Source organism: Hemibagrus wyckioides, linkage group LG07 (genome assembly GCF_019097595.1).
Source record: "Hemibagrus wyckioides isolate EC202008001 linkage group LG07, SWU_Hwy_1.0, whole genome shotgun sequence".
Lineage (NCBI taxonomy): Eukaryota > Metazoa > Chordata > Actinopteri > Siluriformes > Bagridae > Hemibagrus > Hemibagrus wyckioides.
Genome location: NC_080716.1, coordinates 21,998,810 through 22,064,900, shown reverse-complemented (window position 1 = coordinate 22,064,900; position 66,091 = coordinate 21,998,810). Strand labels below are relative to the sequence as shown.

Here is a 66,091-nt window from a genome sequence, read left to right as displayed (position 1 = left end):
TTAGACAAACACAATTACTCCATCGGAAGATTATTCAGAACTGAATAATCCTTCTCTGTACAGAACTGACTGATAGCTGCTCATTTACTACACCTACACACATAAACATACACATTCAACTATACACATACACACTCATTTAGGATGCACAGACACCATGGCTGGTTGCCAATCATTAGCTCTGAATGTGTCAGGATGTAATTAGTTGCTTGTTTATTGCTTTTGCTAAAGCCTTGGAACAATAAACACCATTCTGGATTTAGCTGTGTGCAGTGCGTGTTGTATATTGGTGTGAATGCATATGTGTGTGGGTGTGTATGCACGTGTGTGTGGGTGGGTGTGTGAGTGTGAGAGACAGAGTGAGAGACAGAGAGTGTGGGGTGGGGTGGGGTAAAGTGCAGGGAATACACGTGAGAACATGTGCACATGTTGGCATTGACTGGTGACACATACCATAAACGTTCCTCAGTTTCTCATTCCTTTCACTTTGCACTTTGCTCTGCACTTCTCTGTACCACTGATGGTAAAACGAATATGTGTGTCTGTCTGTCTTTAAAGGTTACTCAGATAAATGAGCCAGGAAGCAGTCTGCAGTTTGATTATGGCTCCTGCTTTTACTGCTTTTCCAATTGAAACATTTCCTCTGCTTCCCACTCTGCCACTAAATCTTCTCCCAGAATGCATCATACCAGAAACAACATTCTCCCACTTTCATATGATCTGTTTGGACATGAATTGCACTAAATTGTGCTTTTGTAATAATTAATAATTGATTTATTTTGTAATAACTAATAATTAAATACAAACATGTTATTTAGAGATTCATAGTTTACAGGTACAAAGAGTAGACAGCCTGTAGTTAGGGCATAGGGTAAAGTGTATATGGGTACACTGTGTGTATATGTCTATAAAGTCTTGGGGTAGATGGTGGGTGGTTAGGTACTGGATTGCTAATAGATCATTAAAAATAATAGTTAGTTGTATAGGTAGTGGGTGGCTATGGGCAGGTGGTGTGATGATCTTTGAAGAACAGTGAGAAGTTCTAGATGGCTAGACTCAAGGGGAATTTTTTTTGGTTTTGGTTTTTTTGGTCACTCTTTAATTAAGAGAGATAGTAGGTGGGTGGTTAGAGGTAAATAGTGGGTAGATAATGGATTGATAAGAGTAGATTGTGTGTGTCAAATGGGTACATTATGACTTGTTAGGGATAAAGTTTGTATGGTTGTGGTAGATATTGGTTGCTTAGGTATGGATGATAGGTGCTTTGAGATATGGATTCCTTAGAGAACAAGTAAAGGTTTGCAAATGCATCTCTCTTAGCAGTTGACTAATGCTTCTTTAGTGAGATCACGGAGAACAGAAGTGTTTAGCTCAGCTGATTGAGGGGGAAAAAGAAGAGGAAAAAAATTGATGTGGGGAGAGAGAAAGCGAGAGAGAGAGAGAGAGAGAGAGAGAGAGAGAGAGAGAGAGAGAGAGGGAGAGAGAGAGATGTGAAGAAGATGATTAATTTTAGCAGTTAGACATGCCACTGAGGAAGAACTCTTTGGACACAGCTCTCTCTCTTCCTCTCTGTCTTTCTCTTTCTCTATCCACACACACACACACACACACACACACACACTGTTAAAATAGCTGTTAAAATTTTTCACATTACAGCAGATATGTGTTAAAGCCTGTGAGTGTGTACTGCTATGTTAACAAATTGCTTAGCAGGAAGAAAAACATTTCTGAACGATAGAGCTATATGAAAGTCTACCTATGTGTTGTGTCTGCAGTGAGAAAAATAAACATAATATATGTTTGTATGATTGTGTGTGTGGTGTATGTGCATGAGTGTGTGTGCTTGTGTTATCTCTGCAGGCTCTCTTAGTCATGCCGAGAGGAGGCATCTGCCATGCTGCACACTGCTAATGGTTCTCCTGGGCAATGGCAAAATTCACAGCAATGTTTGTGCATACCCATGTGTGTTTTTGTGTGTATGTGTGTGGGTGTACACTCCTGATAGATCACATAGCAGAACAGAATTGTAACTTGACCATGCAGCACAGGACACCCATCTTTTAGTGAAGTATAATAAATAAACTTTCACTCTGTCACAATCTTCATCTTTCCTCTTTCATTCATTTCCCCCCACCCATCGCCATGACAACCAGGACCATCTGAAGGTTGAATAGGATTGCACATCTTAGTAAGATTCATCATAAATCCCTGCATCTGATCTTTCTTTAATACTTCACTTTTCTTTTCTTTAAAAACAAAGTACCACATATAAACACTGGACATTTCAGCACATTTGGATTGCTGTGATGGAGAGAAAGTGGTGATGAGATCTGTGAGTAAGTCAAGCAGCATTAAACCAGTCCAGACTGGATCAGGCTCTACTGTATAAAGTACTATGGACACCAGAGTATCAATTACCTCAACCGCAATGTGATAAACTAAATGCTGTGAAAAATAACTATGAGCAATAGACATATGAAATGATTTTTGTTCTATGAACATTGAAGTTAATATGAATATTGATGATTCAAACAGTAAATTAGGGTTGAACATGAAAACATAATTAGCACAGGCACAGTAGAAAAACTGAAGAGATTTCATTCTCTGTACGTTTTTATATGTATGACGCATTTGAGCATTAGACACCTGTTTCACTCATTTCATCTACTGAAAGTGTCTACTCATCTACTCAAGTGTCTGCAATACAGATGTACATAAATGTTGCATTTTATATATTTTTTAGCATTTAGAAACAGCATATAATAGCATAATAGCATGCTGGTACAAGAGTAAAATGCAAGGCACAAAGCTTGTGCTATGTGTTTGATGCACCACAGCTGGGGAGGAAACACAAAAGTCAGGGTAACTAGAGAGCCTTAAGTGATAAACAGCTTAGCACTGTGATACATACCCATGAAACATGTCATCAACCAAACAGGGACACAAAGTGATTAGAAATATTCACACTTAAATGGACTAATAAGAAAGAACTGAATCCATTTAACAACCTTAGCAACAGAGAAACGAGAACAGGGAGCAATGACCATAAAAGGACAATGAAGATTAACAGCATAGGGATAGCATATATAGTATACATCAGTGAAGACAGAATTGGAATGGACGTGGCAATATGAAAGTGTCTGCAAAACTGATGTTCCTGGTTTAATTTAAGATTCAACATGCCAAATAGTCTACTTTATTATTTTGATCGTTGCTTGAGAAAGTGCATTATCCTGATCAGGGTCACACGATATGTAGCTTATCCTGGGAACCATGTTTTGGGTGGGAGGAAACCAAAAGATCCAGGGGAAGCCTATGTGGGAAAAGATGCACAATACCACACAAACAGTAACAAGAGCTCAGAATCTAAAGGGGGAACCATGAAGTTGTGATGCAGCCTGCTACCCACTATGAGTATGATTGACTACCAAAGAATGGAAAAATGTTTTGCTTGAAAACGTACTTGCAGTTCTAATGGCATCCTCCGAATTCTGTCAATACATTTAAAATATACTACATACATAAATAATATGGATTTAAAACTACAATTTAGGTCATAGAATTAGACAGGAGGTGAAAAATTAAGAAAATGTTGTCAGAGTATTTCATGTCTTTTTATGTATAATATTCCAACATTAACACAATACAGTAATAATTAAATTTGATTTCAATTCATATGAAAGCATGAACTGTACAGATCAAATACCTTAGAAGTTTGGAGTTCTACAAAAGTGCATGCCATGGAAAAAACATTTATAGATGCCTAAAATTAGTTATGGCTTCCATTATAACATTATGTGTCCTCCTTTGCTTCAGAGAGACAGTGAACAACAACCCCAGAGGAGCAGAGAAAATGGCCTCCTGACACTCAGTGTAATAAAGTCTTGTTATTACAGCTGTGCATTAATGGTTCACAGTCCTTGGGGAGCTCTTCATGGCATCCTATGGTGCATTTCCTAGTCTGATACACCTGATTAATCTCAACATTTCAGTATCAAGACCTTGTGGTGAGAGGTAGCCATAGCAGCATTATACAGTACCGACACATTACTATAGCTGTACTATTTCTACTCTTTTATCTGTAATGACAATCAAAAAGATATTGAAAATATACAATGTATTGATCTTATGCCTTTTGCCTTCTAAATATGCAAAGAAATATGTATTAATACATTAATTAATACATAATTTTAGAAAATTTAAAAAAAAAAATGTTAAAAAATAAAACAATATCTACAATATCTTGGGTAATATCATATCTTCAATGGCATGTTATAATATCATGGCATTAACATGATTCATGATTTTGTCAACCCTACAAATGGTGTAGCATATGGTTTTTATTTGTCTGGGTTCACAATGTTCATCTTTTCCCCTACTGAAGTTTAATCATCTTCTGTCATTTTATTCAATTTATATTTTACCATCTAAGTTTTCAGCTTCTTCTGAATGACAAGTAGTTAAACATCTCTTGGACTTTCTCCACCATTTTCATTCTTCCTCCCTCTATTACATTCCTCATAGTTTCCCTCAGTACCTTTCCAGATGTAATGCTTGCTGATATTTTCTCTTTTCTCCATCTCTCTACATTTTCCTTTTGTTTCTTCCTCATCTCCAGGCCAAATATTTCCACCATCTGCTCAGGAATCATCCATTGTTCTGATTGTTCTGATTAGATGTTACCCCCTCCTCTTTTTCTTTCTCAGCTCAGCTCTGGTTTCATAGTCTATGATTTGATTTGCTTCCCCACACACTCTTCACACACTCTCTCTTCTCTTTACTCTTTCATTCTCTACATCCTCTTATTGTTTATCTTTTATATTTCATATACTCCCTCATCATTCTCTCTAATCACCTTTTTGGTTTCCTCTCATGCCACACCCTAGTCTTTCATCATTTCTAAAGCTGGCTTCCCTATCTCTCTCTCTCTCTCTCTCTCTCTCATTCTCTCTTGTCACTGTGTACTGAGTTAGCCCCAAGAGAAAGGCCCAGGCTTCATTGGCCATGCTGTAAAATATGGCTTCCTCTAAATTGCATTTGGATGCTCAAGCCATAAAAATTGTTCTCGCTTCTGCTCTCCCTCTCTCTCTATTGCCTAACAGGTTATTTTCCATAACCTTTGTCTGTAGCACAAATGAGTCCTTGACTAGATATTCTGAGAACTCAAGAGCACTGCTAAAAATACCACTAATAAAGACATACGTGCATGTCCTAGACAAGTTTGATGCATTTCTACCTCTGAAGTAAGTATTTAATAATGGTTTCTAAAACACTCTCAGTGTTCATCTTTTTTATTTTTCTTTCTGTCTGCAACCCTATTGGTTTTTATTTGAAAAATAAGCCAAGTTGATTTCCCTTTCTATTTTATTGTTGTTAATATATTTAAATGTTCCAATTCAAGGTGTCTAAAGACAGAAAAAAGGCAGTAACACTTAAACAATGGTTCAAACAAATAAGATATTTGAAAGCACAAAGGACATGGTGGTTTGAGTTTATAGCGTGCACAGAAATCCAAACAGAACTCCTAAACACTGTATATTTTTTTCTGAGACCTACACTATCCACACGGGCCCACATCCCACACTGTCATTGCATGGAGGATAATGAATCTCCAGTGGCACATTAATAGGTATAAAAAATGGTCCACACTCCACATATGTCATGTGAAGCAGTCCACTGTGTCCTCACCTTTTTTTCCCTCTTTTTCCTTGCAAAATATGCCAAGAGTCAAATCAGCTCATAGGCTCCTCAAAGTAATGCTGCACTAGAAAGACATTTAAAACTATACTTTTGACTTTGTTAAAAAAATCTATTTTTTTTTTTTTGTTCTTTTATTGATTTAAGTACACTACTGCCTTTAAACACAGCCTTAGAGCTGCGTGAGCTGCTTGGCTGTTGTGTTGCTCTCTGGTGAATGCTCATGAATATTTCATGTGCTGGAGTGGAACTTTAAATAAAACAGACTGGGGATAAATGTGACTATACAAATGTTTGTGTGCTGGCATTTATAATTAATAAAAAATGACTTTGGTTGTACATGCACAACATTATCACGCATGGCAGGATTTTAGCTCCTCTTGTTCAGCAGAACACAATGTCCTAAAAGGACCTTAGTGTTCTCAGAAAAATCAACTTAGCTACAGAGACCAAAGTATGAAATGTAAAAAAAAGGGACACAGATAGATAGATAGATAGATAGATAGATAGATAGATAGATAGAGAGAGAGAGAGAGAGAGAGAGAGAGGACCTGGCAGCCTATCCAGACAAATTACATCATCCCTTGGCAGCAATCTCTGTCCCTCCCTATTTTTCAAATTATGTGCTCCTCACTGTTAAAATCTGATGCAAAAATATAGCAGAGGCTCAAACCTCATTATTATGATATTGATATTAAATGGGTAGTCAGTGCTTTAAAGCCAGAACAATTTATTTACTATTTGGCAAGCTTCTATTCTTATTATTACACTTTTCAGTATCATGTGCTCAGAGGAGAATCTCTGATCTATGACAGCCCAGATTCAGAAAGCTTTCTCTCTCTCACTAGCATTCTATTAATTTTTTGTTTAGGCAATGTATGGATGGGTTTTGGAGCTAAACAGTAAACAAAGTATCTGCATGTGTTTGGATTTTCAAAACAATTACTACAGCTAACCTCTGACAAAAAGACTATATGTTAAACTTAAAAGCATCACTGTGCCAACATTAGAAACAAAAAAATTAGGAGGCATGGTGTCTTTCTCTGAACTTGACATTTTATATTAAGGTACATGTACATTACATTCTTCTATTGTGCTCAATGTAAAACAATCTCCCCCCCCCTCTCTCTCTGTCTCTCTCTCTGTCTCTCTCTCTGTCTCTCTCTCTCTCTGTCTCTCTCTCTCTCTCTCTTTCACACACACACACACACACACACACACACACACATACATAGAGAGAAAAAGCTCCCATACAAACAGGTTTCTTTAGTTCATGCAGTCCATTGTTCATAAAGGTTGGCCTAATTTAGGCTACCTCCACATAGCTGAAATATGAGATATGACCGGCCACTTTAACTTACAAAAACACAGGCAAAATACCCTGAACCAAAATGAATAAATGAAGTACAAAAAAGAGAATAGATCTGTTAAAAGAGAATGAATTTTGATAAAATAAAAGGCCTTTACAAAATATAAGGTTCATCCACATATATTTACATATATATTCAGAGTAACTGTTGTATGTATCTTTTTTCACATTTTTCCATACACTGATATTGATATTGAGCAGCGAACAGCGATAGAGACATGACATTTGAAACTGCACAATGTGGTGACCAATTAGATATCATATGAATTATGAACAGAATCATCAATGGGTGTCACGGATTGTCTTTGGAATCATTGATTGGCTGGATACAGTTGACTCTTCCCTTTGGAAGAAGCCCCATCTTAATTACATAGCCAGCAGGTGACATCGCTCATAAGAAGTCCCCTAAACCCCAGAAGTCCCACTTCATTTCCATTGTATTCTAACAGTTCTTGAACATGTGTCATGTGCCATGAGCTAGTCTTCAGCCAGCGCATGCCACTTAGCAATCTGACGCCGTGGATGGTCACAGATCTCACGCCAGTGCTCGCCAGCAGTGCCTGGGGAGGATGTGCCCAGGAGGAGGCGGCCGATGACAGGAGTGCGGGCGGTCCTATCAGAATCCAGCAGAAGAAGCTCCACACTGGTGTCACGCAGGCCCTCCTCCGAAGGCACGTCGAAGACGAAGAGCTCATTGAAGACAGGGTTTGGCGTGCACTTCTTCACATGAGTCTTCTTCTTGCATACACGTTTCTTGCCCTGGTACATGTTTACTTTGACATAGGGGTCTAGAAAGACACAAAGGGAAAGAGAAAAAAAAAAGTATGGAAAAGTTGGATGTTACAAGGCAGAGCCTATAACTGGGTTGATGAAGAGAAGATACTGAATGCTGTTGAAAAGCAATGCTTGCTTTTATGTCATGACAATAGCTTTACATGCTATTTGGTCCTAAAGCAGAAATAGAAGCACAAAAGATTTACTCAATAAACAAACACAGGATTTGAGATACACAGGACATGTCAAATACTACTACATTTATCTTATTTGCTCTTCAAATTTTAACTGTCTTCTAGATATTTTTTTTATGTACCTCTCTCTTCTGAGGCTACTGAAGGTAAGAATGAAATTATTTTTGTTCTATTTCTGAAATACCCCAAATTTAGCTGAGTTCCTTTTATTTGATTTTAGATATGTTATATGACTCCTGGTTATAGAACATGTACAATTTTGGATTCTATTAGACACTTCTGTAATGAAACTAAGTGATCTTAACTGGCCCTTTTCACTGTCATGTGCTGACAAAACATATTAAACTTCTCTCTTATTAGGTGTTCCTTCTCATATACTCACCAGAGGGTCCATTGTGGTCCATCTTGGGGAGATGGCGAGCCTTAAGAACCACCACAGTGAGAGTGCTGGTGGTTGACTGATAACACAGGGACAGTAGCAGCTCTCCCCTTCCTGCACTCCTCTACATAAAAAGAGGTTGAAAGAAAAATGACACATTCATATTTAACCCACAACACTTCCAGACATATTTCCCTTTTTTCTGCATCTGCTAATTGCTGCTTTGAACAGATATCACAATTTCTATCAGTCCAACTCATGGCACCTAAATCTACAACAGTTCCAAACACATCATGACCCAGCATCTTATTCAGTTTCCTCTACAAGGCCTACCCAAAACATTAAATACTGACTCTATTCAACACATTCTAAGTGTGAATCTGGTGACATATTACCATGGTAACCAACAGCAGGGGTTCTTTTTCTACTGTGGCAATGACTCAGATGTGCCTCGACCTCTGTGTGTGATTACAGTCCAGCAGAGTGGCCACCTCTGACTGTTGTGAGCTGTTTTTACCAGCAGAGGATAATCACTTCTCCTACCACTCCAAATGAACTTCATTATCCATGCATGATGGTGAAATCATGAAATGTCTCTGGCAGGGCCAATTGTTCTGTGTTTTGACAGAGTGTTACAGGCAACTATGTGAGTCAGCCAGTCATGAAAATCAGCATGATCTAAATCAATAGCCACCTGGGCGGTAAGGACAGCTCATCAGTCCATAAATCATCCACTGATTAAAAAAAACAAAAACAAAAAAACATTTATCCTTCCCCTGGAATGAAACTTTTGTCTAATTTCACAGACCGTTTATATATTGAGAAGAGGTGGTACACTCCAGAGCTAACAATACCAAGTAGACCACAATCACATTCCCCAAATAAGCCAACAAGACGCTGAATATATCATGAATTATTCATTCTATAATTTACTTATTATTCGTGCAAATACTTCTAGTGGCACCCTTTAATGTATAAGACATGCAGTTTGATCTATTAGAGATAGAGAGCTTGTGCTTTGGTGGTTCATTTTTGCCTCAATCTAGGGGACATATAAACCTCTTTATAGATCCCCCTACGCACAGGAATAAAGTATTAAGTGTCTTTGGGCTCATGGGTGTGTCTGTAGTTGCTCATATCATGTAGGCTTAATATTGAGCTATTCTAATGGTGCCTTATTGAATTGTGGAAATCGGAGATCCATTTCAAACCTTATCAGGCACTCTCACATACATGCACACACTATCAAATCACTCACATTCACTCAGAAAGAGATTGTTGTATAAATGTACTTGCTGGTTTATCATTAGTAATAAGATATTAGACCAATTTTACAAGCTGATACAATTAAGCAAACATTTCTATATTTAAAAATATAAGAACACTGATATTTAGATATTAAGTGTTTTTTTCAATAATAATTACCTGTTGTAATTTAGAATTAATAATAAATCTAATTATGGATAATACTAATTACTAATTATGGATAATAACTTATAACTTTAGAAGACTCTAGGCCTTACCCTTACATTCCTCTTGATGATGTCACGGCTCATTAGGACCCTCCCCTCGGCCAGGTCGACATCAGCCAATGGAACGAGCGTTTCTCCAATGACCTCATCACGAGAAAACCGATCAAAGCTCAGCACCATGAAGTGCAAAGCCAGCTGAGGGACACGAGCATATGGAATGCCGTAAAAGCTGAAGGTCTCATCAAAAGCTGGATCTAGAGTCTTCCTGAGCACCCGTGTCTTCACTTTGTGCTTCTTCTCAGGGAGCAAAGTGAGCTTAATGTAAGGGTCAGAGGTCAGGGACTGCTCATCAGTGGCAGACAAGCCATGCGCCTCCTTAATATGAACAACAAAGGCCTTCTTCTCAAAGTTATATTCAAGTGAGAAGGAAAGTGTGCCTACGCCACTATCCTTGTCCTGGACCTTGTCCAGAGCTGGGGTGGGTATTTGGCTGGAGACATTACTCTCTGAGATTTCTTCCTCCTGATATCCCCCCTGTCTGAAGCCAGGGTGTGGGGAGGGGATGTCCAAGTCTGGAGAGCTTCGCACTTTGGGATGGGCGACAGGTGGCACAAATGTAAAATTACCATTTAGGTCTCGTTTTTCCAGGTCAAGATGAAGTGCTGGGCGTGTGCTGCTGGGACTTGGGCTTATCTTTCCTTGCACTGGGTCTGGCATCTTCTCTCCAGCAAATTTTTTCTTGCCATTTAAGCTCTCGGGGTAGATGTCTACACCCTTGAGCATGTGGACAAATTTATATGGAGGAGTCTTGGTGCTGCTTTTGTTGGTCTTGCGTTGGCAGCAAATCCAGGCAAAGGCAGAAACACTGAAGACAAGACCAAAGACGCTGACTATGGCCACACTCACTGGGACCTCTGCTGGGAAAGACAAGACAGTGCACACATTAATGTCGCCTTGTGTAAATGTCGTTTATCTTAAGAAATTCCAGCTGAAATAATATTGGACAGAAGCATGTTTAATGAAGTTCCCATATTGTAACACTAGTTGCCACTTTTATTTAGTCAATATGGTATGGTATATGACAGAGTGCATCCAAAACATACAGATGATATGATTTAGGCATGAATGTTTTTAATATTTCTTTTCAAAAAACTCAAACAGGTTACTTTTATGTTTACATGCAAGACATCAAACTTACCATGACCTGATTAATGTGGGCCAGAACTGAGTAATAAGAATTTGTCTTTATGTACCTAATTAAATGCCCACTAGAGGATGTACTGTATATGGATGTTTCTCTCTTTCTTCATATGAGCACTTTGAATACAAACTATTGTGCTGCCTCAAAGTCAGCAAATAAATACAGACATCGTGACTGACGTAGTTGAGGATGACTCAGAAAAACCACAACACTCTGTGAACAACACTCGATTCACACCTAGGCAAAAACCCCTCAAGGGATTTATCCTGATTGTATATAATAGAATGTATATGAAAATATAAAATATAAAAATAAATTTGAATCATATTGTAGCGTGGGGATCCTTAGCATTAATTACACAAAGGTGAGTCGATAATAATAGTGGTCTGGAAATTTCCTACTGCATGGTGGGTGTCTCTCCCAGTGGAATTTCACCTCCATGCACACAAACATACACACAACCCCCCCCCCCCCCACCCCCAACACACACACACACACGCACGAACGCAAAAATAAGTCCATATTTATGCACTACACACCGCTATTAGGTAAGCTATAACAATTACGTCATTATCTACTTATAGCCATCTCGCGCGTCACAGAGAAGCAGCGTATTTATCGGCAAACCACAATCATGCACATGAACAGCGCCCCGCACCCTGTAATTAACTTACAGTTCCATAAAATTTAGAAGGAAAAACGATTTTTGATTTCTCAGCCGGTAGATTGCGCTTTATATTTACCATCTATAATTAATACATATATCTATTATCTATTAGTCTGCCTTTAGACTACTCACCGACATGCCCATCTTCCGCGTTTACCGGAGCCATTGTGTGCGCTGTTCGAGGTGCTGAAACGGCCGGTTAACACGGCCAGATCGAGAACAACTGCCTTAGTTGCTTCTTTTTCAAAAAGCACTTCAGAGATTGTTCTCTTTCGCTACAGGTTTTGTAGCAGACGCCCTCGTGAGATGCTCTCCGAGCTGAGACTGAGGAACAATGCAAACAACCCGGATCGATCTCTCTCTCTCTCTCTCTCTCTCTCAGTCTCTCAGTGTGTGTGTGTGTGTGTGTGTGTGTGTGTGTCTCAGCTGAATTGGGATCTGACGCAGTTCTGACGAACACTGGTGCTGAAATCACCGCCCTCTGCACAACAAGGCCAGTCAATCATTAAGATTGCTGAAGGTTTCAAAGGTGCTTGCATGTGTGTGTGTGCGTTTAAGGCTGAGTGACGAGGACACAGGTTTAAGCTGCAGGTTTACCATTATACTGAGAAAAGTAACGGAATAATATAATAATACCTGATAACGAATAATAACGAAATAAAGAAATAATAAACATTCCTGAAAAAAAACGAGTCTTGCTTGAAATGATGCTTTTATGCATATGAATCATACCTCACTTACTTCGTTCAACCCTCTATGATGGAAAAAAAAAACATTAAGGAAAAAAAACTGATTGCAAAAGTGCCATACAAGATGGCAATTGTCAATGGTACCAGTCTGTCGTCCAGTTCTAACACAAACTTAAACCAATATAAAAATGACCATCAAATTAACATAATGAAGATTTTATGCATTTGTTTTGTTCGGTACCAATAATCTACATTTACTTTTAATATTTAGGCTAAAAAAACACTTATAGTGTAATATTACATTGAATTAAAATTCTTCTTCCTCTTCTTCTTCTTCTTCTTCTTCTAATTATTATTATTATTATTATTATTATTATTATTATTATTATTATTATTATTATGATTAACAAAATAACATTCCTGTATTTTTTTTAAAGAAGGTAAAACTGGAATGCTTTAAACAGTGAATTCAGATATATAAGGGCAGTTTTGCATTTTCATATTGTCTAAGTTTGGTTGTTATTAATCAGCTAATTTCATAACACACAATACATTTCTGAAATCTGAAAACTAAAAGTGTAACTCTTTACATGTGAAGGAATAATGCTAAGCCTATTGTATCATATACTGCAGAAACATCTTGCTTTTGCCTAATAGAAGGTCATTGATGGGTTTTAGGATTTGGTAAATCACATTTCAGTAACAAATTCATAATAAACATATTTTAATATTGTACAAATACATATATACTAATATATGTTAAGGTGCTGGCCTGTAATTTCTTACAGCAGTAACGACAATGACAGGGTTTAGGAAATTTCTCAACTTATTTCAACCTAAAAAAAAAATAAATAAATAAATTTGTAAGTAATATGCAAAAAGATATAAACATCAGCATAAATGATAATAATTAGCCAAACATATGGTATTTTTCCTACTGCAAGGTTTTTCAGTTTATCCTATTTGACGCCACGCCCTCTTACACGATGGATGAAAGTCACGTTAATTTTATGAGGTAGTTCCACTGCAAGGACTAAATGGCAAAAGTTTTGACTTTGACTTATCATGGAACAAATAAATCCTAATAAAAATTGCTGCCAAGTTTTACTGTGTTAGTTAACCTGGATTTATTTTATTGCTATATCAGGCAGTAGTGAAATCGTTTGACTGAACTCATCCTCTGGATTTGGCAGTCGGATTTCGCCCTCTAGTGGCAGCTGTGTTCCATTTACATTTTGTTCATCAGGAGACACCGGAGGGGAGTCCTGCAAACAATCAGGGCTGGATGGTAACTATACTGAAATAGTATATATCTCAGTCACGTCGATGCTTATATTTATTCTGTTTTCTCTGTCATGATTCTATGCATATTTTCATATTTTTTTAATATGCCAAACTATAGGTAACTCTCCACAATGTAGCCTTAACTAAACTTGCCTACATCAGCTGTGTCTTATTTGGCATTGTTACACTACTAAATAGTAGATTCAAAATAGTAATGGTTTAATGGACAGTTTGTTCCAAAACCAGACACATGCTAATGCTAATGATGAATAGCATTAGAAAATTGTGAAAACAAAACTGGGCCTATGAATTTTGCACATATGTTTTCAGTGCTGCACACACCTTAGACAGTTTTTAATTTTTTTAATCATGTGTCACCTGAATACAAATCAAACCAAACCAAATAGTAAACAAAATACTGCACTAATTTAGACTAAGTATAAATATGCTTTGCAGCAATATATTAATAATAAAATTCCAGGGTCTATTGTAGCCTTATGCCCAGTGAAACTTTAGCTTTGCTCTGATTGGTTCCCTTGATGCTGGCGCTGTGCTTCACTAACTACATAGCCTTTTTTAATGTTAACTAAACTACCAGATTTGGCCTCAGCATGTATCATGACATTTTCCTCCTCACCTTCCCTCCTCATCCCACCCCACTTATTTATACAAAGAACAGCAAAAAACAAACAAACAAAAAACTTAATTGAAATTTTCATTATGTCAAACACATTTTAAACAGTGGTTTATTATGTAAATAATGCTAGTCCCCACTAAATACCTAAGATAAATTTGTGACACACCTTTGTGTGTGCAGCATGAGGTTCAACCTCAGTGCTGGTATAATTATTTACAGATAATCCACCAATCACAGAGTTTGTTCTATCTATGTGCTGTAATTCAGAGCTAAGTCCACCACTGAGAATAGACTTTAGTCAAGTTAGTAATTAGTGAAATAAAACCAGAGTTCAGTCATAAAAGTCACACTCAGCAGGAACCTTTCAGTTTAAAAAAAGATAGGCTGAAAGTAAAGGTATGTTCTTTATATTCTGAATATTTATATTTGTATACATTAGTTTGTGAATTATCAGGATAAACTGTACAAGTAATTCCAGATGGAGACAGAGTCCAATAGCATTGTGAAATGTTTATAGATAGTAAAAATGTGGATACTGAAACAGCAATTTAACTGTGTATAGCTCCTGTTAACACAAAAAGAAAGAAATTATAGTTCATGATAAGCAATAATAACTGTAACTGACATTAAGTCCTTATTTCAACATTCCTATTTAACACTGTATTATTTGAGTGCTATTGTTTATTAATAATTGATTCCATACTTATGTGTAACAAAATAAGTATGGAAATTGATTCCATACTTATGTGCATTATTTCACATAATCTATCAGTAACACATGATACTATTAAATGTTTAAATTAAATAGTGTGAGTTTTTTTTTTCTGAAAATAGATTAAAAGGCAAAGAGTGAAGGAAATGATGGCCTTATCATCGTCAGAAGCAAGTGAAGACATAAACAGCAGTAAGGATAATTTAATACATTTGCAGTTACACAGTTCATACATAAACAATATATATGTCTGCATATACAAATGTATATATTTAAAGTTTGCTGGATTGCTGATTACAGAATATCATTTTTAATACATGATTCTGAAAAATGTTAAAATGTGAATATGTTTTGTAATTACAAAAATGTGACCAAAAGAATGATGGTGTTTTTGTTTTGCTTCTTCATAATCTATCACATCTAGTTTATAGTGACTACAGCTGTCCCATATATGAAGATCAGCTATGGTGTAAGGTCTGTGGGGAAGTGTTCACTGGTCCAGTCACCAGTCCATGTGGACATAACATCTGCAAGAGCTGCCTTATCCAGTGCTGGGAGAAGAGTCATCACTGTCACTGTCAATTATGTAAAGAGAAATTTACCAAAAGACCTGAATTGAGGATTAATACAACACTGAAGGAGCTTGCAGATCACTTCAAGAAGAAATGCGGTCTTGAGAATCCTGAGATTTTTTGTGATGCCTGCACTGGAGAGAAGTTCAAGGCCGTGAAATCCTGTTTGGATTGTCATGCATCTTTGTGTGAAACTCATCTAGATCCTCATACTCATGTTCCAAGTCTTATGAAGCACAAACAAATAAACCCTGTGGAGAACCTAGAGATCTACATATGCCAGAAACATAATAGACCTCTGGAGCTGTTCTGTAAAAAGGATCAGATGTATGTGTGTCAGTTCTGCACTGATGGAGACCACAAGAATCACAAAACTGTTTCTATAGAGGAGGGGAGCAAAGAGAGAAAGGTGAGAAACACTGATTATCATCATATTGTATTTTCATGAGAATTCATGAATTTATTGAATTTCATGAACACTTATTAACCCTCTACTGTTTGGCTTTATGGTTTAATTATATTTGGTTTTACTTGTAAAAATGTTAAATGAGTAAATGTTATAAAATCGTTCTAATAAATATTTTATTATACTTAAAGAAGGATGTTGTTATACCACATATAGGAAAATGATGACAAATCTGTAATAACCTCAGGAACAAAGTTAGTCTGGGCATAGCAGGAATTTACCTGGAGCACAGAGACAGAATGTGATCAGAATAAACACTTGGAAAAAGTGGCAAAAGCAGAAAAATTCTGATAGGCCTTAAAGGCTAGCACACTGGAAGACAGAATGCTCTAGTGATGAATGGTCAAAGGACAGCGGGGTGGAATGGGTCACTCTCTATATTTTGCAGCATCAACTGAGGTTGATCTATACATACAGATGGTCCAAAATAATGCCAAGGGGGATCCAACGTAACCAGATAACTTTGCTTTGGATGCACATTTGAGTGAACTCTGAGCAGGCAGCCATGAAGGTCAAGGTGTCAGCATCCATGGTTGGTCACTAGAATTGTTTCAGCAGCAAGCTAGTTGGTTATATATTACTTCATGCGCTCTCATTCAAGGCTGGGAAAGGTTGTACAATTGGCTAGAAGGGAACAGGTTGGTGGCACAGTCATGTGGGTGAGGTGCTATTGAGAGGACCAGGTCCTTGCTGAAGACTTTCCCCATGTAATGGGGGGTCCAGTAGGTCAAAGCAGAGGCCAGACAAGGAAGCTAACTGTATACCCAGGATGCTATCAATGGCATCTGTCTCGATCAACACCAGCAGGGGAATGGAGATTTGATTGTGGTGCAAAAAGGCTCTTTCGACTGGAGACCATAATCATCTCATCTGTCTTGAGTGTATGGCCATATTCAGCAGGGGGACCAAAGTGCATGGGTGCTTCTCAAGGTCAAGGACTCAATGGGGCTTGATGGCTGTGTGAAGGCTCGAGGGAAGTGGGGTCAGGTAAATAGGAGGATGCGGAAGAGTGAGTAGCAGGGCCTGCTGGCTCCCTCATTGCTGTCCTTACACATGCGGTTGTCTAGCTTGATGGCTAAGGAAACCAGTACATAGTCTGATTCACTTTTGAGGCAAATCTCCCCACAGCATTCATGGAGTAGGTTAGTGCATGCTGGGAAAAAATGAGGGTGCATAGATGTCTGAAGAACTGTGGTTCATATAGGCTGTTAATTAGTGAGCTGATTGAGACCAGATGTGTTTAATTATTTCTTCACTGGAGAAGTGCAAAGTGAAGTGCTACACCCAGACACATGCCATATAAGACATACTGTACATATATACAGTATTCACTATAAATGTGATATTTCTACGAATTTACTCAAAATCCATCTCACTATGTGCTTGCAAATGTTTTCTGTGTGTGTTTAAAGAGTGTGGGAGGGTAATTTACGGCTTAAACAATTAAAAAAAAGCATTTGGGGGTGGCATCCATGTATCGCAGATTTTCGTTTATCACGGGTGGTTTCGGAACGTATTGGTTTGGGATTATCGTATTATATTTTGTCTTATTATGTTAGTTTGGTAGGTAGATGGACAGAGAAATTGTTTCTGGTTTTGCTGAAGTGTGTGGCATGATGAGAAACAAAAAGCCATAAATATCACTTTTGCTATTAACATAAATGTGGCTTATGTAACTGGAGTGCTCTACGTTGTGTTTTTTTTTTTTTTTTGGTGGAATAAAGAGGCAGACATTGACTGTTGGGTGGACATTTCATTTACTGATAAGAAATAGAGCAGTCTTTTACAATGTGATCCATCTTATTAGCACTTAATTTCTCTCTCATCCCGGCATAATGTGGAAAAGGAATAATATTAGCACATGTTCCAAGCTCACTGACCCAGACAGATAACTAAACATAACCTTAAATGACATGAAAATGAAAATAATCAAACATATAGAGGAAATAATATCTTAAACAAATGTACAAAAAAGTGTAATTATAAAAATGATTTTTAGAACAAAGATGAAATTAGATTAATTTGAGCTTAATATAAACCTACCTCTTCTAGCCTGACATTACACAGAAAGGGAAGAGGAGGAGCTAAAACAGGAAATTTACAGGGATTACACAGTCAGATAAAAGGGGAAGATGTGCACATATACACACAAGCACATCAGGTATACATTTGAACAATTTGTGTAATTCTAAACATACTGCATTCTGGCTATAAAACAGTGCACTTTCCATATCTGTTACACTTATATCTGAATGTGTCTCCCTGTATCATTTTTTTAAAGAGACTATGAGTTTCTCTTAAGACCCCATTTGTAATTCAGGTGACCCCAAGTGAGGCCATGACCCCTAGTTTGGGAAGCCCTCTTTGAAATTCTTCCAGTGTTATTGCTTAGGTTTAACACTGCAGACATACATGTTGAATCAAAGAGATTCATCAGTATCACCTTAACATAACATGTGTGAACTGAATGTGATTTCTTCCAGAAAAGGTTGGAAAAAAAAAACTGTGGCTGAAATGGCTGATCCTTCATCACCAACCAAAGTCAAAAGAAAGAACAGCATGGAAAAACCACATGAGTGTAAGTTATACATATCCTAATGTTACCATTACAATAATGTTACAGAAAAATTTTAAAGATGTCTGTTTAAAAAAAAAAAAAAAAGTAAAATATTATGCCAGATATTTTCAGACAAAACTATAATACAGGTTGCTTTATTTTGCATAAAGTAAAAAGCAAGTGCAGAAATATGTGTCAAGATTCTCCAAGATGCTCAGTAGAAATTACCAGCTAATTTCCTAACATGGTATCCGAGACTAGTCTACTAAAGTAGATGTTGTAACACCAAATACTGACTTTGTTCAGTTCATTATTTAAGGTATTTTTGCTTTACAACATTTCCTTGAATGTGACTCAAATTTTTGCCCAGAATCCTGCCATAGTTTTTCTGGAGAGTCAGTAATGCAGAATCTATAACAAAATGTACCACAAAAATAGGTGGCCTAAGATTTTTGCACAGTACTGCATATATATATATATAAAACCCTGTCTGTGCATGCATTGTTGATCACTCTCCTAATAATGCCTCTAGCTTACATAAATGTGGTTTAGCATGCTTGCATATTTTGAACATAATATATGCTTATTTCTGTGATTAGGTCACATTTAAAGTTTCCTTCTGATGACACTTATGTGCAGATCATGTTTGCTCAAGTGGCACTACACAATAGAATGGTACACCACCCTGCTAAACCTTTCCGCAGGTCCTTAGTGTTATACAGAAGTTTTACTTTGTCTTTCTGCCCTAACCCTAGGGGAGGGCAGGGCAGGGCAGGGCAGGGCAGGGCAGGGGAGGGGAGGGCAGGGCAGGGCAGGGCAGGGCCAAGCTTCAGCTTCCTGAAAGGTGTTGGCTCTCTAGCACAAAGCACAATCTGACAGAGAAACAGGTGCAGAATAGCTGCTTATATAGGACAGAGAGAAGAGCACAGGTGAAAGTCAGGAGGTAATTAGAGTGGCAGAGTTAGCAGACAGGAGAGGGAGGGGGAGAGAGAGAGCAGGTGAAAACCATGCACTGGAGTAGCAGGATCTGGGTGAAGCAGCGGAACAGGGATCATGACACATACAGGTAGTTCTATCTGAGAGTTTTTTGGTCTTCCAGACCTTGATTTGACTTCAACAGTTCCCTAACTGTCTATTTCTTAATGAAAGTTTTAGAAGTGCAAAAAGTGAGTTGGAAGTGCTTAGATATATTTTTCTTGATTTCCCCTCCTTTGTAGGCATCAAGCATATTCATGTTCTGATCCTCAGTCAGCTGCATAAAGGAGCCCATAGTTGTTGAGTCTTAGCACAGTTATTATTCCTATTGATAAATCTTGACCTCCTGTCTAATGAGTCAGTAAAGGCCTAATAAATGAATGAATTAATATAGTATGTAATTTGGTTAGGGAGTCCAAAAGTTTACATATAAATGTATTTTTAATATTTTTTAATGTGTTGAATAATTTTTGTACATTTACTACATGAATAACATTCTTTTTTTTTTTTGTATATCAAAGTTGTGGGTGAATCCATTGGCTGCCTGTCTGAAGAGGAGCTGTTGTGTTCAATCTGTATGCAAGTGTTTACTGATCCAGTCACCACTCCATGTAAACACAACTTCTGAAAGAACTGCTTAGCACAGTATTGGGAAAAGAGTCAACACTGTCACTGTCCAGTATGTAAAAAGAAATTCACCAAGAGACCTGAACTGAAGATTAATACAACACTGAGACGGGTTGCAGATCACTTCAAGAAGAAAAGTGGTCCTGACAAACTTGAGGTTCTTTGTGATTCCTGCATTGGAAAGAAGATGAAGGCCCTGAAATCCTGTTTGGATTGTCATGTAACTTTGTGTAAAACTCATTTAGGTCCTCATTATAATATGCCCAAACTAAAGAGACACAAACTAATAAACCCTGTGGAGAACCTGGAGGACTACATATGCCAGAAACATGACAGACCTCTGGAGCTGTTCTGAAGAGATGATCAGATGTGTGTGTGTCAGTTCTGCACTGAAGGAGACCACAAAAATCACAACACTGTTCATATAGAGGAGGAGAGCAGAGAGAGGAAGGTAAGAAACACAGATTAAAATCAACTTTGGCTATTCTTATAGAAGATGCAAACATACTAATTAATCAAGTAGTAGATCAGACTAGAGTTTGAATTCCAAAAATTTGAGAAAACCACTGTCCTTCAGTTATATGGTTTGATTATATTCATCTTCATTTATAAAATGTGTAATTCATACAACATTAATACATCTTTATACAAAATTACTAACTGATGATAAATGATTTTTGAACAAAACTATTATTTTCTTCTCTGTCCGAAGACTCAGCTGGGAAAAACACAGACAGATGTGCAACAGATGATTCAGGACCGAATGAAGAAGATTCAAGAGATCAAACACTCAGTAGAGCTCAGCAAAGTGTGTACAAATGTGACATTAGTGTCTTTTAAGTTGCTCTTGAATGCATTCTCTTCTGGTAAAGTAGGATTCTGGTTTTTGTGTACTATCTGCTTGACTCAATTGGTTGTGTTGTGTCACTGTCAGTTCTTGTATCCAACAGTATTGTTGATTCTGTAGTGTGGCTTGAAAGTGACTGTTGGTCTAGGCTAATTAGGTCTCTCGGGGGGTTAATCAAGAGTATCATCTATCCTCCTCTGTTGTCTCAGTCACAAATAGTAGTGGTAGGTGGGCTCTGAAATTGCCATTCTGCTGCAAAAAAGGCGATTTCATCTCAGCTTTAATTTTCCATTGCACTCTTGATGTTCTGCCACTAACTAAGACCTGGATTTCTCCACAGAACTCAGCTCTAGCATGTTCTTATGCTTTTTATCATGATCCATGTGAAACTAGCAAGGGTTGGGGTACAGCAGGTCTGCTTTTATCATGGAGATGATGTTTCACACCTCTCTCCATGTCTTTTGCCATCTCCTCTTTTGAATTCAATGCAGTTACAGTTGTTTCTCCAATCAGCCTTCTCATGATTGTCATCTACTGCCCTCCTGGTCCCCTAGGAGACTTTAATTTCCTACTGATAGCACCCCTCTGATGGCCTTTGAAGATTTCAAACTCCAGCCCTTTTGCCTTCTACCTCTTCTGAATTCCTTCTCCTTTACATTTAACAGCTGCCCTCACATACACAAAAGAGGAATTGTGCTTGATCTGGTCTTCATGATCATGATCATCTATGATCATCACCTGGTATGCTTCACCATCACCCTCCCTATCCTGCCTAAAACCAAACTCATCAAAACGTTCACTCTATCACCCATTCCTTTGTAGCATCCTGCACCTGTTCATCCCATTCTGAACCTGACTCATTTCCCTCCCTACCACAGACACGTTCCTTACTCTCTTTCCTCATCCATGGATCTCCTCTGTCATCTTTTTTTTGGCAGATTTTTTTCTGTATGTTCCTTGGCTGTTGGATGTGTTATGCAGCTATCAGCGAGAATTAATAACAACAGAGAGAAAGTGAAAGAAATCACAACTCATTAGATAGATCTTGCCTAATATCATGCTCTCCTGTCTAAATTCGCTTCTGACTGCCTTCTATAAGACTGCCTTCTATAAGAAAACCTAGACACTACTTAACCTCCTGGCTGCTGCTGCTCTGAACTCACTGTCTGCAGAATACTTTGCCACCATTGATGATGGGAAGATTGTAAAAAATTGTCCTTTTACTTCTACCTCACCTAACCCTACATAACACACTCAGGATTCACCTTCTCTTTCACTGGCACATTTTTATAGCAGTAGAAGAGATCCTGCAAGTCTTCTTGTCCTGCAGTTCTAACAAATGCCCTCTGGATCTAATCCTTTTCACCATGTCACAAGAACTCCTGCCTTGCATCATTACAATCTTCATTAGCTCCATAACATCTGGTAATGTGATGTGTTCCAGTTCACCAACTGGCTTCAAAAGTGCGAGGTTATTCCCATTCTAAAGACACCAGCTATTAAATCTTAAGACATTAGCAACTACATACTGGTATCACTTTTCTCTTTTCTTTCTCAAATCCTTGGACACACTGTTTGCAATCTACAGTCTTTCTATGTCTCACAGAACAACCTCCAAAAGCCCAACCAGTCAAACTGGCACTTTACAGAGAGACTGCCATTTTGGCTTTCGCTGAAAAGTGGTATTTGCTAGATCAGCCAAACTGTCATCACTCCTCATCTTCCTAGACCTTTCAGCAGCATTTGACACAGTCAGCCACAAGACTCTCTTGTCCACCCTCAAAAGCCTTGGAATTCTTGGCCCAGCATGCAGTATTTATTTTTTTTTACTTGGAAGGTCATTTATATCAGGTGACATGGAGGAGACTCACATCTGCTTCATGCAAATTATCCACCTGTGTTGACCAAGGCTCAGTACTCCGGCCTCTTCTGTTTGTTCCTATACTAATTCTCTTGGTGAAGTCATATCCTCACATGGGATTTCATATGATGACAATCAACGAATTTTCTCCTTTCCTCTTTCAGACACTACCGTTTCTTGTCAGATCTCAGAATGCCTGGCAGACATCTCATAATAGATGGAAGCTCATCAGCTGAAAATTAATCCCAGCAAAATTGAACTGCTGTCAATACCTTGTGATTTATTCCCATGTTAAGATCTGGCGATCTCCCTGGACAATTCACTGATCTCACAGCTGGTCACTGTACACAACCTTGTGGTATACATGGACAGTCAACTGTCCTTTTCCTCTAACAGTGCTAATTTTTATTTTACTTTTAAAATATCAGAATGATTCATTCATTTTTATTCACACAAGGTTAGGGTTAGGGCCACTCAGGTGCTTGTTCAGTCATTTTTCATTTCAAGACTTTACTAGTCCAACGACAGATGTACCTCTGCGTGCAACTGAACCATCGCAAATGATCAAGAATGCAGATGCAATTACATGTTTTCAGCTGTCCTAAGTTCTCCCACACCACCCTATTGTTTCACTTCCTCCACTGGCTTCTGTTAGCTGCCCACAATCAAAACATTGAAAAAGCCAAAAATGGACATATTCCATATTCCACAACAAATGCTACAAATGCTATTCATTATGATGTACTGAATGGTGATTTGATATTTTTACCTGGATACTCATATCATATAACACATGTGTTTTAGTGGATGTGACTCTGGATCCTGATACAGCTCATCCCAAACTCACCCTGTCTGCTGATGGAAAACAAGTGACACATGGAGATAAACAACAGACTCTTCCTGATACACCAGAAAGATTTGATTTTTGTCCCGGTGTTTTGGCAAAGCAGAGTTTTTCCTCGGGGAGATTTTATTATGAGGTGCAGGTCAGAGGGAAAACTGAATGGACATTGGGAGTTTCAAGACAGTCCATTAACAGAAAGGGAGTGTGGGAGATAATTTTGTAAATGAGGATATATGTATGAGGTGTGTGTTTGATGTAGTGTGAAATAATCGGGAGACAGCAGGAGTGAGTTCTCAGGTAAGGTTTATTCGTTAGGTCGTTTGAGCTTAAGAACAATATAAGGTTTAACACGGCATGTTGCTCTGTCACGGGCCTTGCACACAGGCTGCAAGGGCTTTGAAGAACAAATAGTTGTATCAATGATGTCAGTCTGGCAGGCTTTCTCTGCAGTACCAGGCTTTCCAAACTTGGACCAATCAATGGCAGAGACGTACCCTAGATTATTATGGTCAATCTTTGCTCCACTGGTACCTTGAGCGGCAGTGATCTCATCATGAAGTAAGCGCAGCGCGTGCTGGATGGCAATGGTGGTACCAGGTGAAATATCTAGAGTACATACGTAGAAGACAGCGGATAAATCAGAAAAGCCGTGAAGCATAGAGTGTAATGTAGAAAAATAAAAGAAAGGGTGTTGGCCCCTGAAGGACTGAGAACTTACCCATGCTGTCTCCTGAAGAAGAATGAGGTGTTGGCGTGAGTGAGGCCGAAGACAATCCCACTGGTGGGGGCGGAAACGCCCAATTTTTAATATAATGATTTAGGGAAGTTTAATTATAATGGTATTCGAAAGTTGTAAATTCAAAGATAATGGTGTAAAAAAGAATCTAAAAGGTCCAAAAAAGAAAGATGGGTGGGATTGTCTAGGCAAAGAACCAGTGACGTGTTGCATTGGGAAGATAAGGGAAATGTATATAAAGGCTGTAGTTGGAGTTCCCCGGAGAGAGGTTGTTGGGACGTTCATGTGTGAGCATCTCAATTCTTGTGTCAGCGCTGATTACAAAATAAAATCTCTTATCTGCATTCATCTAGTGTGCTTGATTGGCTTATTTAGTTTTGAGGCCTTACTAACTATGAGTCTCACTTAGACTGAGCTGTCGGGTCGGTGTGGAGCTGGAGTCAGATTTTAGTAGTGAGTACACTAGAATTTTTATTCCACAGGAGGCATTACATTGACCCCAGAGAATGGATTCTGGACTTTGATCCTGAGGAATGAGAATCAGTATAAGGCTTGTGCTAGTCCCTCTGTCCCCCTCACATTGAGAGAGAAGGTGGAGAAGGTGGGGGTGTTTGTTGATTATGAGGAGGGTGTGGTTTCCTTTTATGATGTGGAGGGCAAATCTTGTATCCATTCTTTCACTGCTCAGTCGTTTACTGAGAAACTCTATCCTTTTTTAAGTCCAAGTGCAAATAAAGTGGGTAAAAATTCAGAACCACTCATCATTTCTCCTGTATTTAAAACTGAATGAATTTTTATCTCACAAAGGTAATCATCTTATAAATGCTGAGAATAAAAAGGAATATTTAACATTTTCTGATAAAAGTATAAAACTAAATCATTATAACATAATCAGAGATTCATGTCTTTTCAAAGTACAAGGACACTTCATTTTAAACATGAGGTTTGTTGTAAATAAACAAATAATTTAAATCCTACCTTATGTTTTTATTTACACTTTATACTTGTGTAATTCTGTCATTTCAAATCAAATATCAATAAAATCATTCACAGTTCACATGGATTTTACTTCAGAATGTAGTATGATCAGCATTTATAAACAGAAGCCTATGCTAACTATGTAGACCAAACAAACAAAAACGTGTTTCATTCAGAAGACAATATTAAGTGCCAATGATACAATTACATTATACAACAACCCATTTTGGCCTCTTTATATAGATGGTATGCTCATATTTTTTTTTACATAGCTACAAATGTATTGGAAAGGTGAATACATTTATTTTTTTATTATTTGTTATACATTGAAGAAATATGGGTTTAAAGTCAAACAATAAATATAAAATAATAGACATTGTATCTGAGGGTGTTGAACAACTAGGAACATGGCACCGTTTGTTTAATTGTCTTGATTTTATGCCACACTTTTCATATAAGAAAAAGATGAAAAATGTAAAAGATAAAATAAAGATACAACATTTTAGAAAGCTATTTACTGACAGTGGTCGTTTAACTATGGAGGATTTTTATGACATTATTAGTTAAGTATTTAAGTATATAATTAAACACTTGAATAATTGGACATGTACACCATTCAGCCATAACATGTTGAGCACTGAAAGGTGAAGTGAATAACATTGATTATCTCCTCATCATGGCACCTGTTAGTGGGTGGGATATATTAGGCAGCAAGTGAAGTTTTTGTCCTTATTGTTGATGTGTTAGAAGCAGGAAAAATGGGCAAGTGTTTGAGCAAGTTTGACAAGGGCCAAATTGACAGCTCTTGTTCCCGTTGTGCAGTATTTTTGAAAAGTGGTCGAAGAAAGGAACAGTGGTGAACCGGTGACAGGGTCATTGGAGGCCAAGGCTCATTGATGCACGAGGGGAGCGAAGGCTGGTTCCAGAGGCTCGAGCCCCGAATGATTTTAATCTAGCCCCGAATGTTTTATCCCGAATTTTGTAGAGTGTAGAGGATTTAAGTAAATTAAGTAAACGTTGATCGTTTTAGTTGAGCACTGTCGCTGTTTACTGTGCGCGGTTTTGACTGACAGCTCTCTCCGCACACGCGCGCGCGCCAAAATACCGCGAGAGTGTGCGCTCGAATATGCTCTAGAACCGCTCTCGCGATACTTTGATGTCCTACGCCCATCGTTCTGCACAGCGCCGTTTTCATTCGAACACACCTACAGTATACACACACACTCACCACGTGACTAAAATACCTTACAGGCGACAGCAATAATAAAAAAAAAATACGGTCAGAAAACACAACGTTATTATTCAGATAATAGTCTAAACTTTTTATTTATCTTCTTAAAATTTTTTATGTTGACACAGTTGATAAAAGTAGGCTAACAAATGTATTGTAGCGTTTACTACTAATCAACCAGACGGAACTTTCCTCATTCATTGGCTTTATTCAAGAACTATAGGGTTGCTGTTCTGGCCGCAACCCACACCGTACAACAACCAAAACAAGAAGAGCATGCCAAACAAAACTAGCTGCCCTCCTAACCTGCCCCCAAAAACTCCCCACCTCCCTTAAAGTGAACACCAGTTAACAGATAGAGCCAGCTCCTATTAAGTAACAACACTTAACATCCTCATCCCGACTAATGTCTTCAACACTGTAATGACATTACAGTATGTTGTGTCAAAAAGGAGGCCCACTGTCTTTGATTCTGAAAACCCCTGGCATATAGGACCCTTCTGAATATTATTCTCTACCAAATATGTACAAAAGCCTTAAATTAAATAAGTCTAAAGATAAATCCAAATAAAATATAAACTGTTAAAGCGCTAAGACATTACAGTCGGAACATCATGATTTCTATTATTCCTAATAGATTCCTAATATACTAATGCAGTATTTATGTTAAAATCAGTGGTGGGCCATGCATTTCACACCTTCAGTAGGCCTTCACTGGTGTCCTTCCTGAATTAATCCACCTGTATACCATCATTTTGACGCCACGGCAATAGATACTAATCAACCGTTAAATAGCAAAGTAAAAAAGAAATTAGGCTACAGTATTTCACACCTCACAAGGAATAGTCAATTTTATTACAGTCCACCTTTAAAATGCATTTGTAAGGATGATTGCAACCAAATCGATTTCTTCTCCTCTGTCAGGCATTGTGAGTTAAAATATATATATTTTATTAAGTTTATTAAGTTGCTGACGGAATGGTATACCTGCTAGATGGCCCCAGTGATGCCAACTCTAATTCTGATTGTTTAATGTAACAATTTCATTGCCACTTTTTTTAAGCCTGCAATATTGATTCTGAAGGCCTTAAGGCTGATTTCTTTCACCCTGCCAACACATGATGATACTTAACAGTGCTTGCAGCTGTTATCACATTATTAAAAAAACCAAACAAAAAAAAAAAAAACAGGTGGTTGTGATGTCTTCTGTTTTATCACCCAGTAACTGAGACTCACAGTGTATGTTGTCCTAGTGTGAATGCATGCTGTAACAGATTTAGCTGGCCTCCCCACGCATTTAGATTTGAGTTTAAGTGATAAAAGTGTTAAAATAAAATTGTGTTAGTACCGAAAATCTTGTAAATTTAAATTGAATTCTTTTATTTTCTGTTTCTTTAATGTTAGATCGTTGCACATTGTGGCATTTATCCAGCACTCCTGGAAAATAATTTCCTTTCTCTATACTAAAAAACAGGTTGTCTATAAAAGCACTAGAATAATCATATAATGTGTACAAACATTAATGTTGTATTTTATAAATTTGGGTTTCACATCTTTTCAGACCATTTATTCCTTCTAACAGTGGACTTCAATAAGTAGTCATTTTCCCCAAAGATAAACCAATATTCAGAAAACAGGTAAGAAAAAATAAGTACACTCCACCCACACTTCTACAATCTCTAAGATAGTAATTAGCAGCCAGGTTGTACTAAAAAAATGCACAAAATCATCAAGACATATGACTACCTCTATAAAATGGCATTCATGGAAGGGTGACTAAGAAAAAGCCCACTCTCTTCAAAAATAACAAGGACCATGCCTTAGGTTTGCAAAATTGTATCTAAACAAAACAATATCCTTTGAACTGATGAGACCTAGGTGAAGCACATCTCCATGTTAGGCATAAACCAAACACACATATCACCACAAACACTTTTCATGCCAACTCTCAAGCAAGGTGGTAAAGGGGTGATAAGTTGAGTTTGTTTTCACAGCCATAGAGTCTGGGATAATTACAGTCACTGAGACAACAATGAACTCCTCTTTATACTAGAATATTTTTAAGACAAATTCAAGGCCATCTGTCCAGTAGCTTAAACTGGGCCAAAAATTGAGTCATGTTACAGGACAATGATCCCAAACACACCAGCAGTTCGACATCTTAAATGGATACAGAATTTTAAAAAAATAAATAAATAACGTGTTGGAAAGTTTGACTCCAGACGTGCACCCCTTTGCGATGCTATGTCGTGGTCTTAAGAGAGCTATGCAAAATATCCATCTTATAATGAATGATCGAATGATTGCTAAATTTGTTTCAAATGCTGCCATCTGCTGGTGAAAAGATTACATTACATTGTCCACAAAAAAAAAAACAAAAACAACAACGCTCTTTTACGGTAATCAAGATCATTTGCAGGAGAAATATATGAAATAACAATAAACAAAAACATTATTGTTATTTCATATACAGTTTCATATGAAGACAAACTGCATTGCGATTATATGTGGAACTGCCCCTTTATGAAACGCTAAGAAGTGAACAAGGAAGTGACTGAAGTGGAAGTGAACAGCAGTTAGCTCCCTTCGAGAACAAACGCTTATCACCTTAGTTTCTGAAATTGTCTGCAGGATATTCACTGACTCTGAAAAAAAGGGTATAAATGCAGACAGTTTTCACTCCCTGAACAGAGAAGAAGAATTATAAAGGTATGTACTTCAGTTGATGTTTTGTAGTTCATATATTTTGTCAGTGTGTGATTTCTCAGGATTACTTGCACACAATAACAATGTCACACAGAGACAGGATCTCTAACACACTGCTGAATACAAGCTGATTATAAAACGTTTTAAAAACAATCTTTGTCTTGAATCATCAGTGATCAACCGAGGCAACAAAGCTGAAATCGGAATCAGAGGTTGCTGTATTTTATTAACTGCTCAAAAGTGGAATGTTGAACTGATATCACTTAAGTACAAGTTAACATACAATTATGTAACTTATGCATTATGACTAAATTTGACCAGACAGGCTAATCTGAATGAACTGGATGAGGGTGTAAATGTGTGTCTGAGTTGTGTGTCAGAAGTATAGAGATGAGCGCTGGGTGAAACATCAACACTTATCAGGAAGTGGGAAATGATACAGTTACTGAGCTTTGAGAATGATCAGTGGATTTTAACGTTTACATGTGTTTTTTATTACAGTCTAAATGTTTTCAGTGTCATTGCTTAGGTTTAGCACTACAGAAATGAGCCAAACAGACTAATCAGAAACACCTCATACTGTTACGTGTGGGAACTGAATGATGTGATTTCTGACTGAAAAGGTTAAAAACACAAGAGGAAGAAAAATGGCTGAATCTTCATCACCAACAAAAGGCAGAAAAAGGAAGATGATGGATGAAGCGCATACCTGTAAGTTACACTTTTTCATATTTTACATATGTAAGGTTTTTTTTTTATATTGAGTAAAACAAGAATGTTACTGTTTCATAGTAACAACTACTCTGCAAGGGCTTGTAGTGAGGGTAGATGTGCACATTCATTTAGTGAAGAACGTATGACACTGTGTGCACAATTATTAGGCAAATGAGTATTTTGACCGAATCATCATTTTTATGCATATTTTCCAAGTCCAAGCTGTATAAACATGAATGCTTATTGCATTTAAGCATATCAGGTGAAGTGTATTTGTGTAATGTGGGAGGATGTGGCCTAAGGAGATCAACACCCTATATCAAGGTGTGCATAATTATTAGGCAGCTTTTTTCCTCAGGCGAAATGGGCCAAAAAAGAGATTAAATGATTCTGAAAAGTTGAAAATTCTTTCAGAGGGATGCAGCTCTCTTGAAATTGATTGATATTGGGGCATGATCACAGAACCATCAAACGTTTTGTTGCAAATAGTCAACAGGGTCACAAGAAATGTAAAGAGATGCAAATTAACTACCAAAGATTTGAGAAGAAACAAATGTGAAGCTACTGGGAACCCATTACCTTCCAGTGCTGTCATATTCCTGAACTGCAACCTACCTGGAGTCCCCAGAAGTACACTGTGTACAGTGTGTTCTGTGCTCAGAGACAGAGCCAAGGTAAGGCAGGCTGAAACCTGACCACCACAGAACACGACACATAAGCTGAAACATCAAGACTGGGCCAAGAAATATCTAAAGACAGATTTTACAAAGGTTCTTCGGACTGATAGGATGAGAGTGACTCTTGACAGACCAGATTGATGGGCACGTGGCTGGATCAGTAATGGGCACAGAGTTACACTTCGACTCAGGTCGACAGGTATGGGCTGGTATTATTGAAGATGAGCTAGTTGGACCATTTCTGGTTGAAGATGGACTCAAAATCAACTTCCATACCTACTGGCAGTTTTTAAAAGACAGTGGTACAGGAAAAAGTCTGCATCTTTCAAGAAGGCCATGATATTTATGTAGGACAATGCTCCATTGCATGCATCGAAGTACTCCACTGCATGGCTAGCCAGTTAAGGCCTTAAAGATGAAAGAATAATGACATGGCCCTCTTCCTCACTTGACCTAAACCCTATTGAGAACTTGTGGGCTCTTCTTAAACGGGAGATTTACAGTGAAGGAAAACAGTACACCTCTCTGAACAGTGTCTGGGAATCTGTGGTTGCTGCTGCACAAAAAGTTGATCCTTAACAGATGAAGAAACTGACAGACTCCATGAATGGAAGGATTATGGGTGTCATTGAAAAGAAGGGTGTCTATATTGGTCACTGATTTTTTTTTTTCCTTTTTTTTTTGAAATGTCAAAAATGTTTTTCTTTTATAATGTTTATTATTTATATATTATAATAGTTGTCTTTTTATTGACTTTAGGCCACTATTGTCATATATAAATAATGCTTGTGTATGCACAAACATCTTAAAATTCTTTATTGATACTGATGGTCATGGTTTGGAGATGCTCTGATCCAGTCGTCTAGGCATTATAATTTGGCCCTTGTCAAACTCGCTCAAATGCTTACGCTTGCCCATTTTTCCTGCTTCTAACGCATCAACTTTGAGGACAAAATGTTCACCAGCTGCCTAATACATCCCACCCACTAACAGGTGCCATGATGCGGAGATAGTCAGTGATATTCATGTCACCTGTCAGTGCTCATAATGTAATGGTTGATCGGTAAATATTATATATATTACATATACAGTCTTGTGAAAAAATTAGGACACCCCATGAAAGGATGTGTTTTTTTTAACATAGCTAAACATATTCATTTTAACAATACTGAAAGATTCAAGTAAGAGCTCTCTGAGGCCTTCAGAAAGAAGATTGTTGATGCTTAGTAAGGGATATAAAAGTAAGGGGTAGTCTAGTAAGGGATATTAAAAGAACTCAGAAGAATTTGTAATCAGCCATTCCATTGTCCAGAAAATAATTTACAAGTGGAGAACATTTAAAACAACTGCCAACATGGCCAGGTCAGGCCGTCCAAGCAAATTCACCCCAAGAGCAGACCTCAAGATGCTTAAAGATGTCTCCAAAAACAAATTCTTTTCACAATGGTGTTCATGTACACATGTCACTTTAAATATTTTGAACTACACAACTTTGATAGTAGGAGTGGCTTGACAAGAGGAATGCGACATTTGTAGGCCACGTCTAGGATTCGTCTGAAGCTCCCCCAAATTCTTGAATGGATTTTGCCTGACAATCCTCTCAAGGCTGCGGTTATCCCTTTTGCTGGTGCACCTTCTCCTACCACACTTTTTCCTTCCACTCAACTTTCTATGAATATGCTTGGATACAGCACTCTGTGAACAACCAGCTTCTTTAGCAATGACCTTTTGTGGCTGACCCAGACTGAGAGACCATGTAAAAGCTCAGGAAACCTTTGCAGGTGTTTTGAGGTAATTAGCTGATTAGGGTGTGACACCATGACTTTCCAGTATATACTTTTTCACAATATTCTAATTTTCTGAAGACACAGAATTTTGGGTTTTCCTTATCTGTAAGCCATAATCATCACAATTTCAAGAAATAAAGGCTTAAAATATTTCACTCTATGTGTAATGAATCTATATAATATATGGGTTTCACTTTCTAAACTGAGTGACAAAAAATATTGACCTTTTTCATGATATTCTAATTTTTTGAGATGTACCTGTAAGAGGGCATGTTTAGCGTAAACCAGATACAGCATTTCAGCAAATGAACCTCATATCAACCATGAAACATGGAGGTGGAAGTGTTATGAATTGGGGATGCTTTTCTGCAGCAGGACCTGGCCAGCTCACCATCATAGAATCCATTATGAATTTTACATTGTGTTAGGAACATGCTTGAGGAACATGTAAGGCTTTCTGTCAAAAAACTTAAGCTAAAGCGGACCTAAACTTTCTTCCACTCATTTTCGTTGATTTCCTTTGTTTAATAGGTGAAAACAAAGTGATATTTTGTTGTTTACATGCAATTACATCACTTTCATCTACAGGTACAAACAAGATCAGAAATTAACATGTTGTCATTTCTTAATAAAGAACTGAATATTCAATGGGGTGTCCTAATTTTTTCACATGACTCTATATAATATATAAATGTTGTGGAAGGTAAGTGTTAACTGTGGTCAGCACAAATAAACTTGATAAAAAGGTTGTGATTTTGCTTTAATTTAGTGATTGAATTTAAGGGGAACTTGGCAACACTTAACAAAGTTAGAAATGGATATGTAATACAGAACAATACCCATAAATACATTCATACATACAGGTTTTCTGCACAGGAAAACTTGTAGAAAGTCTGTTGTTTTCACACCTAGACTACAGATGCAGTTTACTATATAGAGGTGAGGCTGAAACAAATTACAGTATTTCTACACTATTTATAAACTTACTTTGAATCTTTAACATCTTTCTGTCAAAACTAGTTTCTCCTGTCTCCAGCAGTCTCCTGTCTGAAGAGCAGCTGCTGTGTTCGATCTGTCTGGATGTGTTCACTGATCCCGTCACCACTCCATGTGGACACAACTTCTGTAAGAGCTGCCTTACACAGTGCTGGGAGAAGCGTCAACCCTGTCAATGTCCATTATGTAATGAGAAATTCACCAAGAAACCTGAACTGAAGATTAATACAACACTGAGAGAGGTTGCAGATCACTTCAAGAAGAAAAGTGGTTCTGACAAACCTGAGGTTCTTTGTGATGCCTGCACTGGAGAGAAGCTGAAGGCCCTGAAATCCTGTCTGGATTGTGGACTGACTTTCTGTAAAACTCATTTAGAGCCACATTATCATGTTTCCAAGCTTCAGAAACACAAACTAATAAACCCTGTGGAGAACCTGGAGGACTACATATGCCAGAAACATGAGAGAGCTCTGGAGCTGTTCTGTAGAGATGATCAGACGTGTGTGTGTCAGTTCTGCACTGAAGGAGACCACAAGAATCACAACACTGTTCCTATAGAGGAGGAAAGCAGAGAGAAGAAGGTGAAAAATACTGATTAACATCAACTTTGGACATTCCTATAGAAAATGTATCTAGTAGTAGATCAGATTGTTAGGTTTTGTGTTTTAAATTCTGAGACCAATTCCAAAGAAATAATTTGTTTAATAGTCATTTATTACTGAAGAAAATATGGAAAATTATGACAAGTCACTTTTTTAAACAGAACAGAAGGGTAAATTGAATAATAAGCGTAATGTCAATTAATGGTCTTCCTCTCTGTCCTCAGACTCAGCTGGTGAAAACACAGACAGATGTGCAGCAGATGATTCAGGACAGACTGAAGAAGATAAAAGAAATCAAACACTCAGTAGACCAAAGCAAAGTGTGTACAAACATGACATGAGTTTATATCTGTTGCATTCAGTTTCCTTTTTTCTTTTTGCATTAAACATTTGTTCACTATTCAGTGTTATCTGATAAAAAATTAAAATGTGTTCCTCCTATAGAGAAGCACAGAGAAAGAGAAAGCAGACAGTGTTGAAGTCTTCACTGCTCTGATTCGCTCCATTGAGAGAAGTCAGGCTGAGCTGCTCGAGGTGATGGAGGAGAAGCAGAAAGCAGCAGAGAGGCAGGCTGAAGGACTCATTAAAGAGCTGGAGCAGGAAATCACTGTGCTAAAGAGGAGAGACACTGAGCTGGAGCAGCTCTCACACACTGAGGAGCATCTCCACCTCCTACAGGTCAGTGTTCCTCTCTCTGCTCACTGGCAATGCAGAACATCACAGAACAACACTCACCATGCTGAGTGATTTCTCCTCTCTCCTGCTCTACGGTAGATTTACTCCTCCATGTGCAGCCCTCCACACACCAAGAACTGGACTGAGATCAGTATTAACACTGATCTGAGTGGGGACACTGTGAGGACAGCTCTGTCTCAGCTTCAGAAGACTCTGAATGAGAAATTCACTAAAACACTCAATGATAAGTTAAAAGAAACAGGTGAGAAACTTCATTGTATTTTATATTTCATAAGTAAGTCTCAATTAATGGACTGTTTTATATAATATTTGATTAATCAAAATAAAAAAATACTGATAACTAATTTGAAGTATAATGACAGTGATGTGTTGTTTTTATAATTAGTTTCCACAGAACTGAAGAGGATTCAGCAGTATGCAGGTACAGTGAGGTTTCTGATTTCCTCTCATATTAAAATGTACATATCAGCATTACACCACTGCATCATCAGAATTATTTTCAGCTGTAGATCTCTCCAACTCTAAATTGTCTCTCGTTACTATAGCTCTTTAATTGTTTTAATTTGTCTCTCGTCACTATAACTCTTTATTACTGCCAAGCACTAAAGCCTTTTTTCTTTTTTCAACAGATAATTAAAAATGTTTCATGTTTCAAAAATGTATTTAATCTTTTACAAATCCTCTTTTAACTCCTAATGATTTAATATTTTTACCTACAGGGCCATGCAAAAGTATTCATATCCCTTTTCCACATTTTGTCACGTTATAAACACAAACGTAAATGTAATTTATTGGGATTTTATGTGATAGACCAAAACAAAGTGGCACAAAATTGTGAAGTGGAAGGAAAATGTTAAATGATTTTCAATTTTTTTAACAAATAAATATCTGAAAAGTGTAGTGTGCATTTGTATTCAGCCCCCTTTTCTCTGATGCCCCTAATGCAGAGTTCACACTACACGATTTTAGCCCTGATTTTCAGTCGGCGACAGATTTTGTGAAATCAGAGGCAAATCAGAGCTCGTTCACGTGAGTGTCTTTCACTCAGTATGAAATATAAAAGACGCGATCTGAGAGCATCGCCAATGTGTTGCTGATGACTGTGAAATATTTGCGATGCTAAATATCTGGACCTGTCGGCGACTCAAAATCCTGCAGTGTGAAAGGAGTTCTGACTGCAAAATACCTCGCTGATGACCTACAGCCAATGAGAGAGTAAGATACAGGGCAGATGGAAGTTTGGGGAGGAGTTATAGCAAGCATGGCTTCGGTTGGAGCACAATATTATAGTTTAATAGAGTTTATAGTTTTTTTTAAAAAATGTCTTAAATAGTTATATCAGAATAAATAAGGTTCACCATTACATCAAACAGAAATAAAGCAGTAAAATTTGCTTGACCAGCCACATCAGCAGCCGCACATTGCAAAATTACTCATTTGCAGAACGCACAATCCTTCTTCCCAGTGTTTCCCCAACCATTTCCTCCTCCAGAATCTTTTTTTTTTTACTTTTTTGCCCTTTCGCTGCAAATCAGCACACAAACTGCTTGCAGGGTACCATTTCCAGTCTCACGAACTCTGATCTCACGAGTGATCTTGCGTTCACTTCTCGTGTAAGTTTGGTTTGATTTGCGCTGTGGGCAATACTTCCTATTGTGAAGTCCTGCTGTGTGTAACCTCCTGTCGCTGATCGTGTAATGTGAACACAGCAGCAATTGAATGCTCCCCCAGATAGTTGTGCAGTGTGACAACAATAGTGATCAGACCACTTTGAAAATTATGCAGTCTGGCATAACTAAAATCAAGTGAAACTGAAGTCACCTAATTAGTAAATAGAGTCCACTTGTGTGTAATCTCAGTATAAATATAGTTGTTCTGTGAAGCCCTCAGAGGTTTGTTAAAGAACATTAGTGAACAAACAGCATCATGAAGCACAAGGAACACACCAGACAGGTCAGGGATAAAGTTTAAAGCAGGGTTAGGTTATAAAAAATATCCCAAGCTTTGAACATCTAATGGAGCACTGTTCAATTCATTATCAGGAAATGGAAAGAGTATGGCACAACTGCAAATCTACCAGAATCTCTGCAATTTCAAGAGGTATGAATACTTTTGCAAGGCACATATACTCATATTACATACTGTGTGTTTCTCTCAGTGGATGTGACTCTGGATCCTGATACAGCTCATCCATATCTCATCCTGTCTGCTGATGGAAAACAAGTGAGTCTTGGAGACAAACAGCAGAATCTTCGTGATACACCACAGAGGTTTAATCGGTGTCCCTGTGTTCTGGGAAAACAGAGTTTCTCCTCAGGGAAATTTTATTATGAGGTGCAGGTCAAAGGGAAAACTGACTGGGATTTTGGAGTGGCCACAGAGTCCATTAAAAGGAAGGGGAAGATTAAACCAAGTCCCAAGTATGGATTGTGGGCTTTGGCCCTGAGGAATGAGAATCATTATCAGGTTTATGCTGGTCCTGCTATCCTGCTCAGACTGAGAGAGAAGTTGGAGAAGGTGGGGGTGTTTGTGGATTATGAGGAGGGTCTGGTTTCCTTTTATGATGTCAAGTCCAGATCTCATATCTATTCTTTTACTGGTCAGTCTTTCAGTGAGAAAATCTATCCATACTTAAGTCCAGAATTAAATAAAGGAGGTAAAAATTCAGCACCACTGATCATCTCTCCCGTATTTAAGACTGAATGAATTCTCACCTCACAAATTTTAATCATGAATTAAGTAGTAAGAATAGAATTGACTAGTTTCAATTTTCTTTTTAGAAATACATACTTTCTTTAAAAGTGCTGTACAGATTATATTAATACTTGTTTTTTATTTGTAATTATAGAGTGTGATTTTATACATTATGATTGTGGATCTTTGTCATTACAAAACAAATATTAATAGAAAGTTTACTGTTTTATGACAGAATTAAATATGATCAGTGATTAAGTTCAGCTGCTCATGTTTGCCTAGATACAACTGAACAAAACCATGTTTCTGCTCAACACTTCACAAAACAACTACAATCAAATTCATATTTTTATTTACAAATAAAAAATCTCAGGGTTGTTGTCTACTTTAAAAAAAAAAAAAGAAAGAAAGAAAATGGGGTACTTCAAGAGAGTTGTCCACATAAGATGGTTACATGGAAGCTTTCTTTATTCACCCTCCCACTTCCTTAACCTCCAGACGATTTGTCCTCAGTTACAGACACCTGGCCTGACCATCAGCCTGAAAAGTTCTGCCTTCAGAAAATAACTTTCCTTGGTCATGTTTTCAGCATCAAAGGCATGTCTGCATATCCAAATAAGAGGAAATAATCTATTTCCTCAGATTAGCTGGGTGCTATCACTGGTTTTTACCAAACTACTACAGGAGTGAATGAGTAAAAAAATGTATTGGGAAAACAAAAAGACCTCAATCCAGATTCAAATCCAGATTAATAAACTGAAGCAATGTTTTTGGCCCAAAGTTTCTGTGAGATGAATTCTTACAGAAAACATTTAATTAAAGTTTTTGTTAAAGATGGTTCTACATGATGTTACTAAACTATAGGTTATACTAATTTTTCTCTATCTTGGGAATGGTGATTTATGTTTTGGTGATTTTAATGTCTATTGTGTTTTTGTTGTTACCTGAGGTTAGTTTATTGTTTATAGAAGTTGGTGATGGTGACACAATGGTTATTTAGGCCCTGATGTATAAAAGTTGAATGAGGGTGTCCCTTAACTTTACATAGGTTATGAGTAACATTAGAGAATCTGCAGGCATTTTTGTTATTTTCTTTTTTATATGGTCACAATTTTGGAGTTCACAAGAAACAGAGTTAACATTTTTTTCCAGAACTGTTTACAGTGCTCAGCGTAAATGAGTACACCCCCTTTGAAAAGTAACATTTTAAACAATATCTCAATGAACACAGAAACTATTTCCAAAATGTTGACAAGACTAAGTTTAATATAACGTCTGTCTCATTTATTATATGAGAGTAAGGTTAATAATATAACTTGGATTACACATTTTTCACTTTTTACTCAAATTAGGGTGATGCAAAAATGAGTACACCCCACAACAAAAACTACTACATCTAGTACTTTGTATGGCCTCCATGATTTTTAATGACAGCACTAAGTCTTCTATGGTATGGAATGGCATGGAATGAACAAGTTGGTGACATTTTGCAACATCTATCTTTTTCCATTCTTCAATAATGACCTCTTTTATAGACTGGATGCTGGATGGAGAGTGACGCTCAACTTGTCTCTTCAGAATTCCCCATAGGTGTTCGATTGGCTTCAGCTCAGGAGACATACTTGGCCACTGAAACACTTTCACCCTGTTCTTCTTCAGAAATCCAACAGTGGCCTTAGATGTGTGTTTAGGATCATTGTCATGTTGGAAGAGTGCACGACGACCAAGGGTACGGAGTGATGGTAGCATCTTCTCTTTCAGTATAGAGCAGTACATCTGTGAATTCATGATGCAATGAAATGCAGCTCCCCAACACCAGCAGCATGCCCCACATAAGGACACTACCACCACCAAGTGTTACTGTAGGCACTATGCATTTTTCTTTGTATTCCTCACCCTTGCAATGCCACACAGTTTTGAGGCCATCAGTTCCAAAAACATTTATCTTGGTCTCATCTAGTTTGGAAAGTTTGGCTTTCTACTTCTTTAGATAACTGCAGTGAACTTGCATGCTGATTTTCTTCAACCCTTCTCAGCAGAAGATACTCCTGTTGAGGTGTTAACTTCCGTGGATGACCTGGACATCTCTGTGAGATGGTTGCAGTTCCATCTTTTTTAAATTTTTGTACCACTTTTACAACAGTATTCTGACTGATAAGTAAAGCTGGTGTAAAGAAATAATTTTCTTTCTCAGGTCTCGTGACATTTCTATTCCATTTGGTGCCATCGCTGACAGCATGAAATGGGAAGGAGTTTTCTTTAAGTAAAAGAACCCTTTATAGTCAACTGTCTGCTGGATACCTGTGTAATGAATAATTAGACTCACTTGTGGTTGAATTCTTGTTAAATTAGACATTTGTAGTCTAAAATTTATTTTATCACTCATTTTTGCATCACCCTAATTTGAGAATTTTTTTTTCTCTAAGTTATATTATTAACCTTACTTTCATGTTATAAGTTAAACAGATGTTATATTTAACTCAGTCGTCAACATTTTGGAGATTGTTTTTGTTTTTCATTGAGATATTACTTAAAATGTTACTTTTCAAAGGGGGTACTCATTTACGCTGCGCACTGTATATACAGCTCTGGAAAAAAATAAGAGACCACTTCAAAATAATCAGTTTCTTATGTTTTTTTCTTACAGGTGCATGTATTGGTGAGATGAACAGTTTTGTTTCATTTTTTGTGAACTGCTGTCAATATTTCTCCTAAATTCAAAATATAACTTGTGATTTAGAGTGTATATTTAAAGAAAATGACAACTGATCAAAATAACCCAAGATCATGCAGTATTTGCAGAGCTTTAATAACTCAAATAAAACAAAATGCAAATAATTTGTAAACAAATTGTGTTAATGCTTTGGCTAAATAACATTAAGAAATCAGTATTTAGTGGAATAACCCCAATTTGCATGCGTTTTGGCTTCATGCTCTCCACCAGTTTTTCACACTGCTGTTGGGGAACTTTATACCACTCTTTCTGCAAAAAAGCAAACAGCTCAGCTTTGCTTGATGGTTTGTGACCATCCATCTTCCTCTTGATGACATTCCAGAGGTTTCATGGCCAGGTTGTGTCATGGCTTGGGCTTGCATGGCTGTTTCTTCAACAGGCTCACTAATCTTTATTAATGATGTAACTCATGATGGTAGCAGCAGAATGAATTCAGAAGTTTATAGAAACATTCTGTCTGCCAATTTACATAGAAATTCACCTTTCACTTTCAAGTCATATTAGGAAGAACTTACAGCAAGACAGTGTCCCAAAAGATCACAAAAGATGAATGCAACAAATGTATAAAACATGAAAATTAGTGTTTTGTTTAATGTTACTTTATTTAGACATAGTTTATTGTTTAATTCCATGTTTTCACAGACTTATTAAAGAAGCATTTCCTTTTCATCTTCATTACAGTTAAAGGCTCCAGGTTAAAACAAACTTAACTGTAAAAATACGACAAATGACTATTTAATAGCTATAAAATATATAAAATAGCAGGTAAACTGTGTAGTGACTTGCCACTGCAACGGGCTGAACATAGACACACAGGAGACGAGGGTGGTGAAAAGGGTGCTTTTTATGAAACTCTTTTAAGTGAAGAGGCGGTGAGAAGTTCTGTCTTTGACTATGCACTGGCAGTGGCTTCCAAGACAGGTGGAGGAGTGATGAGACAGAATACTGTGAGCTTGCACTACACTTGAACTGCGAACACACCTATACACACTCACACACCACGTGAATAAAATACCTTCCAGCCCTTGAGCGTGACAGCATTAAAAAAAAAAAGGAAAACACAACAATGTTATTATTAAGATAATAGCCTATCTTTTAATTTTTAATGTTATCACAATTGAAAAAAGTAGGCTAACAAATGCATGTTGTGTCAGAAAGGAGGTGCACTGTCTTTGATTCTGAAAACCCCTTTCAAAAGCCTTAAAATAAATAAGCCTAAAGATAGATCTAAATGAAATATAAACTGTTAAAGCACATTCAAGTTATTCAACTAATGCAGTATTTAAGTTAAAATACATACATGAGTTAGATGAACAATGGACCAGAACAGACTCCATCATTCGGCTGTTCTGTCTATCGATAAAGGAATTCTCAGCACTAGAAATACTAGTATGATAATTTGCTCAAGTCAAGTCTCTGAGATACTCTCTGATGATTCCACCCTCATAGAAATAGGATGGAATAGTCACAAAGAGCAGGAAGTAGACAAGATACAAGCAGCAAGACAGATGAGAGATGAGAGAACAATAAGAGAAGTAAAGAGTGGCCAAAAAAAAGAAACAAAGAATAATACATACAGTAGTGCCAGCATAAATGAGGAATGAAATAAGAGGTCCAATATAATGTAGATTATTGTAAAATAATAATAATAAAAAAGGATCTACATGGCACTGCTTCACACACAAGCTGTAAAAGAGATAATACTGCATGGCATACCTGTGTGAGAGAGAAAATGAAATGATTTTATACACTCCTTTTTTTAGTAGCAAGACTCTGAAATGATGGGAGGAGTCAGAAAAAAGACTGGACTGAATGAAATTTTCTAAAGTTGCATACTATTTGTGTTTATTATTAAACAGTATTACATGAAAATGCTCTTACTAAATGTGTTATTCTTGCTTACCCCCTCTCCCTAATTAGCCCCTGATGTTTTCCAATCCTAGAAACACCCCTGCTGTCAACAATGTTGTTTTTTAATATGACATGAAACTAACAACAATGTGCCAAAGTCAAAAAGAAAAAGATCATGATTAAAGAAATGTGTACTTTTCAAAAAGTAAACGATTCTGGTTAATCACATCCTGCATTGAGTTACATGGCGTCTAGATCAGGTAGCTAATATAGCTAATCTGCTGATGGAAAGCTTTTTCAGATTTTCTGACTGTTTTGTCTACCATGTTTAGACTATTAATACTTATTCATATAATTGATTTTATATTAATCTGTATCACAGATGTTAGACATATCTGCTTGATGTGTGATATTTGTTGATACTATTTAAGGTGTGTTTGTGTGTGAGTGCTTTTACTAATTGCTGAGATGTTTATTGAAAAACTCAGGCAGAAAATACAACACAAGAGGCAGAGACAAAACTAGAAGACAGCAAATAATCCAAATAACCAGAGTCAAACCAAAGGGTGAACAAATCCAAAATCACACAAACACCAAGAGCAAAAACCGTGAAAACAGAACACAGGATCAAACACGGGTATAGCAAACAACAATTTTTTGCAAAATTTGGTCCAGCAAAACTGACAATACTTCACAACATAAGCTAGCAAGAGCATGGTTTAAATGTCCACAAACACGGTAAGTGACACTGTGACCCAAAAGTGTTAGAACTCTGGTGAAATTATTTTTATTAAATCATAATTATAAGAAATATTTTTTAAGAAACTCCAAAAGCAGCTGATGTTCTTAGAGTAGTAAAATAAATTAAAACTGAGAAGACATAAATAATTTGGGTTTAAGCTCAAAAGATGAATGAGAAGAGTTTACAGTTTCAGCTTTTATTTACTGGTATTTATATAGATTTGTTTATATGGTAAACAACATCATAGCGCATTTTGTATGTAACAAATCTTCGGAGGCAGGTGCGTTATGATCCATATGCAGAGCTTTATTTAGCAAGTTAATAATATCCCTCCCAATCCACCATGTACTGTAGCCAATTCTGGTGAAGCCAGAGTTCAGGAGGGTGTTAACACAGTAAGCTGGTGCACCGGCAATGTCGAGAGGCGGCAGTGGCTTACTGGTGGTGATGTTACATTGTATCAGACCACCCAATTTTTAGATGAGCAAAAATATTGAAACGTGACTGACAGGTGTGACTCTAGGAGCCTGTGGCAGGGACTAAGGACAATAACAGACTATAAAGCACCAACATCCGGTATGACCAATGCGGATATGTCTCTGGCAGACGAGCTGAACACCTTCTACGCTCGCTTTGAGGCTGCAGCAAACAATGCTAATGCTAAAGCTAATGCTAAACATATTCTATATACATAGAATATGTTTAGATATTCTATATACATATTATACCATACCTTATTCTATATATTTTTTTATTTATATTTTATTTATATTTTATTTTACCTTCTGTAAAAAATTGTAGTTTTAATATTTTAGATTTTGTATTTTTTATTTTATATTTAATCCTTTTCTCTTTTCTGTCCTTATTCATTTTTCCTTTTCAAGGGTCAAAACAGTCATGTAAGCATTTCACTGCATACCATACTGTGTACTATTATGAATGATTATGAAATTTGAAATTTTCTTTATTCCCCTAGTTGTAGGGTTTCAGTGTTTTATAGATAAGTAGTTGTGGAATACATAGCAAAGTGTTGATATAAGTTAACAGTTCTTGCTAACAGTTATTTCTTATTACCTCTTCTTGTGGGCTAAGCAAGTGGCTAGATGACTGTATGGTGGTAGAGTTTCCCCCTATTTATCTTTGTGCTGTGGTTCACTCACAGTGTTTTTTAATGTGTATTTGTTGTGCTCACTGGTGGTGTGCTGTCCAGGAGCACCCCCTCCTCCCCTCTTTTAGAGTTTCCTTTGGCCATCGTTGTAAATCCCAGCCTGACCCCAGAGATTGTGTTAGATAACAGCATTGGTCTGGGATCCAGCCCACTGGTCCCTGTGCGTGTGTGTGAATGTGAATGAATGTATATACATGCTTAGCTGATGTGTTTTTTTATTATTATTTTGTTGCTGTATCTTTAACATTGTGAGGAATTTTAGTGTCAATAATTATTTATAATAATTTTTTTTTTTTTAAATCGTGTCTCCACCTTATCATTGGGAACATATCTGTGTTGCCTATGTTGGATAAATTGGTTTATGTATAAACAAAAAGAAGCTTTTTCCTTGGGCAAAATACCCTTGGTGTTGGTAGCCGGTAATATCCTTTTTTTGAGTTTTATTTTGTAGAGACTTTTTTTTTAGACTTTCTCTCTCTTGCCACATGTGGTTTTAACTGTAACCCTACAGTCTGTTTTTTATGATTATGATTATGATTATGATTATTTTTTATAATCACATATTAATAAAGATCATTTACACTTTACTCTGAGTTTTACTGCAGAATTTATTTTGATCACTAAACTGTATAGGTTCAACTGCTGATTTTTGTAAAACCAAAACCAAAAATAAAACCAAATAAAACTGTTTCTCCTTAAAGCTTCAAGCACAAATACAATCAAATTCATATTTTGTTTAGAAATACAAATCTCAGGCTTATTCTGTTCTTAAGAAAGAAAGAAAGAAAGAAAGAAAGAAAGAAAGAAAGAAAGAAAGAAAGAAAGAAAGAAAGAAAGAAAGAAAGAAAGAAAGAAAGAAAGAAAGAAAGAAAGAAAGAAAGAAAGAAAGAAAGAAAGAAAGAAAGTCCTCTATGTGCTATATTTTTCCATCTACAGGTAGAAAAGTGAAATGACAGAGTTTATCAGAAAACCTTTTTATCAGAACCATTAAGCAAATCTCTAAAAGGTAGGATGGCAGAGGGTGCTTCAATAATATTCATAATGTAAACACTACCTGATTGGTCAGTGATCCGTTTTGGCTCTGACGTTTCATGTGGATGCACATGACCGTTTGATGACTGCTATGAAAAATCATTTTGAGGAAATCAAACTGACCAGTACAAGAAACAGGATTTACCAGTTTACACATTTTATTTTTCTATTCCTGTTTAAAAAGCCAGCTAGCTATGCTTTCTTAAACATTTGAATCTTGCTGTGGATTTATTTACTACATTTTCCACACTGAAATGAAAATTAAAATGTTATTATTGGATAAACGTGTAAATTCTGAGCGGGACAGTCTGTTTGTAGTAAAGTGATATCGAGCTCAGTGAGACATTATTAAAGCAAATTTTCTCTTTTCTCTTTCTTTTCTCCCATTCTATACCTACCTTTTCCATTTTGTTTGGATGGTCCTTGTGTTTTTAGATTTGTTATTTTGTTTTCTGATTTGATATTTTGTTTTCAGTTTTGTTACTTTGTTTATGTATTTGTTATTTTGTGTTGCAGTTCATGGCCACAGTATGTATTTCCTGAAAAAAACTAAATTTACAAACACAAATAAATCATTACACTTTGTGAAGAAAAACGTTTTACATTTCTCACTGTACATTACACAAGATACTATTAATTTTATTTTATTTTTTTAATTTTCTTAGGTCATGAGAAGTTTTGAATCCAAAAAGATTTCATTGTTAATTTTTTAAGTGTTCAGAGATTCATATTTTATAATTCATACAATATATTGCCAAAAGTATTCGCTCACCCATCCAAATAATCAGAATCAGGTGTTCCAATCACTTCCATGGCCACAGTTGTATAAAATCAAGCACCTTGGCATGCAGACTGTTTTTACAAACATTTGTGAAAGAATGGGTCGCTCTCAGGAGCTCAGTGAATTCCAGCGTGGAACTGTGATAGGATGCCACCTGTGCAACAAATCCAGTCGTGAAATTTCCTCGCTCCTAAATATTCCACAGTCAACTGTCAGCTGTATTATAAGAACATGGAAGTGTTTGGGAACGACAGCAACTCAGCCACGAAGTGGTAGGCCACGTAAACTGACGGAGCGGGGTCAGCGGATGCTGAGGCGCATAGTGCGAAGAGGTCGCCAACTTTCTGCAGAGTCAATCGCTACAGACCTCCAAACTTCATGTGGCCTTCAGATTAGCTCAAGAACAGTGCGCAGAGAGCTTCATGGAATGGACTTCCATGGCTGAGCAGCTGCATCCAAGCCATACATCACCAAGTGCAATGCAAAGCGTCGGATGCAGTGGTGTAAAGCACGCTGCCACTGGACTCTAGAGCGGTGGAGACACGTTCTCTGGAGTGACGAATCACGCTTCTCCATCTGGCAATCTGATGGAGGAGTCTGGGTTTGGCGGTTGCCAGAAGAACGGTACTTGTCTGACTGCATTGTGCCAAGTGTAAAGTTTGGTGGAGGGGGGATTATGGTGTGGGGTTGTTTTTCAGGAGCTGGGCTTGGCCCCTTAGTTCCAGTGAAAGGAACTCTGAATGCTTCAGCATACCAAGACATTTTGGACAATTCCATGCTCCCAACTTTGTGGGAACAGTTTGGAGCTGGCCCCTTCCTCTTCCAACATGACTGTGCACCAGTGCACAAAGCAAGGTCCATAAAGACATGGATGACAGAGTCTGGTGTGGATGAACTTGACTGGCCTGCACAGAGTCCTGACCTCAACCCGATAGAACACCTTTGGGATGAATTAGAGCGGAGACTGAGAGCCAGGCCTTCTCGTCCAACATCAGTGTGTGACCTCACAAATGCGCTTCTGGAAGAATGGTCAAAAATTCCCATAAACACACTCCTAAACCTTGTGGACAGCCTTCCCAGAAGAGTTGAAGCTGTTATAGCTGCAAAGGATGGACCGACGTCATATTGAACCCTATGGATTAGGAATGGGATGTCACTGAAGTTCATATGCGAGTCAAGGCAGGTGAGCGAATACTTTTGGCAATATAGTGTATGTTGCTTAATATATGGATGTAGGAGCGCACGATGATCACAAGAGGGCGCACGTCGACAAAAAATATTCTCGTGCGGCGCTCCCAGTCATGTCGCCTATGTCACAGTCCGGCCCTGCCACGAGCTATTAACAACCAAAGCAACTTAACTTTCAAACTTAACAAATTTTATGATATTTTGAATGATATACTCTTTTTTTTTTTAAAACTATAGTTAATTAATTACTTGCAGATGAAATGTAGGGGCGCATCAGTCCTGGCTTTCATGAAGGAGGTAAAAACTCAGCACCACTGATCATCTCTCCTGTAATTGGGACTGAATAAATGAACACCTAACATGAAAATGTTGGATACTAAATGAATCATAAAAATGGCTGTTCAAAAACGTTTTCTTCTAATCTGAATTACGACAAACGTTCAATGTAATGAACGTTCTTAATTTTTAAAAAAAGAAAATGCATGTTCAGTACATATAAAATAATATTAAACAAATCTGGAGTTCATTATATAGAGCTTAATTAACAGTATGTCCTTTTTTGTATCAGAAAGTCAGAAGTTAATTTTGTACTAGAATTATGCATCTCTACAATACAATACAAATATCTGTATAAAAATGTAGCCTACTCATAAAAATGTAGCCTACTTGTCACTTCCACCCTCTTTCTTATTTTGGCCAGGTAAATACTAGATTATTGGTATACTCCTCCATGTTACCAAAACTAAATTCTGATTTTAATCTGAATCTGTACATGGGTGTCACATTGTGACATTAGGATTAGGAGCTCTGTTACCTTTTCTGTCTGGATCTACTTTTATTTCAAGGTTTTACAACTTGTGTTTAATAACATAATGCTAATCCAAGTAATTTACTGGATAATAAATATATCTAAAATCAGATTCATATTTTTTTTTTTTTTAAATTATCCTCCACAGATTCTTTTCTCGCGGTTTATGAGCTGAAACCCCGCCCTCTGATTGGTTGTGTTAAGGAGGCGGGACACGGAGACTGATATTTAGGAAGAATAATCACGTGACCAGCAACTCTCCTACAGCTCTTCAGAGATTCCAGCTCTTTTCAGTGAGTCGGATCATTTAGTTCAACTCACAAATAAGAGTCGACTCTTTGGGGTTCCACATGGTTCATCTCCGTTTGGAAACCACAAAGGTATAAATTTAACGTATGTGTTGTGAACTATGTGTGTAATGCCTACTTTGCTGATTTATTTAATTACACGTGTGGTCCTTTATACACATAATACATTGTGATAAATGAGGGAGATCTTCCCTGTGTTAATGTACGAAGTGAACGAGGAAGTAATATCACACTAGCTAATCCAAAGTGCAGGGGAATCGGTTGGAAAAGCTGAAATCTCTCTCTCTCTCTCTCTCTCTCTCCAATTAAAGACTAAAAAAACAAAAAATTAACGTAAGTAGTTCGGTGAAAGAATTAAGTAGTATTTCATGCTAGCTCATTAACCTTATTAGCTACTTGAATAAACAGAATCAGATATTTAAGGCCCAGTAAAGTTTAAATTCAGCAAACACGCTTGTAAACAACTTTTGACTCCCCTTTAAAATACCAGGTTTAACAGCTCATACTGTATATGCTTTTAAATGTGTGTGTATATTGAACAATTTCTTTATGTAAAGGTTTAATAGAAGCATAAAATGGCAGAAGCTTCATCACCACAACCAATAAAAGGCAGAAGGAAAAGCATGGAAACACCAGGGTCTTGTAAGTAACACATCATACATGAAAATCACTTTGAAATGTCTAGTTAAAGCTGTCAATTAAATATACAGTGGATCTTTTCATGGTGTTAAAGAAAATTACAATAATCTGCTATGATGGTGGTTTGCGTGAAAGTTTATAAAATAAAATGTATTGTTTAAATGTATACTGAGTGGTGTGTGTGTGTGTGTGAGAGAGACAGAGAGTAGGTAGTTCAGTGCAGAAGTCGAACATTGCTCATCAAACTAATTATATCAGAAATATGCTCCGATGTTTTCCTGAAACCCAGTTCAGTTAGATCACAGGTCTCCAACTTTTTTCCTTCTGAAAGCTACTTTGACAAAATGAAGGTGGCCAAGAGCTACTCCACCTTTATTATTAGTAACATTTATTTACATCGCTTATTGCCAATAAACCAAACCCGCTGAAAAAGCTATTTTTGTGTGAACGTTAAACAAAAAGTCAATATTTCAATGCATGGTCATATTTTGCAAAAATTCATTTTAAATTCACTTGAGCACCATGTTAATTGTTACAAATTGCTACAAATGCTAGAACTCTATGACAAGTTAAATGAAACAGGTGAGAAATTATTTTCTATTCTACATTTAATAAATAAGTAAATAATAGACTTTAATATAATTAATTAATCAAATAAAAAAATGCCAATAACTGATCAGAAATCTAATGAAAGTGATGTTTTGTAATTAGTTTCCACAGAACTGAAGAGGATTCAGCAGTATGCAGGTACAGTAAAGTTTCTGATTTCCTCTCATATTATGTACATATCAGCATTACACCACTGCATCATCAGACTTATTTACATCTGTAGATCTCTCCAGAAGTCTCACAAGACTCCTTACTATAGCTCATTACTGCCCTGCACTAAACCCCTTAAACCCTTTTTTTACCTTAGAAAGAAAGTCTTTATCACTTACAAATATAATGTCTTAAAAAATATTTTTAAATTAAATGACACCCAAAACAAGTTTGTTTTTAATAAAAAATTTTATTTGGGTGAAAAGGGTTTTTTTTTTTTTTTTTTGACAGTTCAGGAAATTGTGTAGAAATTTAGTCTGTGTAAACACCTAAACTACAGATGCACTTTATTGTATAGAGCAGGGGTCAACAACCTTAGACACACGTGCAGCATAGTTACTGACACATTGCTGGTAAGCGCCCTCGAGAGATTTTTTAACAGTTAAAGCTCTGTCTCAGCTGCATGCCACATATTGAACAACCATTGCCTGTTGCACTGTCATTCTTAAGTCGTGTGATTGTTCTCCTGCACACATTTCTCACAGAAGATGCAGTGCAGTGGTTACGGTTCAGTTGAAAGCTGAAGTAAATGTTTGGTCATTTCATCCCTTCTGTACAGAAGACTTCAGTTTTGTTTCATAGAAAGGCCGTGCTGTGTGTAGTTCTTTTGTTTTGAAAATGTTCTTTGCTGAACGCCGAGTGTTAAGTGCCATTTCGAGAAAAAGCACAAGAAAAGTTTCAGGTAGAATCTATCAAACATGCCATATCCGGTTATGGGAAGCAAACAAACTCCCTCAAAGTATTCGCTACTGATAAAAATCATGCGAAAAAAGCCAGCTATAGTGTTGCTAATTGCATTGCTTAACACTGAAAGCCATTCACTGATGGTGAATATAAGAGAGAGATATGGTTGTTATATTCCATCAAACTACTTTTGACAGGTCTGAACAGCCAATCAGAATAGTCCATGTCACAAGGTCCTGTCCCCCTTTTCATCCAATCAGATTTGTCTACGTCATAATCAAATGGTCATAATCACGTCATAATCAGACATAACCTTCATCCAATGAGGACGGTTGATGTTTAACTCCTAAAGGTCACACACACACGCGCACACCCTGCATGTGACACACACACAAACACAAGCATATACTTAACCTTTTGTATATGGTTAATGTGTCTATTGCAAAACAAAAGTTTGTCTTGAAGGATACGTAAACCATCAAAAACCCCACAATCACCCCCCCCCCACACACACACACCCTACAGCTAACACAAACACACAAGCATATAATTAATTCATTTATATGTATTTGATTGTCATTAATATTATTCTATTTGGATTTTAAATATGAAATATTTAGAAGAATGATTTGTTCTATTTACTTATAGATGGAAACAGTTTAATTTCGAAACATTTTAATTACAGAACAAGGCAAGACTATGTTTATCTAGTGTCTCGGAAATTGAAACAATCCTCCTAGGTAATTTCGTTCTGTCTCTTAGAACAATGATTTGAGATGAAAGGTATAACTCATAATACTAAGAGAATCAGTTTAATTTAGACTACTCTGTAACGCTAAGAGACTCTGATTTATCTCATAAATTGTCGTGGTGAGTCTCCGGTATAACGATGTCACTATAATCCGTAATAGGGCTCTGAATAACAGGCTGATGTGACGGTCCTAAATTCTCATTTATTCGGTTGATAGCATCGGTTAAATACGGGTTCAGAGTTGTGCACGAGTCGTGTTGTAACGGACTACTTGGAAAAAGTCGGGTTTTCATCAATGCCGAAATCATGAGGTGACTGATTATTTTCAAGCTGTATTTTTTTAGCTTCTGAAGCTGTAGTGAGATTCAACCGCTTCTGCGCCATGTCTATTGTGAAATCTTCTTAACAAATCCATATTCACTGTACCACACCTATTCAAACATTCAAGAGTATCATACAAAGTTAGTAGATATTCTGTACCTGTAGTGTTTTCAAGTGTATTATATAGTTGATCAGGGTGTTCCAATATTCTATTCCTTAGTAGAAAGAAAATAGCCAATGCGTCGATGAACTCCTCTGGATCATTAGCCACTTGATGGACGTTATTTTCTTCTTCAAAATCGTCTATGTCCTCTTGTTCTTCATCGACATCACACTCATCTAAAATAGAACAGAAAACAATAAAAATGTAAGGGAGAGCTTTTACAACCCTTGAAGGGCTGGGTAAATTGTTAGAATATTCAGTATTCATATTTCATGTTATGATTTACCCTCAGTTTGATGGTTTGATATAGGCCACGGCTGTACTAAAGCAATTGGCCTTTGGACATAATCCGAACGTTCTGTTCTTAGTTCTATCGTTCTTAGGTATTGCGTGGATATTTCAGGAAACTCGTTGTCGGATATAATCACTGCGTCGTTGTCTAAAACAAAACAGGAAAAAAATTATTCTCTTAGTATTGCACACCCTGACAAAAGTCTTGTCGCCTATCCAAGTTGTAGGAACAACAAATAATAACTTGACTTCTAGTTGATCATTTGGAATCAGAAGTGGCTTATATGAAAGGCAAAGGCCTCTAGATTATGCTTATTTTACCAAAATAAAATCTTATCATGCCATGATTTTTAATTATTTAATTAGGACAAAGGTCAGACTTTACTTAGACAAAAGTCTTGTCAGGTCTTTAAAGGATTCAACCAATCACAGATTAGAGCATCACCTGTGACAAATACTGTAATTAACACATTCCCAGGTGTGTAGAAGAAGAACCCCAGCACACGCAACCTTCATTTGAAATGCATCCTGACCTGACAGCATGCCAAAGATTCAACCACAGACCAAAGTGCTGATCATCAAGAGCCTGAAGACTAAGTCTCCTGCTGAGGTGGCAGACATCTTTAATGTATCTAAACGTCAAGTGGAGAGGATAAGAAAAAGATTTGAAGAAACTGGTGAAGTTCATGACAGGCCCAGGTCAGGCAGACCCTGTAAGACAACTGTTCGAGAGGACCGTTTGTTGGTTTGACAGTCCAGGGCCAGCCCTTTTTCAACTGCAGCAGAGCTACATAACAACTGGTCACCAGAAACCCCGTATCTACAAGAACAGTTTGTCGAATTCTCTCACGCAGTGGTCTCAATGGCCAAATTAGTGCTCAGAAACCAGCATTAAACAGAAGACAACTAAAAAATCATGTTGCATTTGCCAAGGCCCACAGCTTGCAGGAAGGATGGACTGTGGAAAAGTGGCAGAAGGTTGATTTTTCCGATGAATCATCTATTGAACTGCATCCCAATCGTTGCAAATACTGCAGAAGACCTATTGGAACCCGCATGGACCCAAGATTCACACAGAAAACAGTCAAGTTTGGTGGAGGAAAAATCATGGTTTGGGGTTACGTTCAGTCTGGGGGCGTGCGAGAGATCTGCAGAGTGGATGGCAACATCAACAGCCTGAGGTATCAAGACATTCTTGCTGCCCATTACATTCCAAACCACAGGAGAGGGCAAATTCTTCAGCAGGATGGTGCTCCTTCTCATACTTCAGCCTCCACATCAAAGTTCCTGAAAGCAAAGAAGGTCAAGGTGCTCCAGGATTGGCCAGCCCAGTCACCAGACATGAACATTATTGAGCATGTCTGGGGTAAGATGAAGGAGGAGGCATTGAAAATGAAACCAAAGAATCTTGATGAACTCTGGGAGTCCTGCAAGAATGCGTTCTTTGCCATTACAGATGACTTTATTAATAAGTTGAGTCATTGCCGAGACGTATGGATGCAGTCCTCCAAGCTCATGGGAGTCATACACAATATTAATTCTTTTTCCACTGCACCATGACTGTTTTGTACTGTACATTATTTCTGTTAAGTGACAAGACTTTTGTCTAAGTAAAGTCTGACCTTTCTGTCCTAATTAAATAATTAAAAATCACGGCATGATAAGATTATATTTTGGTAAAATAAGCGTAATCTAGAGGCCTTTGCCTTTTATATAAGCCACTTCTGATTCCAAATGATCAACTAGAAGTCAAGTTATTATTTGTTGTTCCTACAACTTGGAAAGGCGACAAGACTTTTGTCAGGGTGTGTATGAGTTATACCTTTCATCTCAAATCATTGTTCTAAGAGACAGAATGAAATTACCTAGGAGGACTGTTTCGATTTCCTAGACACTAGTGTCAGATAAACATAGTCTTGCCTTGTTCTGTAATTAAAACGTTTTGAAATTAAACTTTGTCTGTTTCCATCTATAAATAAATAGAACAAGTCATTCTTCTAAATATTTCATATTTAAAATCCAAATAGAATAATATTAGACAATCAATCTAATACATATAAATGAATTAATTCAGGTTTGTGTTAATGTGTTAAGTTCTCACTTGTGGAAAAGTCCATGGTCTCTTAAAATTTGAATGGAGAGCGTAGAAGTTCTGTACACTCTGATGGATTTCCAAAGTTGTGATGTCAATTGATAGACTCCTAAATGTGCTTATATAAGCATCATATGGTGGGGTGTTTCAGGTGTGTGAATGTGTGCAGGGGGGATTGTGTATAGGTGTGTGTGGGTGATTGTGGGGTGTTGATGGTTTATGACCCCTTCAAAGATAAAACTTCCATAGGAATTCAGATGTGTGACTGTGAGACCTTCAGGAGATAAAATTACAACTTTTGTGTTTTTTCAATTGAAACATTAACCATATACAAATAGTTAAGTATATGCTTATGTGTTTGTGTTAGCTGTAGTGTGTGTGTGTGTGACCTTTAGGAGTTAAACATCAACCGTCCTCAATGGATGAAGGTCATGTCTGATTATGACATGATTATGACCATCTGATTATGACGTAGATGAATCTGATTGGATGAAAAGGGGGACAGGACCTTGTGACACAGACAAATCTGATTGGATGAAAGGGGCAGGACATTGTGACGTAGACAAATCTGATTGGATGAAAGGGGCGGGACATTGTGACGTAAACGAGTCTGATTCGCTGTTCAGACCTGTCAAAAATAGTTTGATGGAATATATCAACCAGATCTCTCTAATCATTCCCAGCAAGAGATTTTAGTAGTTCTATTTCCCAAAATATAAACATGTTTTCATCATCAGTAAAACTCTAACACTGGACAGTAAAATTCAATCCAGATGTTACACCAGTCCATTACAGAGCAAATAAATCAAATATAAATATAACTCTAAACTGGAAGTGTAAGTTACTCTGCTGTGACACTGAGCAGTTCAGTTAGTAAAAACCTCCACATGTTCACACTAATGATAAAGAGAGAGCTTCATGCAGCAAGTAAAAAACGAGAGAGAGAGTTTGTGTGTGTGTGTGTGCGCGCATGTACAGTTGTGCTCAAAATTACCCTTGGTATTTTTTTTTGGTGTTTTTGAGTTGTCTTCTGTGATGAATGAGTTTTATACTTTCATATATTTAATATGTGACAAACAACTGAAGAAATAATGTGATATTTCTTCAGTTTTTATTGACAAATATTCAAAAATCACCCTGTTCAGAATTATTCATACCCTTTATATTACAATGTTTCAATAATCAATAGAAAAGTAGAAAAGCCTTTTTTCTAAATGACGGCCTGCAAACGCTTTTGTAGGTCTCCACAAGATTCTCTACAGGTCTGCTGTGGAATGTTTCCCCACTCTTCCTTCACAAAAGCCTCCAGTTGTTGGAGGTTGGAAGGCTTCCTAGCCCTGACCCGGATCTTAAACTCTCTCCACAAATTCTTAATTGGGTTCAGGTCAGGGCTCTGACTTGGCCACTCCAGTACATTTATGTTGTTGTCCCTGAAACATTGCTTGACCACTCGTGCCATATGCTTCGGGTCATTATCCTGCTGGTAGGTCCAATTCTCTGGCAGTTTGAGCTTGTGTGCTAATAGTCCTCCTTTTTCATGATACCATCTATCTTAACAAGGTCACCTGTACCACTGGCAGAGAAGCATCTCCATATCATGATGTGACCACCGCCATGCTTGACCAATAGGATGGTATTCTTAGGATTGAAGGCTTCTCCTTTCTTACTCCAAACATATGCAACATCCATATGTCCTAAGAGTTCCAGTTTAGTCTCATCTGACCAGAGGATGGATGACCAGAAGTTTGGATCTCTATCTAGGTGACCCCTCACAAAGGCCAGGTGTGCATCCCGGTGTGTCTGGGTAAGCAGTGGTGCCTTTCTGGGTTGATATCCATGGAGATCACCTCGATGCAGAATTAGCTGAACGGTGGATCTTGATAGCGTCTCCCCTGCTTGGTTGAGGGTGTCTATTAGAACCTTGGTGGTGATACGGGGGTTGTTGTTTGCATCATGGTAGATCTTTTTAGAGACTCTAGAGGATACTTTGAGCTTCCTGCCACGCCCATCCAGGTTTTTGACAGTGTTGAACATCTTGAACTTCTTCATGATACTCTGTATGGTTGATACAGGGACATCCAGTTCTTTCGAAATTGCCTTGTAGCCTTTGCCTCCACTATGGGCATTGACAACACGCATACGAAGATCATGACTGAGTTCTTTCTTCTTGGCCATGGTGACAGTGACTGAGAATAATGAAAGCTTTGCCCCCTTCATTATACTTTACAGAGCAGGTTTTACCATTTAACATTATTAGGCCTTAATTGATTACAGATAAATTGATTATACTCACTGGAGTGTGAAACTACATGCACTTTTACAATAGAAGGAATTTTTTCTGAGATTGGGAATAGGGTATGATTAATTTTGAACAGGCTCAAAAGAGAATCTCTGGCCACATCTATTGGTATATGAATGAAGTTTAGTAACACATATGTGAGGTTGTGCGTAGCAACTAATATACACTATATTGCCAAAAGTATTCGCTCACCTGCCTTGACTCGCATATGAACTTCAGTGACATCCCATTCCTAATCCATAGGGTTCAATATGATGTCGGTCCACCCTTTGCAGCTATAACAGCTTCAACTCTTCTGGGAAGGCTGTCCACAAGGTTTAGGAGTGTGTTTATGGGAATTTTTGACCATTCTTCCAGAAGCGCATTTGTGAGGTCACATACTGATGTTGGACGAGAAGGCCTGGCTCTCAGTCTCCACTCTAATTCATCCCAAAGGTGTTCTATCGGGTTGAGGTCAGGACTCTGTGCAGGCCAGTCAAGTTCATCCACACCAGACTCTGTCATCCATGTCTTTATGGACCTTGCTTTGTGCACTGGTGCACAGTCATGTTGGAAGAGGAAGGGGCCAGCTCCAAACTGTTCCCACAAAGTTGGGAGCATGGAATTGTCCAAAATGTCTTGGTATGCTGAAGCATTCAGAGTTCCTTTCACTGGAACTAAGGGGCCAAGCCCAGCTCCTGAAAAACAACCCCACACCATAATCCCCCTTCCACCAAACTTTACACTTGGCACAATGCAGTCAGACAAGTACCGTTCTCCTGGCAACCGCCAAACCCAGACTCGTCCATCAGATTGCCAGATGGAGAAGCGCGATTCGGCACTCCAGAGAACGCGTCTCCACTGCTCTAGAGTCCAGTGGCGGTGTGCTTTACACCACTGCATCCGACACTTTGCATTGCACTTGGTGATGTATGGCTTGGATGCAGCTGCTCGGCCATGGAAACCCATTCCATGAAGCTCTCTGCGCACTGTTCTTGAGCTAATCTGAAGGCCACATGAAGTTTGGAGGTCTGTAGCGATTGACTCTGCAGAAAGTTGGCGACCTCTTCGCACTTTGCGCCTCAGCATCCGCTGACCCCGCTCCGTCAGTTTACGTGGCCTACCACTTCGTGGCTGAGTTGCTGTCGTTCCCAAACACTTCCACTTTCTTATAATACAGCTGACAGTTGACTGTGGAATATTTAGGAGCGAGGAAATTTCACGACTGGATTTGTTGCACAGGTGGCATCCTATCACAGTTCCACGCTGGAATTCACTGAGCTCCTGAGAGCGACCCATTCTTTCACAAATGTTTGTAAAACAGTCTGCATGCCTAGGTGCTTGATTTTATACACCTGTGGCCAAGAAAGTGATTGGAACACCTGATTCTGATTATTTGGATGGGTGAGCGAATACTTTTGGCAATATAGTGTATATTGAATACAATGGAAGTTTCACCAAAGTAGTTTTTATAAATAAATAAATAAATAAAAAAAGGTATTGATTTCTCCAAGGGGTATGAATAATTTTGAGCACAACTGTATGTGTGTTTTTGTGTGTGTGTGTATGTATGAGAGAGAGAGTGTGTGTGTGTGTGTGTGTGTTAGTCATTTTTTTTTTATCATTTTTTTTTTCAGAAATTCACATTCTGTGTCTCTTGACATTAAATGCACCCTCTAAAGTTTTGAGTTCAAATTCCTCTGTTTTAGTAAATCCCTGTTTTTTCCCCTTCACTGTTCAGTTTTATGATTTGATTGAATTCAGCTTCACTTGTAAAGATGAAAGATTCTAGATGTTAGTAAAACATTGTGTGGAAATAATGAATTATTCTGAAAGATTGAGTTGTTACTCCCTGTATGAGTAAAAGTGATGAGTATAAAACTCTTTGTCTATCAGAGCTGAATGTTGTTGTTTTGCTGGACAAAGACGACTAAGAGATTTATAATCATACAGTTAAAACAATTTAAAAACATACAGTTTCTCTCAATCATTGACTTTAGATATTTATCACTAGAGATAATCGGTGAACTTATTTTCTCCTTCAAGTTTTTCCTCAAATGTTTTTCTCTCATGTTCTGGGACTCTTTATGCATTTCCTGAAAAACAAAAATTACAAATTCAAATAAATCACTAAAATTTCAGAAGAAAAACATTTCATATTTATCTTTGACAGACTCCTATTATAAACTGTACAAGTTTGTTTCATTTTTAAGAAACCTTTTTAAAAAATCTTCTACAAATCTTCTATAAATCCTAATGAATATGATCCACTGGATGATGATTTAATATTTTTACCTGCCTACTCATATCACACACTGTGTTTCTCTCAGTGGATGTGACTCTGGATCCTGATACAGCAAATCCTGAACTCATCCTGTCTGCTGATGGAAAACAAGTGACACATGGAGACACACCACAGGATCTCCCTGATACACCACAGAGATTTAATGATTTTCTCTGTGTTCTGGGAAAGCAGAGTTTCTCTTCAGGGAGATTTTATTATGAGGTGCAGGTCAGAGAGAAAACTAACTGGATATTAGGAGTTGTGAGAGAGAACATTAACAGGAAGGAGTCGTGGTTTACACGGGATCTTCAGGATGGATTCTGGACTGTGGATCTGAGGAGTCATAATCAGTATGTGGCTAATGCTCGTCCTGATATGCCCCTCACAGAGAGAGAGAAGGTGGAGGTGGTGGGGGTGTTTGTGGATTATGAGGAGGGTCTGGTCTCCTTTTATGATGTGAAGTCCAGATCTCATATCTACTCTTTCACTGGTCAGTCTTTCACTGAGAAACTCTATCCTTTATTCAGTCCTTGGTATAATTATGGAGGTATGAATTCAGCACCACTGATCATCTCTCCTGTATTTAACACTGAATGAATTTTCACCTCATAAATTTAATCATCTATTAAATGTTGAGTATAAAAAGAAATATTTTACATTTTCGGATTCATTTTAGAAATATATATTCTCTTTAAAGTGCTGTATTTGTGTGTGTACAGATAATTTAAATTCCTGGTTTTATTTGTAATCCTACAGTCTGTTATGTTTGATTCTATGACATTATGATTGTGTAACTTTGTCATTACAAATCACATATTAATAAAAGATCATTTACACTTATACATTTTACTGATTTGATTAAAGTGTAAATGAGTAAAGTTCAGCTGCTGATGTCTGTGTAGATAAAACCAAACAAATCTCTGTTTCTCCTTAAAACTTCATCAAACACAAACACACTCAGATTCATATTTTATTTAGAATTGTTTTTATTCTTACTTAAATAAAGAAAGAAATCCTCTATCTGTGCTAAATTCTCCCATCTGCAGATAGAAAGGTGAAATGACGGGGTTTATTAGAAAACCTCTTTATGAACATATCTTCATTACTATACATTGACTGTACATACATATATAGATTTTTTTTTTTATACCTATTTATAATTCCTACTATACCTCTACAGTAGACATCAATTTTTCTGTACATATCCCCCCCATAGCTGTATAACTATTTTATTGTAATTTATTGTAAATATGCCACTTATGCACTTCAGGTTGGATGCTAACTGCATTTCATTGGCTCTGTACATGTACTCGGCACAATGAATCTAGAAGTTAAATCTAATATAATATAATTATCCTGCTGAAGGAGTCCACAGCTATTAGAGAATACTGTTGCTATGAAGGCGTGTACATGGTCTACAACAATGTTTAGGAAGGTGGTGAGTGTCAAATTAACATCCACATGATGCCAGGACACAAGCTTTCCCAGCAGAACATTGCCCAGAGCATCAGGCACACATGGTTGTCCACATGATAGAAAAGAAAATGTTATTCATCAGACCAGGCCACCTTCTTATATTGCTCCATGGTCCAGTTCTGATGCTCACGTGACCATTGTAGGTGCTTTCAGTAATGGACATGGATTAGCATGGACAATGTGACCAGTCTGCTGCTACACAGCCCCATGCACAGACTGTGATGTACTCTGTGTTCTGACAGCTTTCTATTAAAGCCAGCATTAACTTTTTCAACAATTTGAGGAATAGTAGCTCTTCTGTGGGATTGTACCCGATGGGTTATCCTTCACTCCCCACAGGTATCAATGAATGTTGAGCACTCGTGATCCTCAGATGCTTGTAGATGCTTTGATCAAGTCATCAAGCCATCATTATTTGGCCCTTTTAATATATATGACAAAAATAAATATATCCCACTACATGACAGGTGCCACTGTAACGAGATAATCAATGTTATTCACTTCACCTGTCACTGGTTTTAATTTTAGATCAGTGTCAATAGCTATATTAAAGCAAATAAATATGGAATGTAATTTTTAATCATGATCAGATCAGATCATGCTGAAGTGATTGTGATTCATCTTTGATTTAATGACCATTACAGACCTGATTTAATGAAACCTGGCAACACTTTTAAAAAGTACAAAATTCAAATGTAACACAGAACAATGTAAAATGAAAAAAAAGTGTAAAACCTTTACTTAAATAATAAAGATATTTAACAAGTAGTAGATCAGATTATAAAGTTGTGAATTAATTATCCTAAAATCCTGTACTAAGTACTATAAAAATGTAACTTACATTTTACACAACTGAGAGTTAAGGGCTTTGCTCAAGGGCCCAGCAGTGGCAGCATGGTGGACCTGGGAGTGAAACTCACAACCTTCTGCTCAGTAGTCCAACACCTTAACCACTAAGCTACCACATGTATGTCTTACACTATGTATGGGGATAAATAAAAAATATTTTCTAACAAAATAATTTATCTTCTGCTTTGTCAAATATTCTATTCTATCTGCTTTGTCACCACATTGCTAAGCTCCATCCACTGGTTTCTGGTAGTTGTCCAATTCACTGATGCTTGTCTACAAAGCCAAAAATGGACCAGCAACCATTTCCAATTACTAACACCCCATGTTAGATGTTTGAACTGAATGATGTGATTTCTATCTCAAAAGGTTAAAATGTCATGCCTCTGTAAAGTAATGCTGAAATCACAGTGTTGTATTAACACACTAGTAAGTTACTGTATCTGTAGTAAAGACACAAGTCACAAGGTGTTTGCTGCATGGTGAATGGGTTTAATTTGACTCGCTTTCTAGCACCATTGTTATTAAAACCATTAAAACATTAAAACATCAGAACATTTCCCAGCACAATCCAGGTAGTGTTTCCTTTATTAATATTGACAATAGTGACATTTTAGTAACAAATTTTAGTAGTAGTGAATTTAGTAGCAAAACATAGATTTCATTCACAATAAATTATGCAAAGTTTAAAACCTTGATTTGACTAATTCACATTATATATATATATATATATATATATGTATACAGTGAGGGAAAAAATTCCAGTGAGAGACAGAATAAAAGAAAAAAATCCAGAAAAACACATTTCAAAAAAGTTATACATTGATTTGCATTTTATTGAGTGAAATAAGTATTTGACCCCTTTGCATAATGACTTAGTACTTGGTGGCAAACCCTTGTTGGCAATCACAGACGTCAGACATTTCTTGTAGTTGGCCACCAGGTTTGCACACATCTCACATCTCAAGGAATTTGGGCCCACTCCTCTTTGCAGATCCTTTCCAAGTCATTAAGGTTTTGTGGCTGACCCTTCAGCTCCCTCCACAGATTTTCTATGGGATTAAGGTCTGGAGACTGGCTAGGCCACTACAGGACCTTAATGTGCTTCTTTTTGAACCACTCCTTTGTTGCCTTGGTCATGTGTTTTGGTTCATTGTCAGGCTGGAATATCTATCCACGACCCATTTTCAATGCCCTGGCTGAGGGAAGGAGGTTCTCATCCAAGATTTAACGGTACATGGCTCCGTCCATCGTCCCTTTGATGCGGTGACAGTTGTCCTGTCACCTGGGGATGGTGTACTTGGGGTCATAGGCAGCATTCCTCCTCCTCCAAACATGGTGAGTTGAGGTGATGCCAAAGAGCTGGATTTTGGTCTCATTTGACCTCAACACTTTCACCCAGTTCTCCTCTGAATCATTCAGATGTTCACTGGCAAATTTCAGATGAGCCTGTACATGTGCTTTCTTTAGCAGGGGGACCTTGCGGGCACTACTGGATTTCAGTCTTTCACGGCGTAGTGTGTTACCAATTGTTTTCTTGGTGACTATGGTCCCAGCTGCCTTGAGATCATTGACAAAATCCTCCAGTGTAATTCTGGGCTGATTCCTCGCCGTTCTCATGATCATTGAAACTCCATGAGATCTTGCATGGAGCCCCAGACCGAGGAAGATTGATAGTCCTTTTGTGTTTCTTCCATTTGGGAATAATCGCACCAACTGTGGACAGGTGTCTTTCATGCAGTTAACGAGCTGAGATTAAGAGCATTCCCCGAGAGTGCCCCTACTGTAATCTCAGCTCCTTACCTGTATAAAAGACACCTGGGAGCCAGAAATCTTTCTGATTGATAGGGGATCAAATACTTATTTCACTCATTAAAATGCAAATCAATGTATAACTTTTCTGAAATGCGTTTTTCTGGATTTTTTTGTTGTTATTCTGCCTCTCACTGCTCAAATACACCAACCATTAAAATTACAGACTGATCATTTCTTTGTCAGTGGGCAAACGTACAAAATCAGCAGGGGATCAAATAATTTTTTCCCTCACTGTATATACTTAGACTTGTTATTTTTAATTTATTATTATTTATTATTCTTTTAATTTATTATTATTATGTATTATTATTTTAATGTATTATTATTATTATTTTATTTATTATTATTATTATTATTATTATTATTATTATTATCATTATTATTATTATGCTAAAGGCTCACACACAGCTGAGACAGTAAAATCTACATCTACGTAAAAGAGGAAGCGGTCTGGTTCTTTCCAAAATTGTGGCCATCATAGAAAACAGCAGTGCTGGAGCTACAAATAAGAAGACACTGGTCAGAATAATTTTGTTTTGGGCATTTTTCCTTTAGTGTGTTACTACTCTGCAAATCTGGGCTGAAATATTTTATATGATGAGAGCATAAAAATGATAGAAGGTGAAAAAGTGAACATCTAATCCTTAAGGTCAATAGACACGGTGTGTTTAAAATTAAATTTAAGTTAGTATACATTTTCCGTTTTGTGCTCTGTGTTTTCAATAAAACTGTATTCTAATGCTAGTCCTTGTATTTCAGTGTCTAAGAATACTAAGAATATCAGTTAAAACCCCATTAGAGAGGAGACAGTACAGCAAGAAAGCAACACACAAGTCAAGGGACTTGTTCAAATACTGTAGTAATCATTTATTTGCTTGGTGAAGAGTCATGTATTCAGTCTTGGTTTGAAGAGGCTAAGCAACTCAAGCATCCAACAGGGCAAGCTTGACAATACCAGGATTCAAGCTCACAACCTCCTGATCAGTAGTCCAAAGCTTTAACCACTGAATCACCAGTACCACACAGTGTAGTGTCCTTCTATACATGTGACGAATAGTAGGTCAACTCCAGCTGTAATAGAGGTGTGAAGGGAATGATGGCGTGATAAATATGACTAAAAATGTGTTTCCATCCTTTTCCTCAAACACATTTCATTTACTTTTTTTCTTATGAATTGCAGTGGGCTGTTTCTCAAATTGCATACTATTGGATGTCAATATTGAAGTGAAGTACTTATTTACATTTACATTTCTGGCATTTGGCAGATGCTCTTATCCAGAGTGACATACAAAAGTGCTTTGAGTCTCTATCAATGAATATATTAACACTGGTTCAATAGGTTACAGACTTAGAATACCATTAGCCTAAAATAATTTTTTTTAAAACATGTAACGATACATAAAAACAGGGAAAAATAAGAGCTAGTTCAGGAAAAGGTAAGTCTTCAGACATCATTTGAAGACAGTCAGTGACTCGGCTGCACGGATATCTAGGGGAAGATCTTTTCACCACCTCGGTGCCAGAACAGAGAAGAGTCTAAATGTATACCTACCTTTTACCCTGAGAGATGGTGGGACCAGTCAAGCAGTGTTAGTGGACCTGAGGGAGCAAGGTGCAGTGCGAGGAGTAATAAAATCTTTGAGGTAAGATGGTGCTGGTCCATTCTTGGCTTTGTAGGCAAGCATCAGTGCTTTGAATTGTGCAGCTACCGGAAGCCAGTGGAGGGAACGCATTAGAGGAGTGGTGTGGGAGAACTTGGGAGGCAGGTTGAAAACAAGCCGTGCAGCTGCATTTTGGATCATTTGCAGTGGACGAATTGCATTCAGAGGAAGACCTGTCAGTAAAGAGTTGCAGTAGTCCAGTCTCAAAATAACCAGAGACTCAATCAAGTACTTGAGTAGCCTGTGTAGATAGGAATGTTAGAATCCTTCTAATATTTTACAGAAGAAACCGACGTGAGCGTGTCACATTAGCAACGTGCAAGAAAAAGGACAGTTGATTGTCCATGGTTACCCCAAGGTTGCGAGCAGTGGCTGAATGGGGTGATCATTGAGTTGTTCAGAGATAATTCAAGATCCTTGGCTGGGGATGAATCACCTGGGATGACCAGCAGTTCAGTTTTGCTGGGATTAAGTTTCAGCTGATTAGCTGTCATCCAGGATGAAATGTCCGCCAGACATGCTGAGATCCGAGCAGAGGCCATGGTATCTGAGGGAGGAAAGGAGAAGATAAGTTGGGTGTCATCAGAATAGCAGTGGTATGAAAAGCCATGTGAGGATATAACTTTGCCAAGAGAGTGGGTATAGAGGGAGAAAAGGAGAGGACCAAGTACTGAGCCTTGTGGGACACCAGTAGATGGTCTGTGTGGAGCAGATGTCAATCCCTTCCATGTTACCTGATATGAGTGATCATCCAGGTACGAAGCAAACCATTCCTATGCTGTTCCACAAATTCTAAGACTCCTGAGGGTAGACAAGAGAGTCTTGTGGTTAACTGTGTCAAATGCTGCAAAAAGGTTGAGGAGTATGAGGATCGATGACAGCTTGGCTGATCTAGCAGCATGTAATTTCACAGTGATTGCCAAAAGGGCAGTCTCTGTGGAATGTGCAGCTTTGAAGCCAGACTGGTTGGGATCATGGAGGTTATTCTGCAAGAGATAGTCGGAGAGCTGATTATATACAATTCATTTGAGAATTTTTGAAAGGAAGGAGAGAAGTGATATCAGTCTGTAATTATTGATGTCAGAGGGATCCAAAGCAGGTTTCATCAGTATAGGGATAACCCTTGCACCAAGGCAGTTGGTACCTGACCAGATGTTATGGTTCCATTGATGACTGTGGTGATAAAGGGCAGGAGGTCAGGTGAGATGGTCTGGAGCATAGTGGAAGGGATTGGATCCAGTGGGCAGGTGGTAGGATTGCAGGAGTGGGTGATTCGCAAAACCTCTTCTGCTGCTATGGTTGAGAGATGCTTCAGTGAAGGAGTAGCTGAGTCCTGACTGTGTAATGTAGATGAAGTTGGGGCAGATGTGAAGGTCTGGCAGATCATTTCAATCTTCTCTGTGTAAAAAGTGGCGGAATCTTCAGCGGTCAGGAGGGCAGCTGTTGAATTACAAAAAGAACAAACTCAGAAGAGTCAGAAGGCCAAAAGACTGAAGCTTGTCAGATGGGAGATTGAAATCTCCAAGGACCATCAGAGTGGTGCTGTCAGAAGGGAAGACACCGAGGAGTGTGTCCATTTCTTCCATGAAGTCTCCTCTTGGTTAGTGCCAGAAAATCAAAGGAATAGTGGGAGGCTAAAGCTAAGATGAAATCAGCCTTCCTTACAGCAGACTGGCAGTTCCAGAGCCCACCTACCACCACTGTTTGAGACTGAG

The 66,091-nt window shown here is 37.6% G+C and overlaps 3 protein-coding genes and 1 pseudogene across 7 annotated transcripts; 3 read left to right on the top strand and 1 right to left on the bottom strand.

Annotated features, from left to right (window-relative positions):
- Positions 1 to 6,735: 6,735 nt before the first annotated feature.
- syt4 (synaptotagmin IV) lies at positions 6,736 to 12,164 on the bottom strand. Of its 3 annotated transcripts, none has more exons than XM_058393923.1 (4): positions 11,886 to 12,164; positions 9,943 to 10,802; positions 8,417 to 8,537; positions 6,736 to 7,854 (listed from the first exon to the last, which is right to left on the bottom strand). In XM_058393923.1, exons 1-4 carry the CDS (start codon positions 11,917 to 11,919, stop codon positions 7,544 to 7,546), a joined length of 1,326 nt encoding a protein of 441 aa, XP_058249906.1. In that variant the 5' UTR covers positions 11,920 to 12,164; the 3' UTR covers positions 6,736 to 7,543. The 3 variants fall into 3 exon arrangements, with proteins under 3 accessions (XP_058249906.1, XP_058249904.1, XP_058249905.1); XM_058393921.1 differs by having other exon boundaries at positions 9,937 to 10,802; positions 11,886 to 12,163; XM_058393922.1 differs by having other exon boundaries at positions 9,937 to 10,799; positions 11,886 to 12,163.
- A 6,463-nt stretch (positions 12,165 to 18,627) lies between these two features.
- LOC131356456 (E3 ubiquitin/ISG15 ligase TRIM25-like) lies at positions 18,628 to 21,486 on the top strand (annotated as a pseudogene).
- Positions 21,487 to 29,155: 7,669 nt separating this feature from the next.
- On the top strand, positions 29,156 to 37,807 carry LOC131355805 (E3 ubiquitin-protein ligase TRIM39-like). The gene is made up of 8 exons (XM_058394309.1): positions 29,156 to 29,478; positions 30,099 to 30,186; positions 33,674 to 34,230; positions 34,476 to 34,571; positions 34,696 to 34,929; positions 35,026 to 35,188; positions 35,333 to 35,368; positions 37,106 to 37,807. Exons 2-8 carry the CDS (start codon positions 30,123 to 30,125, stop codon positions 37,651 to 37,653), a joined length of 1,698 nt encoding a protein of 565 aa, XP_058250292.1. The 5' UTR covers positions 29,156 to 29,478; positions 30,099 to 30,122; the 3' UTR covers positions 37,654 to 37,807.
- A 10,383-nt stretch (positions 37,808 to 48,190) lies between these two features.
- LOC131355809 (E3 ubiquitin-protein ligase TRIM39-like) lies at positions 48,191 to 59,415 on the top strand. 3 transcript variants are annotated; one of them, XM_058394313.1, is made up of 4 exons: positions 48,191 to 48,325; positions 48,811 to 48,895; positions 49,604 to 49,639; positions 58,622 to 59,415. In XM_058394313.1, the coding sequence occupies exons 2-4, from the start codon at positions 48,829 to 48,831 to the stop codon at positions 59,170 to 59,172; spliced, it is 654 nt and encodes a 217-aa protein (XP_058250296.1). In that variant the 5' UTR covers positions 48,191 to 48,325; positions 48,811 to 48,828; the 3' UTR covers positions 59,173 to 59,415. The 3 variants fall into 3 exon arrangements, with proteins under 3 accessions (XP_058250296.1, XP_058250299.1, XP_058250297.1); XM_058394316.1 differs by having other exon boundaries at positions 48,216 to 48,338; XM_058394314.1 differs by lacking the exon at positions 48,191 to 48,325 and adding an exon at positions 48,485 to 48,586.
- Positions 59,416 to 66,091: the final 6,676 nt, after the last annotated feature.

Coding starts and splice junctions, on each gene's coding strand:
- syt4 (XM_058393921.1), bottom strand. CDS start 11,919: ATGGCTCCGGTAAACGCGGAAGATGGGCATGTCG. Junction 8,538..9,936: donor TCATCAAGAGGAATGTAAGG/GTAAGGCCTAGA, acceptor CTTTTTATGTAG/AGGAGTGCAGGAAGGGGAGA. Junction 7,855..8,416: donor GGACCACAATGGACCCTCTG/GTGAGTATATGA, acceptor GTGTCTTTCTAG/ACCCCTATGTCAAAGTAAAC.
- LOC131355805 (XM_058394309.1), top strand. CDS start 30,123: ATGGCTGAATCTTCATCACCAACAAAAGGCAGAAAAAGGAAGATGATG. Junction 34,231..34,475: donor AGGAAAGCAGAGAGAAGAAG/GTGAAAAATACT, acceptor CTCTGTCCTCAG/ACTCAGCTGGTGAAAACACA. Junction 34,572..34,695: donor ACTCAGTAGACCAAAGCAAA/GTGTGTACAAAC, acceptor TTCCTCCTATAG/AGAAGCACAGAGAAAGAGAA.
- LOC131355809 (XM_058394313.1), top strand. CDS start 48,829: ATGGCAGAAGCTTCATCACCACAACCAATAAAAGGCAGAAGGAAAAGC. Junction 48,896..49,603: donor CATGGAAACACCAGGGTCTT/GTAAGTAACACA, acceptor TTTTGTAATTAG/TTTCCACAGAACTGAAGAGG. Junction 49,640..58,621: donor GAGGATTCAGCAGTATGCAG/GTACAGTAAAGT, acceptor TGTTTCTCTCAG/TGGATGTGACTCTGGATCCT.